Raw genomic sequence first — 72,089 nt, 5'->3', positions numbered from 1 at the left:
TTTATTTATAACAGGATTATTCACTGCAGTATACTTTCTGTTCTGTAGCTGGAGTATTATAACAATGTTCTATTTTCTAGCCACTGATAATTAGTTGTTTAGTTTGTTTTGCTGACCTAGTATTAAGCTAGATAGCCAGAGAGTTCGTGTACTGACTCTGTTGCCAGTCCCCATCAGAGTTTGTTTCAGCTGCAAAGACACTTAGCTGATTTGTTCTTTATTCAAAAAAATGGTCATGGAAACAATTTGCTACATCACCAAAATAAATAAATCATTTTAATAATTGGAGGATAAGAAGCTCTTGAAAGCCACAAATTTGCTTGCACTAATGGTTGTCTCCTTGTTAATAATGCTTTGCATATGTAACCAGATCTACAGAGTCCTGATCATTGCAAAGGTCAGTATGTCAACAGTGTCATCGTTTGGGACTTGGCCTGCTGTGAAGGATCAACCATCCTGACTCAGTCTCCTGGGTTCCATTTTTAACAGAAAAAGGGGAAAAAAAGGTCATCTGCAACATCTATAATTTAAATGATGTAATATACGTACAAAGATTATAAGGAAAATCTTCATTTTCTCTTTTTGGGATGCATTTATATTAGGGACCAATTTCATAGAAACCATACCTTCTGTGAAAGAAGAGAAGCTAACATAAATTTTAATTTTGAAGTGTTACATTTCTGGGAGAGCTTTATTTTCTTTATATTTCTGAAAAAAATGCACTAGACTCCTCTATATGTCCACACTTCAGAAAGAATTGGAGGAAGATATTATTGATACAGCTGGAAGTCTCCATATAAAGTAAGAGACAAGTTTCAAAAGCAGAAGCTCTGCAAACTTTCTTTTGGGAAAATTTACCTACCTACTAGCACTGCCAAGTTCAGAATGTACTTTCACATCTATAGCATGGTTTTAACCATGCAGCTGCACACCATTCTCCCCTATTCTGCAGCCTGGTCAGGATGGCACCCACCTGACTTTATGAATGATTAGTATCTCACATGGAAAAACATAGTCCGTTTTTTATGCATTTAAGCATAGCATTTCATTCCTGTATAAAAAAGAATAATGAATTCTGAAACTCATGAAGAAAATCCTACTATTTTCTCTGAAAGGAAAATATCATGCTATAGCACCTGTGTGCATAATAATCTTGTTACCTCATCAAACCAGAGCTGATAGCAGGCTTTTTCGACCAGATTTCTCAGTACCAGAAAGGATAGGTGAGTTTTGGCAGAAGTTGCTGTAGTAGTTTAAGGCATGACAATGCCTACCTATATAATCTATTCTCTTCTCTTAAAGCCATCTCTTTCTTCCCTCCCACCCTTCAACAAAGATGGCATGAAGATGGTCATTATCCATATTCTTCCAGTCATTCAGTTCAGCCCCAGCACTGAGGGTGAATTTGTACTGTACCACCAGACTGCAATTGAAAGTGGCTGGACATGAGGACACAAGTCTGGTATGATCTTACTAGATAAGATTGCTTTGGTGTTATGATTTAAAGTTTTATCCAGTAAATATATGAAAATATGTATGCACTAAAGATTTTGATTATGAGCCTAAAATATAATCTTCTGGAGAAAGAGACATATATATTTTTAAAAGAATCAGAGGCATGGAGTTCCTAGCCTGAAAAGTTCTGCCGCTAGGTGTAGATTAGAAAAATTCAGGAAGGAGTGGTTCTTTGGTGACTTTTAACACAGTATATTGGATGCAAACTTTAAATCTAGAAAGTGGTTAGAAGCTGACAGAGGGAGAATCATCATTTTGCTCCTGCCATGTTTCTTGCACTCTTTCCCAAAGCATCAAATAATGGCTACTATCAGGAAGTAAATACTGAGCTCCATGGACACTGATATTAAGCAACTTGACAGCACTGAGACTGCATTCTTTTGTTCTCCTTATAATGAATGCACTGGCATCATTAAGCAAATATGAATATGCACAAAATAAGAATATCTGTGTTGCTGTTTTTTCCTGCTGAAATGTTTGCAGCGTTTTGAAGCAGTATAAGCATGCAAAATGTTACAGCATAATGAAATATAACTAATGAATATGAAATATTACAAGTGCCTAAAATTTTCTCTGGAGGTGTAAAAATTAGCTCAAGCTCATTCTCTCTTCTCCAGAGCCTGGAGAAATATAAATCATTCTAGAACCAATGTCATTTTAACCTGTTCTAGAAACCAGGAGACAGAACAACTAGTTTCCCAGGTAACTGTCAGGAAGAATTGAGACTAAAAGTATTTCTTGGGATATATCTGATTTGAAATCTAATGTTTATGACCTGTGGAAATGTCCAAGAAATCTTTCTTCCAGAAAACATTATTTCAAGGCAAGAGCTAACTAGAATTATAAAGAACAAGATTAAAAAAAAAAAAAAAAAAAAAAAAAAAAAAAAAAAAAAAGCATAGGAGTAATGGACACATTCACTCGTTACCCAAGAATTTAAGGCATGTATTTTCTTTACATGCATGTCAGCAAAAAGTTGGTGTTACAAAAATTCTGTCTGAACCCTGGAAAATAAAAGGTGCCAAACTTAACATGACTGATTTGATATAGCCTGGTTATTGTTTTTCTTTATGCTTACCATTGATAAACCAAGCCATTCAATCTCTAAATCTCTTGAATAAGGATTGGGTTAAAAGATCACTTTTTTAAAAAAGCTGTGCAAAGACCACAGTTATGCAAACAACTTGTGTGCTTGTGTGCTACTGTCCATACACAAAACCTGGGAAACTAAGCATCATGTAGAAAATTTTGCAGGACAAAGTTTTCTTTCTTTTGCCAATACACTTTGTTTCAGAATCAAGATTAAACTAGAATTTATCCATATAATGAGTGTTTGCAATTTCTATCATTCCTTTTGTGACCTAAAAACCTGAGGCTTTTGTGGCATCCATCAAAGCTTGTGCACTTCTGGAAGCTTTACAAGGGAGCAGGCAATTACAGATTCTTCTGCACTCCCACTTCTATTTATTTATCTAAGCAGGTATGGTATCAATAGAAAAAACTATGTAAGAGTTTACACCTGTGTCTGGGTGAAGGCATTGACATATAAAGTCAAACAGGAGAAGGCATTTTGGGAAACAGTATTTTCAACAACGTAAAAAGTATTATGTTAGGAAAAAAATAGATAAAATTTGTATTTTTTGTTCTTTTATTGTCAGGCTACAGCTCATGCCATTATGCAAAAGGACAATGATTCCTCCAGCCATCATTAACTTTTTATTTTTCAAGTGAAAATAATCACCTTTCCTGTGGTTATTAATATTTTAACATCATAAATGTTTATTAAAGCAGTCAAAACCTATGTTTTCTGTTGCTGAAAAAAGCATGCAGACCAAATTAGTCCTGAGCAAAGACTGTGAAACCATTTCTAAGAAGATTAATTTGCTCTCACAGTGCTTATAGTCATGAACCTTTTTGTGTTTGACTATTACAGCAAACTTGCTTTTTGGCAGAAATATATAAAACAATGAACTTTAAGTGACCACTGGAGAATATCTGTGGAAAACAAACTGTGAATTTATAAACATAAATATTCCTTTCCCATCCTCAATTAATCAGGATATGGCACTTAGGCTCTGATCTGAATACACATTTTAAATCAGCCAACACAGCACAAATTTCAGCTTTCAAAGGCTTCTGATAAACTGCCTCTTCATAGTTTATGAACCAAGAAATGCTAGTGAGAATTTTTAAGATGTCTGAAGTACATATATTTTGAGTTGTTTTGGCACTGCCTGTATTAGCAAATAGTAGAGCACACCAGGAGAGACCCACAGGATTAAACCATTGATGCTGAAAGCCTAATACCCACATCCCATTCTTCAGCAGGTTTAAGCTGCCCCCCTAATGAATGAATGACTAATGAGTAGTCATTAGTAGCTGGAGTGTAATGAACACATTCCTAGATCTCTTCTTCCAGGTTTGTTTCTTTGGAAAGGAAGCCAATTCACAGCTCTGAGACCACCCCAAGATGTGGGGCAAAGCACAAAGGGAACAACTGGAATTTCACTCCTGATTTGGACAAAAACAGGACTCTAGGTGCATGTTATGTGGGCATTGCTTGTTGTCAGAATATATAGTGTAAGGTATTTCTGTGCAAAAGAGAACCACAAATACTCAGTTTTTTCTATTTCATATGTAAATTTCTGAAGCACTTTTAAGTATCTTTGTGGGTGACTAAAATAATAGCATGTGCACATAAAATACTATATACATTTACATACTTCAAAAAGCATAACCATGTTTACGTATTTATTTTCAGGTCGCATTCTCCTTCATACATGACATGTTCATTTATAAAACACATTTAAATGACTTTGTGATAAATACATTTTTCCCCAAATAAACGTAGATCACAGACTAGCCTCTTTTTCTGAGAAATGGTGTTCTACTTTAATTTCACAGTCTGTACTCATCTGACACGGAGGAGAGATAATATAATAAACTTTTTTCTAAGAAAATCTTTAAAATCAATATCTAAATCACCGGGCGTATATATTTCAAAAAATAAAAGCCTTGAATTATGTCACACAGTGATACAGCACTGGCCAAACCTTTAGAGTTAGCAATATGGTAGATAAGCTTTTTAGCTTTTCACCTCTACAGAAGCAGCTTCAGAGTCTGGTGCCAGTTTAGCTCAGAAATAAAATGCGTTTGCAGTTTTCCTGCTAATACCTATTGGCTAGTCTCAAAGAACTGGTGCCTGGTTCTGGATGATTACCAATGCTAGTTTAACTGAAACTTATCGCTAGCATAGCAGGAGGAGTGGCAGTATTATTGATGTGCATTAAATAGCAAAATAAATTCTGAGCATCTATAGCTAAGGTCCTTACTGCTAGTTTCCGAATCTTGAAAATAGTGTGCTAAAGATTCTCCTTAGCATGGTCACTTTTCAAGAAGTCATGCCCAGTAAACAGTTAGTATGTGGATGGAATTTCCTTCACCTCCAGCAGACCAAATTTGAATCATGTTTTGGGAAAAGTATAAGAAAATTTACTATCTTGGTTTATCTCTTCTGGAATTAAACAGAAGCAGTTTTAACATTCCACAAGGATAGAAAATGTATGAAAAGGTATAAAATCATCATTTGAAGAAATAATTATAAATCTGTGAGTGAAGTTTCTCTCTATGTTGATACAGACAGACACACACCCCCTGTTTTCTAGATTTACTTCAGACATGATGGATCACAGACGTTAATCTCTATGCAAGCATGGAAGCCCTTCCTGAACAAAAACTAACTCAACCATATGTTCATGGAACATTTTTGTGTGGGGGAAGGCTGTGGGCTCAGGTCAGTAAATAGTAATTCACAAAACAGTCTTTTTACCAAATAATGAAACATATTCTAAGTTCAGACATGAAAAAAAACAAAAAAAACCAAAAAAAACAACCAACCAACCAAACAAAAAAAACCCACAACTTTTCTATTTACAGAACAAAATGGAGCTCTTATATAACAACTGTATGAAAAGCATCAGAAGTTTTCATTCCTTGAATTTGTTACATTTCATATTGCCTTGGAAATGTCTTCTAGGTGACAAAGGTTGATTGTCTTCTTGAATGTTATTTAAAATATTAGCATTTTTATAAAAGCTCATTTGAATCTGCAGTATTTCTTTACGAAATGTAATATAATCAAATTCCTTATCCAGCTCCACACTACATTGCTCTTTTTCTAATGGTGTGATAGCTGTATTCATTACAGTTATAAAAGCTAGAAGAAAACAGTGAAGAATCAGAATCTTCATCTTTTTATTAATAGATCACTTTTTGCTGGAAACAAAGCCCAAATGTTTTCTACTTTTCATAGTTTAAATTATCTATACCAAAAAAGGGAATAATGTCTATTGTCAAGACCTATACACACTATTCATTATGTCTAGAAACAGAGGACGGGCTTAGTTCATTAAAAAGTTGTTAAATTTTTTATTAGACCCTGGCTAGTTAATCCATAAAAATGAGCGGTTTGCTTTTTTTCAAAGTTTAATAGCTTGCTTACATCATGCTGTGAAATATGTAAGAACGCACACAACAGGCAGCTCAAATTTTGAAAATTTTATCTTTACATACAGTTGCTTATCATATGAAACAGAGGCAAAGATATAGCAGTCTTGTTTAAGACAGGGAAGTGTTTTTAATTAATATCTTGCAATATGTCTAGTGTCGATTATATATTATTTTGATCTATGATTTGTTCTGAGTGCCCTCTACTGAAAAGGAAAGTGAAGTGATTAATTATTTAGTACCCAAAGATATAATGCCTAAAAATCACATTACACAGTTCCACATTATTAAAAGATACATGTATTGATATATGAGAGGCCTTGGAGCAAATCTAGTATTTCAAACATAAGTGCATTATGTATATGTGTCTATTATATATTAAAAAATTGTGGGTTTGTTCCTTCTGCTTCTGCTTTTCTGAAAACACATTTTTAAATTACCTAGGATTATGTAATAGCAGAAATTGAGTGTATTTGTTGAGTAATGGACACCTCCTGAGAGCTTGCTCCAATACCCCTCAAGAAGAGGAAGTCAATAAGAATATTTTTGTTAGTTCAAGTGGCTTTGGATTGATCCTCAGTAGGTGTTGCATCATACTAATCAGTTACACAGGCAACTTCAGGACTGTTCTGCTACTATAGGACAACAGTAAACTAAAGAATGCAACAGCAGGATGTGGCTGAAATTTGGACACTGAGAAATCAGTTGCAGATGCATATATGTATGTTATGTGTGTGTGTGTATATATAAACATGAATATATCTCTCTTTACAATATTAAAATGAGATGTCCAGTTTTGAATGCTAATTGAATTCTTATTGTTCAACAAGCTTCCCATGAACCATGCTGGTTCTACTCCATTGAGATTAAATAAAACTCATACTTGAGTGCTGTATTCTTGTTTTTTAAAGTGTTGAATCCATCATGAAGGATAGTATTTTAGTCAGTATTTTTTTTAAAACTCAAAAAATGTATACAGATATACACGCTGCTTTATTGGGGTAGGATAGACGTATATTTCAAACGGTGTGTCTCAAAGGAACAAGGTCATCTCTGATAGGGTCTAACATTGCTCCCAGCCAAAGGACACAAAGATCTTTCAGTTGAGATAGTTGATAATAACAGCAAATTACAATGCTTCCTCAGCATACTATTTGCCTAACAGTGGGTAAGAGTGAAAACTTGGTACTGCCAACCTTGCCAGTAGAATGTAACCCCAAACTTTCTCCATCGTGCTGTAATAAATATGATGTATCACCTCTCTTAAATCAAAACTAAGTGCCTCTGAACTTTATCAGCCAACTTCACCAGTTCTCTCTCTACTCAACACACTGTTCACTAATATATTGGTGTTAATCTCAGCCTCCTGTTCTAGCCTGCCTTTCTGCTTTATCTCCTGTCTTATAACTAATTTTTCAGCAATGTTTTCTGATAGTTTTGATGTTATGGTTTTTTTACCAGTCAGAGCAGGCATAACTTTATACATTCATTTATCTTTTATTTCCCCAGTTTACCTAGCTTTTCTTTGATTCTACATTTTCAAATGTTTCTCCTTAGTTGCCTTGAAAAACCTCTTCTGACTGGTAACTTCTTACATTAGGTCACTCAAGCCAATTAAAAAGGAGAGTGTCTGTTTCCTGGTGAGGATGAACATGAGGATGCAAATATCAGATCAGCACTTAATAATCTAGTTGCTATAACTATCTTATGATCTCCCAATGGAGCCTCTGCATATTATTTTGAGTCCCAGCCATACCCTCCAGAACTGTGGCATGACTGCTCCAGAGGAAGTGAAGTTAGGCAGAGAAAACATAAATTTCTTTAGTATTCCCTCCCAAATAATTCTGATTCTCATTCTATTACCAGCCCTACCACTAAGCAGCTATTATTCTGCCTTTCTATGGCAGTCTGCCAAAGCAGACACTGTGCAGGAGGCTCTGGCTTTCCAGAAGATGTGTTGCTGAAGGAGGAGGTTGTGCAAGGGTATGTCAGGACTGTCTTGGACTGTCACTTTCATCATGGATGATGTTCATCAGGGAACTAATCCAAACACACCCTGTGTGAGGAACTGGGAGGCTTTCCTCAGATCCTCTTGTTTCTATCGTTTCGTGGTATACTGCAACATCTTGATGCTTTCTAAGGGTGCCATTATCTTAGAAGACTGAAATTCTAAATCACAGAATTGGACTTACTGACCTGTACTGGGATTCATGTGCCTGTCTGAGCTGGTCGTCCCTTCACAGTCAATGGAGAAGAATAGGTATGCTAAGGGACAAATTTATCTCATCTAATGGTAAATAAGAAAGAGGGCTCAGATAAATCACCATACAGTACTCACGTCTGGCCATAAACTAAAAACAGTTGACAGTTGAGATACGTGCATCTACACTGTAGATATCTAAGTCTAGGTAAGATTACCTATAAATGTTTCCATTTTCTTTCATGGGCTTACATTTATAGCACTCATGAGCTGTGATTTCTGGCTGATCTTGAGCTCATGGACAGGCAAAATGGTGTTACAATCTGATAATGTATTTGAAAAAAGTTCTTAGCCTAATAAATAAATAAGCAAAACCTCATCAAAATCTACAGTAGATCAGACTTACAAGTGGATTCTTTGTGGACTTCTTTCTATTAAATCAAATGATGACTAGAAATGGAGATGAATTTGGCCATATTTTTTATCTTTACCGAGAGTAGAAATCAGTATCTACAATACTAGACACAGAATTTATACCTGCATTTTTAAAGTTCATCTTCTCAGAGATTTCTCACTAAGAGTATCATTTTTAAGAAAGGAAAACTAAACACCCAATGTTCACACTTATTTTGCAGTGATTTTACCCTAAAATTGTGACTTGATTTCTGAATTTTAGTGAATGGGAGGATGCTGTAATTAGAGTACTCCAGAGGTTTTTTCTCAGTTATATGAATGTTTCAAATACTTATACTGTTTTATCATTGTATTTATCTCCTTTGAATGTGTGCATTGTAAACCATTTTGAAAAAGCTCATATTTTTAAGAGAAAAAGAATTTCGGGCAACTAATTAAAAAAAAAATAAAGTAGCAGTGCAGGTATAAATTTTGCAGGTATAAATTTTCTTAAAGGACTTTGAAAAGCTACAACTCTGCCATTTTCCTTCTGCAATATGTATTCTGTGAACGAAATCTTTCACATTTATGACATCTTTCTGTAAGGACACTGAGATCAGATATAAAGACAAGCTGCCTGTGAAAGCTAGTGAACCACATATTTTAGAGGCTCAGGTTTACTAGCAAGACTCTGCTCACACTCCTTTAACTTTGTGTCTCATTAGAATTAATTTATTTAAATATTGTTCATATATCTATACACAATGATTGAATAACAAGTTAGAAATCCTGATACAAAATCTTGATAAGAAAATTAATTATTCAGCCACATTTGAAACGTGGGTTAACGTGCTTGAGTTTTTACTATGGGTATACCGTCTTATATCCTGATCCATTCCTACCTTTGTGCATACACCACAGGACTTCTGTTGGTGTGGTGGGCCAATGCACAACAAATTAAAACAAGCTGAAAAAGTAACATTTTTCCATAAACATAATAAAAAAAAATAAATATAGTGCACTTAAAATAGCCCCAGTGTAAACTTCATAGTTATTAATAGTTGTAACCTTCAAACAGGTTCTGCTGCTGTCAGTTTGCTCAATATTCACAGACTAGATCAAGAAATTTGTAAATATTGTACTTTGTGATATGATAATTAAGATGGGTAAACAGAGTTTGGGGTGGGGTGGAGGGAATCAGCATTCTTGGCTTTTATTCATGTCATTTGCAAAACCACAACTACTGTATAATGAGGAGTCCACCAGGAAATCTGACTTCCCTCAGGTCAGGTGAAAGGGAAAAGACAACAACACTTCAGAGAGGAGCAGCACACTTCATCCAGTGCATCAGACTTGTCAATTTTATCAGTCAGTCCTGGAAGAAAAACTGATACCATGACCCTATGTGCTCCCTTCCCATCCCTTTTGGAAAGCTATGCACACTGCTAGCTCCCATCTCTAGCAAATTCTTCAGCCAGTAGTAGCTGCTCTCTACTTGCCATTGAAAGACTCCACAAACAGGTCTCTGCATGGTGCTAACATTGAATATTGTTTCTGGCTCATCCCCCTGACTGTAAACTAAATGCAGACCAATGATTAAGGGACAGGAAGAAATCCCTGAAATGACTGATTACACAAAATTGAAGTTGTGTCAATTAGAATTACTAGAGGTTATTTTCTTTCTCTGACTAAATAAATAAATAAATATTACAAATTATTAGAAAAAAATGCTCCTAAGCCTAACAGAATTTATTTATCATGACCTAGCTGGGAAACAGGCTCTCAGAATCAGCACATAATATATCACTTTATGATTAGGCACATTACTATGGTCCCATGATTTAGCCAAAGTATTATGCAGCAGTTGTTAAAGTACGAAGACACAGCAGGGAGAATCTGACTAATTTTCAGTTACCTAAGGGGACTTCTTTGGTTGAGGATAGTCAAGGAGTACTGTGTTCCTGCTGCCACCAACAGACCTTCAAAGAATGTATCTCACTGTGCAAATAGCAAACCTGGCTTGTAGGACATGTCAGACACCTTGTTAGTTCAGCTGTCCCTTTTCCCCAGCAGAATAAGGGCAGGTGGCAATGAAAGGAAAAAGATAGCAGAGTGAGACTGATACACAGATAATCATTGAATGGCATCTTCTCATTGTTAGAATTAGTTTTCTCTGTTAATTTTCCAACATCTGCTGTGAACAAGGAAAGTGAATCATAAGCCACTGGTTAAGAGCTGAGAATTAAGTAAACTCAGTCCTGACACAAATGGACGTAATTTCTGTTGCGAGTAAATGGCATTGTACCCACTTAAGTCGAAGCTAAATTTGGCCAGTAACATATACCAAGCTCCAAACTAGTGATAACAGAGATTATTAAGAAATAATGACAGTGGAATAGAACAACAAAAGTCCCCTGCCACTCAACAAATGCTGAAATGAGGCTCATTTATCATGAATGAATGTCGAGGCAGAGCTGGTGTCTTTTAAAAGCATGAAGCTTTACTCTTTTGACAATACTAAGTAGTAATTATTTGTTTCTATTATGTGGAACTAAATGATTGATAGAGATGTAATAATTCATATAGATGTAATGTTCAGTGGCTATTGGTAGTGTAGGCGAACAGGTGTTCATAAATAGTTGACCTATTTTATTCTAATTAGCTCAGACAGGAGATGTCTTAATGTATCAGAGCAAAAGAGTAAAGTTCTTCAAAACAAATGTTCTTGCTGTATTGACACTACCACAAATTATTTCAGTGAGTTTTGCACTGCTCCATTAGGACCTACTCATTTACCAAATAGTGTTGCCATGAGAGGGGGATACAACACAGTGGGCCACAAAGTCCTTAAGTTCTTAGGGTTTTTAATGAAATATTTTGGAACCAAAATTTGGAGCTGTTATAGGAGGTGATCTACCGTGAAATGATCAAGTCCAGAGGAATAAAACCAGAACAAAAGTATAATCCCCTAACAAGCAGTTTGTGGCTGGAATCAGGTTGATAATAGCTTTTGGAAATCAACAAGGAGCATGCTCATAGCCATCTCACTAGAAGGCATGCAGAGACATAAATTCATGAGATGCAGATAAGTAGCCCAAATTCATCAGTAAAATCAGGCTGCATTCCACTATTCTAGTAGCAAAACATACCTTATTTCACCAAGACTTACGGTTAGCAGAGACAAGAGTATTTTGAGGAAGCTGACTTTGAGGAAAATTACTAAAAAGTCTTCTGAGAAAGAAAAAAAAATATTATTCTATTATTCTGAATTCTTCAAACCCACTCGCTTCCCAAATTACATGCTTATTTCTGCATGACTACTTACTCACAGCTGAAAAAACCTCTCTGGTGCCAGTCAGAACCTCAATAAATGAAACTAAGAGAAAGAAGGGAAGGTAATGGCAAGAAAAAAGGCAACAGAGATTAACATGCTACTATTCAATAGGAATCTGTCCTTTTAAGGCATCGTGTCACACACACAGGTTCAAACATGTCACTTCTTTGTGACCTTGCCTTTTTCTGTTTCAAAAATCAGATGAAAAATTATAAAAAATGCTATGTGATGCAGGTAATACAGCCAGCTGTCACCAAGTGAAGACCAGGAAGCCCTTCAACCAAGAAATGACAGATAAAAAAGGCTTATTAGCCTCAAAAACACTTTATCTGGTGAAAAAATGCTGTCAGAGGAGGACAGTGTCTCCAGATCACTCGTCACCTCTTTCAACATGTAATTAGCCATCACACACCAGGAGTCACTGCTGCCTTACTCCACTGTCACCAGCCCAGAGCAACCTCCTCACAGAGCATGACATCTTCAACCAGTGCCTCACCCCATTTAGGATTTAGGATTAGACAGATGAGGTTTTTCCAAGCACCCTTTACTTCCATCTAATAATAATTATGACCTTTTACATATCAATTGCCAGGTCAGACCATACCTGCCCACTCCCTGAAGCTCCCTTGATCCTGCCCAAAGCCCAGGTCCCCACTGCAGCCCCGAGGCCATCAGCCCTTGTCCCAGCAACACTTGCAACAGGGCCAGTCTCCGGCCTTCCACAGCCCTGACCGGTGGGGCCAAGGGCCCCATCAAGCCAGGAAAACATCCTTGCCCAGCTTCAGCCCATTCCCATCCCCAGGGAGGTGCCAGATGTATGAGGCTAGAGCTGACCCCAGTGCCCTGCTCCTGGTTGGGGGCTGAGACAGACCCTGGCTGCTGGGCCCTACCCTGCTGCCCCCTCAGAGGGAGCTTCCATCGCTCCTGGCTCAACAGCTCTCCCCGCCAGCCCTTCCTGCATCCTGGCAGCAACATACTTGTCCATTTTCTGGTCATTAATCAATGAGCATTCACAGCTCCTTTGCACATAACTGGGGAGGTAGATCTTAAAATCTTTATAATAGGGGCAAATGGTGAGTCAGGCCACAGAGCCGCTCCCCCAGCCAGGCAGGATGAGCTCTGGGGCACTGCTGGCTGCCTGATCCATTGCTTCACTATTCTTTCTGCTCAAATAGCCACAGAAAAGACCACACCACACTCTTACGACTTTGCAGTGGAAAAAAAAAAACAACAAACAAAAAACAACAAAACAAAACCCAAACCACAAAAAAGAGTATTTTATTTAATTACCAGCTAGAATCAGATAGTATCTAAAAAGCAAACAGTTCACAGTGGATAAAAACTCTGATAAAACAAAAACTTTCCCCTCCTATGTATCACTTACAAAGCACGATTTGAAAGGAAATAAAATAGTAATCACTTTTCCCTCTATCCCTAACCAATTATTCTTGACGAATTACAACATCTTATAAATTATTCCATGCTATGCGTCTTTTAAAAAAAACATTTCCACAAAACTGCAAATATTATTTGCTGCTGACTCTCTGAAGTTGCTTCATCTGTCTGTGCAGGCCCTGTAAGAATCAAGACAGTCCTGTTTGCTCAGATTTGTCGTCTTGGGTATCAGCTGCACCAAATTAAGTGGGGGGAAAAAAAAAAAATAATGGTTGCTTAACATCTCTGAAAATCAAGGAAGCACCTGTCTGGACCAAATGTGGGGGATTCTTTATAATTATATTTTTTTATTCATAGTGAATTAGAAGTTGGAAAAAGCAACCCAGCTGAGGGCTTCATTGTATTAGGTATTATGAAATTGTGGAATCAAGAAGAGCAAATTGAGAAGAACGGTAGGGAAAAGAAAAAGGAAATTGAAACTTTGAAACTTTTTTGTGTTACTTCTAAAACCAAGGTAGGGTTCCTGTTCATAAGTGCTCAAACCTTAGGTAGGCAAGAAAAATAAAGGATACCAGAAAGAGTTAGTATCTTCATGGTATAGTTTGTAACTTGGAGAATTAAGGGTGTCTCTAAAAGTCACAGTCATATGCACCGTGGCCCTTCACTGCTGTAGCCATAAGGCTTCAGTCCTTTTCCAAGGACGCAGTGCTGAATATTCAAAAAGCTGGAAGCTTTTTGGAATATTTTTTTGGAAGCTCCCAACCTATTTAGGATTTGCTCTGATGACAAAATCATGCCAAGCAGTTACTTTTTTGTGTCACTAGAAGGGCAGGTGTCATTTCATGTGTTGGATTCCTGTGCTCGCTTTTCACCTCATAAGCAGAGGCCCAGTTCTGACCAAAATTATCTCATCTTCATTCAATTAGGATGCAAAGAACACGAACACTCCCACATCCAGGTGACACAATGTTTCAGTCTATTATTATAGGTACCTTTACATAGCTCATGGCAACCTTCCTCTCTAATTTGCAGGTTTGGAATGTTCCGCTTTGACTGTCTCCTGGATCTCTCTATAACCGTAATAATGCCTGTCAGACAACTTTTTTTTATTTCTTTTTTTTTTTTTCCCATTAGTAATGAAAGGCACTTCTTAATCAAAGTTAGAGGGTTAAAATATAAAGTTAGATTCTTTCACATTTCAGTGTTTCTTTTGCTGTTTAAAAGGGATGGAAAAATTAAGGAAATACTATTAAGAAAAAAAATGTACCTTTTTTGCAAATAAAAACTGTATTTGTAGGCTGTGTTTTGGCTTTCTTCTTCTACTGGTAGCTTCTTACCAGTTGAATGATGATATTTTTCTTTTCCCTCAACTATGTTGCTTTTTCAGTACCATGATTTCATTCCAAATCAAGAAACCAACAACAAACCCTCAGCTGAGTTAGAAAAATAGAGAACTACTTGACAGTTCCAGCTAAGGACAGGATGCCACTTTTTTAAACAAACAGAATGAGTTCTTATGTAGAGAAGTAAACAGGCATGATGTATCAGAAGCAAAGGAGGGAACTGTTGAAGACTGCACAAGTCAAGAGTAAATTAGGGCTCTCACTGGGTCTATCTACAAAGCCACTGTTTGGCCATGTCCAGCAGTACCCTTGGGGCTGGCCTCTGCTTGCAAGCACAGCTACAAATGTAGTCAGAACCTAATTTCTGTTGCAGACAACTTTGGCAATGTACACTTCCAATTTAGCTGAATTTCAGACAAGTGGTGACAAGATATTAAGTGAAGAATATACCATTCCTATGGCTATTCTTACACCTGTTATCATCATCACCTGTAGCACAGAATCACAGAATTGTTGGAAAAGACCTCTAAGATCACCACATCCAACCATCAAACATGTTGGTACCTGTTTACATACTCCAGTTGATGTTGAGACACCTCAGAGTCTCCCTGGTTCCTTTTTGCTGCAGCAAGGCAGGAAACCCTCCTCCTGGTAACCGAGTTCCAGCCAAGGACCGTACTCTAAGACCCTTTTTAATCTTTCTTTTTTACTGCAATCCTCACAATCAGCCTACCCCAGTTTAGTCTGCATATGTCCATTACTACTTAATTCCAACTACAGCTGTCCACAGGTCGGCCAAACCTCCCACCTGGCTACCAAGGAGCAGTGTAAATTCAACAGAGAGTACGTTTGACTTGATATTCATCAGACCAGCTCCTTTGCAAATTACAGGTAAGTTGTGGTCTTACACTCAGTAGGGCAGTTTAATTCTGCAAGACATCTGAGCCATACCTGTCTTTAGGCTATTCATATTGACTAAACTTGAAAAATCCTAACACAATGTTTTTTGAAGGATACATCTTATAAAACTGGGTATTTTCCAGTCCAAAGCATAGTACCCTAACAACTGGTTAGGTATATTGCATAGACAATATAGGCATGTGAATACATATAATTAAAAGGGGAAAAAGGAACAGCAATTACCACCAAGCAGCCAAGCCATTGTGAACCTGGTAATGACCAGCAGTCAGTATGGCAAGAGTGTGTAAGATCTGGTGTGATCCCAGCAGCAGGAAACTGTGAGACATCAGTCCACTGTGTTCTAACAAATCACAAGTGGTGAAACTGCCTAAGAGCACTCCCAAAGGGAAAATGGTCTTTGTGGATACAAGGGCACACAATGCACCTGCATATTCATTTTAAAACTGCCAGGCTATTGAAAATCCAACCAGTGGGAGCTGAATTTAGAAAACAAGCTTTTATATCCTTTCATATGCAGAAAAAAAGTAACTTTCCACTGAAAGAACACATTGAATAAAAATGTCATGATTCCTAATCTGAATTCACATTTCTGACTAAACTTCTCAATGCAAAAGCGACAAATTTCCTTCATAAATAACATGTACCCCCCCAAAAAAGTTCTGTTTGGATCTGGTTTAGGACAAGATAGTCAATATATCTCACCAGGGGAATCATTTATTTCCTAGTGAAACTCATCTCATAGTAATTAAGCTGAGCAAAACTATTCTGTTGATGAATTAAAGTTTATACCCATGATACATAATAAAGAACAGGATTTAGAATGGTGGTGCAGTTTATATAAGATGCAATGATACTACTGACTGTGGCTGATATTTTCTATATACCTAAAAGCATTTTAAAAGTACTCAGGACAGCTGAAAGAAGTAGCAGTCCCCAGACATCTATCAGAAAATTTCAGTCTTCTTAATAACTTACGTAGAATATACCTGTTTGTGTTTTTCTGTATCAAGGTATTTATCAATAATATCAAAGGTAAGAGTAGTCAGATGGCATGACCTTCACAGAAATGAAGTTCTTGTGTGAAAAGGCAAATGATATAACAATGTACCGAAGTGTCACTACAAAAGTAAACAAGCAGGGTGGTAAACTGATTGACATCTGAAATGTTGACTCCATTATGTTCAGTGGCAAAACTGCCAGTAATTTAGAGGCAAAACAAAAACTACCCATGGAGTGTGTGATATATATCTCTGGTCACAAAGACTGTCTGTAGAAAGGTTAGAAAAAGAGGACCATAGGTCTCAGCCTTTAAATGTAGTCCTTCTCTTTAAAACCAATTCCTGTTTACAACCCTTCCTTCACCCCTCTGCATATGTCTCCTTTTAGCTTCTGCTAGAGCTCTGAATATGTCTCAAAGATAAACAGACTGCTTAATTATTAGTTGGTGGTGCATGACAGAACTTTGGGAACAGAACAGAACTGTCACATGAACAGAAAATATGTTCATATTTTGAAGTTTGGAGGTAGGCATCCATTGCCTTCACTGAAGTATCTACCTACTTTTTTATTGCAAGCCTATTTTCATGAGATAATTCGACAGATTAAGGTCCCTATGAGGGTTAAATGAGTCTTCAACAAGTACTACACAGGTCTGTGCCCTGACTAGCTATAGTCTAAACATTGTAGGATTTTTCAGAACATTTTTGATAAAGTTTTGACAAGGCTAGTGTCAGGAAATGCATTGAGTAAGGAATTATTTCTTTAGCAGCATTTGATATTTATTAAATACTTGGCATATCTGTGTTAAGGCTTTATGGAACAGAATTTCTGTTGATGTTACAATTTATATACAACAGATTCTATTACTTTCCTATGATTTTGAAAACTACATGTGTATGAATGCATATGCATAACTGTATGAGCCTTCAAAATGCCAAGTGGCTGACTTTTAGAAGAATCATCTCGAGTTTTTTTACAAGTACCTATACGACACAAAGTATGAAATTTCATAATTAAAACTGGGAGAAACATTTCTGCATTATTTCATAATTTAAAGTTCCTGGTTGATGTTACAAAGTTTACAAATGTTAAACTTTCTATTTTGCTGGAGAGAGTCACTAATTTTCAGGCAACAGATAATAAAATCGGAATCTGGAGGGGAAAAAAAAAAAAGCACAGCGTATGCAAGTTCACTTCTCATGCTTATGAAACGAAGACATCCTAGCAGCAGCCTACAGGCAGTGCTGTTAAGCGAACTGCTAGCAGACTTCCTTTCAACTATGTCTAATTAGAATTAAGTCTTGAAAGACTACATATGCCTTCGAGGTAGAAGCATTTGTCTTCACAAATATGAAAATGGACCAGAATTTCAGTCAGAACATGAACACATTAACAGCTGAAGTCTTGTTCGGCTTGCAGCAAATACCTGAAATCACCACTAGCAGCATATGCTGTGAGCATTTTTAGAAGTATGCTCGAGCACACGCAGCACCTGGAACGTTTTTATGAATTAAAAAAAACCCCGAACTTTACAGAACTTGTTGAGGAAATAGACCAGACAATCCTAAGGTTACTCTAACTCCTTTACAAGTTAAAGAAACAGCCGAAGTCAGCTAATTCAGCTGTTGAAAAGTGTGGTTGTAATGGTGATTTGGTGAGTTATTTGACGTTGCCCCGTGAAGCGAATTGAAGGTTAACTGCCCAGGTCACCTACGAAATAACGTTCCAGGAAGAAAAGCGGCCTGAGCGGTGTTGAATAATCCCTGATTCACCCCGCAGTCGCCATGAACGACCGAGAGGCTCCGCGCCGCTGCCGTCGGGGCTCGGTGGTCCTGCCGTGGGGAAAGGGCACGACTGCACCCGCCGGCACCAGCGCATCTCCCGCTCCGCTCCGCACCGCTCCGCTCGTCCCCGCGCACCCTCTGTCCGAGGCAACCTCCCGCCCGCCCGCCGCGATCCCGCAGGGCTGATCACCCGGGGAGCCCTCCCGGGCGCCGCGGCCCCTCAGCGGCCAGCGGGGAGAGGAGTGGAAAAGTTTCCCCGGGGGCCGCTCGGAGCCCCCCCCGCCAGCTGCGCCCCCCGCGCTGGGTTGCCATTGGCCGAGCCGCCTACCGAAGCCCGCTAGGCACAAACGGCGTTGCTAAGTGCATGCTTTCTCCCCCCACCCCCACCCCCCCCTTTTTTTTTTTTTTCCCCTACCTCCCCTATTATTTTTTTTGTCTCTCCCTCCCCCCCCCCCCCCCCCCTCCCCTTCACTACTTCTTCGGATGAGAGCGCGGGTTCACTCGCGCCGCGCCCGCCGCTCCGCCGCCACCGCTCCGCCCCGCTCCGCCGCTGCCCGCGGGAGGCTGCGCGGGTTGGGCGCGGAGCCGTCCCGCGCCTGCCATGGCCTAAGGGGCGGCCGGGGCAGAAGATGAGTTTCTCCGCGGAGGACGGCGTGGGCAGCCTCTGCCACAAGGCGCTGCAGATCATCTCGGAGCTGTGTCTGGGCGGGCAAGTGGAGCGGGAGAAGTGTGCGGGCATCTTCCCCCCGGACACCGCCCGTCAGGGCATCGGCGGCACAGGTACCAGTACCGGCCCCGCAGCCGCTGGGCTTGTCCTGCCGCTGCCGCGGGGCGGGCAGCGCCGGCGTGGGCGGCCGGGGAGCGCAACTTTTTCTTTTGCCTTCCCTGCGTGCGGAGGGGGCGGAGGGGGGGGGGCAGTCACACAACCCGCTTTAAAATCGTCTCACTGGCAGCCCGCGGAGGCTCCAGCTCCCGGGAGGCAGCGAGGGAATCGTCGGGACCGCCGAGCCACCGCCGCCGCGGGGTCATCCCCGTGCCTGGGGTAGGGGCCACCGGCCCGGGGGCAACGGGGGAAACCTGGGGCCGCCGACGGGGGTGCAGGCGTGGGGACAAGGAGAGAGGAGAAGGCGCCGAGCAGGGACAGAAATTGCCGCCGACGTACGAGCCCCGCTGTCGGCTGGAGCCCCGCCGCCGGAGACAGCCCCTTTCCCTCGCAGCTCCCTCTTTTGCCCCCCGCAGCTCCGCTCGGCAAGGTTTTCCCCGTGGTGAGAGATTCTCTTAGCGCATAGCTCGGCCCGGGATGCTTGTGGGGCCGTGCGTGCGGGGAGCGGAGCTGAGCGCTGTGTCACGGGTGGGCAGCATTTCCGTGGGACGGGCGCACCAGGCGCGGTTTGTGCCCGGTCGCCCTCTCTCTTCTTCCGTGGCCGTGCCTCGGTGTCCTGCGTGTCGCGGTGGCGGCCCCGAGCACACAGCGGGGGCGGGAGGGGCGAGGCGGCCGGGCGGCTCCGCGGGCGGTTGCGGGACCGGCAGAGGGGAATGCGGGCAGATGCACCAGCTCGGGCTGGGGGTACACCTCACCAAGCCGGGGATCAGGGCATCCGTGCGATTTGACTGGGCCCCCGGCGCTTTCTGAGCGGGGTTTGACATAATTTACCGCCCCTCCGTTAATCTATGAGGACGGCGGGAGAGGTGTCTTGGCAGCCAGTGGGGAACCTGTAGAGTTAGGGCAGTCCTCTGTCCCGGACCGGCCCAGGAGCTTTTGGAGAGAAGGGGCTAGGGGGGAGCATTCGGGTTAATTTAAATATGCCGAAGCCAGAAGAACTGCCGGGGTCGAAACCAGAATTTTGACTCCTAACGGTGGCATCTTTGCTCACTGTTTTCTGGTTGTCAGCACCTTTGGGATCGGCTCCCCGCGGTTGCGCGGTTATGTGCAAATACTCTTTGGACCCTTGCGTTCCATGGGGCTTATTTTTAGGACGGGACTTGAAAATTACTCCAAGTTCTGTACTTAATTTCAGCCAGAAGAGATGGGTAACCTATTCTGCCTGCCCCTAGGTGCAAATAGCTTGCATTATGTCCAACACATAACAAGCGTACAGTGCAAATCAAATACGTTAACACCGATTCATGAAAAGCAGCAGGTCCTCAGCATGTGCCCCAGCTCTTCCTCTTTTTCTTTCTTTTTTTTTCTTCTGTTGCCCACAGATTTTACTGCAAATTCCGGGGTTATTTGTAGTATCTCAGAACTAGGAACTGTTGTCTGAAAGAGATTCTGCTTTCAGACTCCGGTACTTGGCACGATTCTCCTAGGCTTTTGTGCTAGAGGCAGGAGAGGACATTCCAGTCCCCGCCGCTGCAGCGCGGGAGGGGGGGCAGTCATGCCCGTCCCGACCCGACCCGACTCGTCCCATCCCATCCCGGCGGGGCTGGTTCTGCCCCTGCCGGAGCGGCAGGTGCGGGGTGGCGAGGGTCAGAGCGCGCTTTCGCCGGCACGGAGCGTGGCTTTGTTCTGCTTTGCGATGCCAGCTGCCGAATTTATTCCGATCGCGCACTGCATAAGTTGTCTTGGACCAAAGGTTGTATGAAAATAAAATTGCCCTGCAGAGCCCGGAAGCCTGAGCTCCGAAAAGATGAGTGTCTCTGTATGCTTTTTAGAGGGTACAGCCCAGGGGTCAGTGTTGTGTGTCGAATAGAAATGAAGTTGATGTATAAATAGGTGGGGTGTGAAGGATACAATAATGTCCCAGGAGGTAAGCATATGATGTTGCATTTTGAACAGTAAGAGGATCTTTTCAGATGTTTCTTCAAAGTCCATGATCTTCCTGATATTTTGTTTGGTTTGTTGGGCTTTTTTCATATACAACGCCTGACTAACTTGCAGTTGCTGGGTTAGAAAAAAACCTGATAATTAACAGACCAGGGGTGCCAACCACTGGGTCCCACGTCTCAGATGAGTTCCTAGACCTCACTTTTTCCTGCTTAAAAGGAAACCATTATTGGATAATGGGTGTCAACTTCATTGGCACACATACTAAATTAAACATTAATAGTATTGCTAGTGAGTGTCCATTCATACTTTCTGGCTCCAGAAGAGGAACAGGCACACTGTCATTGTTGGTAATTGACAATATTTGTATATCTGAACATTTGGATAGACAACATAAATAGCACTCACATGGATTTTATTAACTGAAAGATTGTAAATACAATGTCTAGACTGAGAGAAATGTGGTCATGAAAAGGTGGATCATACCATCTCTTCTGCTCTTCAAGTACACAGAGTTCCTTATCATCTCTCTGGATAAAGTTAATGTTGTCCACAGTGTTGAACATGCATAATTCCTGTTCATGAAAGTTAGAAGCATTGTGTTCTCTACCATCATTCTGAAAATGAAGCCATAAATGTTTGTGTTTTCCTGAAATATCTGTGTCTCATGCATAAGGTGGTAGCATTTGGTGTCAGAGTCCATATCCTTCAATGACTGAGTAAATTCTGCACTGTTCTGGTGTCATGAGGCTGTAGCTGTGTGGTAGAGAGCAGAAATGGCTAATTTAGTCTTACCAGTTTTGCTCCATGCTGGGTGACATGCATCATGGAACCAGATCAGCTATTTGCTCTCTGGGGCTCCAGCTATAGCAGTGCGTTGGGGATTAGCTCCTGCAACAAGCACTGGAGTGTGTGGAGAAGAAAATACTGTAGTAAGAGTAAGAAGATACCTACTTTGTGAAGATATCTCCAAGTAGTGGAGAAGGTATAGGACTGAGAGAAGTTTATTACAGAGGAATGATTTATTATTATATGTAGTTAAGTTATAGAGTAATATATGAACTTTAAATGAAAATCCAAAAAGCAGATAGTCCAGGAGACAGTATGAAGAGGAGGGAACAGAAGATAATAGCTTGCTGTATAAATACAGTGTGTTCTCTCTTTAAATAGTAGCTTTATTCAATTTTCCTCATGTTAAAAGAAGATACCTACAAGAGTCACAAAGGTAGCATAAGTGAAAAACACTACTGAGATTTCATTGGAGGAAAGAAGTCTAAAAGATGGGGAAACTCATTTAGAAAAGAAAGAATAATGCAAGACCCATTTCAAAAAGTAGGAGAGTAGATGGTGAAAAGGAAAGCAGACCATCTTTGTTTAATACAAGAATAAAAACATGCTGTGTAAGTTGAAAATGTTAAAAAGGCAACTAGAGCTGCTGTATTATGGTTGGTTATGTTGGTGGGTGTGACAATTGCTTTCTGTTCAGCTAGATTGTTAAAAGCAGCCAAGCTTCTCACAGGTTCTCATAGGAATGAGTAACTTGAGATAAAAGATGTGCCACCCAGTCAGAGGCTCAGAGCAAAATATGAGACAATATTAACCTTGTCACCCACTGACAGGCAGAGAGGCTGGATACTGACCTTTTTGATAGTTTATGTGTCTAGGTATGAGAAAGAAGCATAACAAGCATAGCAAAATCAGGGAAGAGTGAACCAGAGACACAAAGAGAACAAAAAATGGCAAGTAGGGTTTTGGGAAGGCAGAGTACAACAAAATGGAACAAAAAGTAGAAAGGAGACTATTTTAGGTTTTCCACTAACCAGAAAAATAACCTCCATATGTTTGATTCCTCATATTCTCAGATACATCAGATTTTGGACATTCTTTGTTGACAAACAGGGTTTAATCAAAGAAATGTCTGATTCTTCAATAGTTTTTTCTTCTCAGTGACAACACCATAATCTTAGGACCCTCAATTACTGCTCACTGCTTGGGTCAAGAAGGGGTAATCTTATTGAGTGTAATGGATAATTAATCTATGGAACTAATAGCAAAGAATTTTAGTGAGATAAATAATTCTTGTAAATGTCTAAGAGCTTTAGACAATTAGTGAAGATAGGACATCTGCTGTTGTATTTTCTGTCCTGGTAATTACAAGGGCTATTAATTCTCCGAACTTAGGGGAGAGCTCAAGAGAAAAAATTAGGAAGCTGTTTACATTTATAGTACCTTTATATAGTTAGATTACTGTGTGAGCTTTCTTCTGAAAGGGTAGAGCATTTTTGGCAAAATGCTGAAATATATATGCAACAGTTTGGTTTTGTTGGGATTTTTTTTACACTGCCCTTCAGTAGATTTAGGTGAAATTATTAAGATGTTCATCAAGTAAGAAGAGTTGAGGTGGAAAATAAGTGTTAGCTGGATGTGTAGGATTGCATCTAACAAAGTTTATCTTTAAGTGTCCAAAGGTCATATATACACCTGTATTTTTACTCAAGTTACCTGATTATGAAAGGACTCTAATTAATTTTTGCCAGTTAAGCATCCCTTCTCCTTTTTAAAGGAGCTAAGCACATCAAAGTCCCAGTTGGGAGCATTTCTGAAGGTTAAGCCATTAAGCCAATTGCATCGAGTTTAATGAAAGTAGCTTCGACATCTTGCTCTGGGGACATGTTTAAAATTCATTGCCTGTCTTCTGCAAATGGTGGGCACTTTCTGCTGTTTTGGTTTTGGTTTTGGTTTTTTTTCTAGGCCTGCTGGTCCTGCAGAACTTCACTATCTCATTATTGTTTCTCTTGGGGAACCAATGTTTATAACAGTGCTGGGAACCCAGTTGCTACCCTGCAGCTGGAATATTTTAGCCATCTTGAGTGTCTAGAGAGTTCTAGAGTGTTTGCTCTTGCTCTTTTGCTCATAAGACAATTCATATTTTACATTGACCATACAAAGAGCATCAGCTTCTACAGGATCATTTTAAATTCATCTAAATACTCTACTCGCAGTTATTTTATTACCCTAAACATTTAACCTACCAAGTTTGCACCCTACCCCTGATTGACAGTTCACTATAGAAGTATAGAGGGAGTAAGAAAACACTGGAGCATCTTGCGCATGGCCATTCTGTAAAAAAATCTCACTCTTCCTGAAGAGCAAGGTTGTGTGCCAAAGTCAGCATGAAGAGGACCAGGAAAGGTTTGAATGAGTGTGAAGACTACTGTCATCAGTGTAGGACTGTCATACAGGAAAGGAGCAGTTTTCTTCTTGAGAAAGTAACTGTTGTGTGAAATAATTGAGCATTCTGTTACAGAGAAATGTGATTAAATTAAGTAATAAACATTTGAACAGTTAACAGACCAATCAAATTATTTGTGATACAGCTCATCACCTGGTCAGAATAAAGTTATTCTCAGAGGGAAATAGGGATTGGGGGGAAAATGCAGTGTTACTGAATAATATGCTTTCCAAAGGCAGTGTTAACAAGCTGTGAAAACCAGCAATGCATCTTAATTCAGTAGCATAAAGGTAGAACATACCCCAGATACCAGGTTTCTTTACAGTAAATGTGAAGGCAGTCACAACAATGCAGAAGAGCTCCACATGTAGCCAGCAGTGATACCCAGTAAAAGCAAGAGTTTTATGAAATTATCTTCCTCCATACACATTTTGCAAAGAAATACAAATGAAAAATACAAAAATGGTTGTAACAACTGGAGGACAAATCTGTAATGATGATAAAGAGACGCAGTGTTTTGCTGGGTCTCATCATATATATGAGGTGTTTGCTGCATAATGCTGAGTAAGAATAAACAAAACCATGACAAGTAAAAAATTACACTTGAACTGTGTGAACCTTGTTACAGCTGTGGAATGCTTATGATTAATGGCAGTCCAGTGGGCTTATTATGGGTTTTCAGTTAATTTCTGTGTCTGAAAGAGAATAATGAGGTCTTCTTGCAGATGCTTACAGAGATATCCTTGCAAGTGTGAAGACAGAATGGGACCAAGACAAAAGCTGGTTTGTTGTTTAATGGAAAGCAAGGGGGATTTGAGCAAGGATGTGAGTTACCTTCTGTTGAGATTAACTGAGAATTAATAGGTAGGAAAGTAGGTAGGCCAGAAACAACATTGGAAGTGGAGACAAATAACGTACATTTGGTGTGTTACAGAGGAGAGTTCAATGTTCACTGCAACATCTTTTGCTTCCTACCCTGCAGGCCAAGCACAACAACCCAGTCAGACAAAAGTGAGAGCCATCTCTCCTAGTTAGATACAGCACACAAGTCCTGTACTGAGGCTTATGAATACCCAGCTGTTGTGGCAAATTCCTTCTGATTTCTGGAAAACAGAAGGTAACATGTGCTAGGGTAAGGCTAACAAGCTTTTGGGAAACACCCTGTGCCTGCTTTACATCACATCATCTAAAGTCCTGTATATGGAGTTTGAAATTAAAAAAAGGGATATTCCATTTGTGGTTGGACAGAGAGTATCAGATGCATTAATAAATGATATAACCTAGATAAAATTATTTTGACAAGAGAGTAATGATTTTCTGTGCTGTAATCACGTAGTAAACCACAGTAATACCTGACTTCATTTGATTCCCTTACTGCCAAGAAACATGCTGCCATAGAGCTCTGTTAGTATTAAGAAGCAATATATCAGCCAGTAGATGGTGATGATGGCTGTTGTAAAGAAATTCAGATACCAGGCTGAATTAACAGCATAGGAAGGAACACATTCACAATAAGCCTAGAGTCAAAAGATTTGTATAAGATCTTCAAAGTACGTTCTCCAGGAGAACAGGAGACAAGATGACATGTAGACTTCTAAATGGAAGGCTGGTTTTGCCATTTGAAAGTTAAGTAGGATTTTTTGACAGAGAGAAAATACAAGACTCTCCACCTGCCTCTTTCTGAGGCATGCTAAAGCATTGTATCTCCATCTGCAGGGATTTGGGTGAAACAAAGGTAATTGTGGAAGATCTGCTAATGCCAAATGAAAATGAACACCAGCAACTTTTTATGTTGTTCATATTTCCCGAAGGAAAGCTCAACAGCAGAAATGATGGGTTGGACCAACTGTTTCATATGCATGGGAATAAGGGAGATTTACTGGACATAGACCTTTTATAATTGATGAAGATACTGCTTGCCTCCAAATCCTGGAAAACCAGATACCTTAATTTCTATGACTGAGCTGAGTCCTTATGTTCCAGACACAGGAGTGCCCTTTAGAATGAAAGGGTGAAGTACCTTTTGGCTGATGATCCAGAGAACAAATTAAAAGTTAAAGAAAAATATGTTTGGTCAGATATAGACCAAGGAGTGGGTTAAAAAAGAATATAACCCCCTTTTTTTCCAGGCACTTATTTCCCCATTTTCCTTTGCTGGCAAGAGTACCTTCTCTTCAGCATGTTTCACATCATGTATGTGCCAGCCCATTATACACATCGGTGACTGTGTCACAACACTGTCTGGTCTCATTCTTTCTCCATTCAAGGCTATGGGTTTCACGGAGTATGTTTTTCCAAGGTTAAGCATCAAGGGGCATATTCTCTCAGGGCATTAACTAAAATATAAATGAACTCAATTTGGTTTGGAGATGGAAGTCTGCCAATTTGCTTGTTTGCGAATGGATTCATGGGCAGAACTTTTCTGAGGCAAGTTTCAAACAATGAAGTGTTGGAAACTGTAGTACAGAAACTATTGTTCAATACATTCCCTAGTGACCAGAAAAAAAGATGAGGATGTTTCTGAAGTACTTGCCTAATATCAAAGACTGGCTATCAAGGAGTCTCTTCTGGCAGAATTGTTTCTGAGGGCATTCATAAAAAATGAAGAGAGATTTTGAGGTAAATAGAATTCACTCACTTCCCAAATAAACATACCTTTCTCAAAAAGGAAATATAAAATTGTCCAAAATTTCATTTCTTGAGAGAGCAGTTTTAAATAGAAAACAATGAGGAAATACTTACTTTCAGTTATCAAATGTTATCAAGACAATGAAGATGACGTTAAGGACCAAAGATCAGTAAAGGAAGATCACCAGGATTGAAATGGTAACTCCGTTGAAGTCTCTGGAAGATTTTCCACTGGTTAGAAGGGGGCGTGTGAGAAAGAGGGTTTTCTTCACATTCCTGAGCTCACCCAGCATGAGAACAAGAATGGTAAAAGCAGAAACTTGCATGTCCAGATGAATACTTGAGAAGATGTCCTGTTCTGTGAAAATGTGTAGCATTGAAGACAAGCTGAAATTGCCAGTACAGGAAAAGAATTGTCAAACAACTGCTTGTAATTCAAGATTATTTTTCTTTTCCTTTGTATAAGAGATCAGTAAGAACATTATTTACAAGGCTGGCAATTAACATTGTCCCAGCAGAATGAGTATTCTCCTTCTGCCTCTAAAAACTTAGGCATCTTTGAATTTGTCACCAGTTTTACTTCTTTAAATAATACTTACATGTGTGAAGTTCAACTCTCGTCTGGTGACACATCCATCCTCTAGTGTACCTGTTTTCATTCCCAGCCAGGTTTCCTTTGCAGGGATGTGAAGAAACACTGCAGACCTGTCTCTGAATGTTATGTATTAAACCAAGCTCCCTGTAAAAAGGTGATATAAGAGACATGTACCATCTAACAGGGAAAGGGTCTGGGAAGCTCCATTTGACAGTTTTTCTACAGATTATTTCAGTGTTCACGTAACAGGAAATCTCTTGTAGTTGCTCGATTGAGTGACTGCCAGACATGAAGAAGCAGTATGCTTTTTATATCAATTTTATCATGGCATGCTGATTGCTTTTTAGCAATTATGGCAGTGAATGCAATTAAATACTTTTTAAAATAATGAGCTACTTTTTGGTTAAATTCCTGTCAATGAAATTATTCCATGTTTGTCTTCAAATAGTCGTAGTACAATGGTAGTAGTTGAAGTACAATATGTTAGGTTGTTTATTTTATTAGTAAAATAGCAAAAATTGAGACTATAATTTGTACAACTCTTTGTTGAATTAGCTCCTTTTCTCTGCTCTTGACACTTCGGATGTTTTGTGAGATTATTTTAGGGCCATAAACCATAAATTTTCTGTAAAGATTTTGGGGTTGACTTAGAATTTGAAAGAGTTTAATGGAAATACAGAAAAAAGTCTTAGGGAATGATGAAGTATGGGAGTAAGTGTTGAAAGGAGATACCAGTTTCTTTGAAGGCTTGAAAAATGTCTTGCAGAGAGAAACTTAAAATAGAGTTGTCTAGAAATGCTTTGATGGAATGGTTTTCAGCTGATAGTATCTATTCATCAAATTGAAACTCTGCTGAAAGGGATCAAATTTCATAATTCTGGTTTTTAAACATTTCCAGCATTTTCAAAGTTGTTAAAACATCCTGTTGAAACATTTTCTAAATTATAAAAAAACCCACAGTTTTCCGTTCTAAAAGCCTTCCTCTCAAAATGTAGCCTAATTATGCCAACCATCTCTAAACTGAGCTGGAAATACTGCAAATGACCCAAAATGGAATCACTTTTTGTTTATTTTATTTTTATTTCTGATAGATTATCAACATTTTCAAGAGTTCTACATTTGTCAGGCTTAGAGAATGAAAAAATATTTTGCCCAGCTTGATTGAAAATTCAGCTGGCTCAGTTTATCAATGAAGTTCTTTCAGTATTCTCCTCCTGTATTAATGTATTAAAGTCACTTATGACCACTCTCTGGCACTGAGGCCAGCTCATGTGTAAAATTATTTCTCTGTGTTATCAAAAGCTGTCATCTACTGAAACAGAAGGGTGACATCCAAACCACCAATTAAGAATGATCATCAGCCTACTCTGATACCTGCTCCATGCCAAGGGATTGGCTGGGAGAGTATGAACTGGCCCAGTTTAAGACCATTCCAGGAACTGGTATAGGCAGTTGAGTTTCAAGTCCTGGGTTTGTTTCCTGGCACAGTTTATTTTATTTGGTTTTTTTGTATAGGCATGTCTCATGAAGCACATAATATCTTTTACTCTCTCATACAGAAACATACAAGAAGCAATGACTGTAAATTAGAACTACAAAAATATAAGTAAAAAATACAAGTCTGCAGCAAAGTGATTGACCATTTAAACAAGGTGTAAACTCAGCATCTCTTGATGTCTTCTCTTGTTGTCAAGATAGGACAGTCTGCTGCAGAACATGCACAAGCCAAGTAAAAATTACTGGGCTCAGAAAGGATATTGGGGTAAACAGTAGATTAAACCAGATAGCCTAACAATCCCTACTAGGGGATAAATTCTCTAGAAAAATCAATTGCAAAAGTATTGTTTGCTTCTTGTGTACATTATCATTACAATTATGCATCCATTCATTTTATGGAAACAAATCAGAATTTTCCATTTGAATTTCCATGTGAGTTTCCCATTAAACTGACATGCATATTCCAAGAGCTATGTTTTGAGCTTTAATTATAGGTAGACAAGGAAAGGACACCTTTCCCAGGGCTGGCAGGAAATGTTCAAAGAGCCATACTTCTGTTCAAGGCAGGGCAGCAGTTTGTGCAAAACTTTAAATCAAGAAGCACATCCTCCACCAATTCCCTCATGACACCAGCTGATGTGTATGAAGTAAGGTTGAGCAAAACTATCTTTAAAATCTCCAAGCTAGAAACCTTTTCTAGTTGCTTTTGCCTAATTCTCATGCATTTTCATGTTGAATTTGCCTTAGACTTGGTATTTGTTACTGAAAGATCAATCTCAATACTATATATTAACAAGGAAAACATTTCTAAGTTTTCTACTGGAATCTTCATCTCTCAAAGGGACCTGTGAGCTACATACTGTTTCATGGAGCTAATACATAGCTAGAGGACTATTTTTCTTCCTGTGATCCTCTGGAAAAAATATGCTCAATTTTTTGTTATGCTTTTCCATTGGTTTAGTTTAGTACCCTGGAGCCTGGAGCTACGGATACAAAATATTAGCTGTAAAACTGTCAAAACTTGTTTTAACAAGCAGCAGCAGCCATTGCTTGAGGAGCATTTAAGCTGGGTTTATTAAATATTTTTAAAGTATGCAAAAGACTCTTTCCAAAAGGAAAAGGATTTTTTTAGTTGTATTTTATAGCATGACATGATACTGGAAAAATCAAACTGAAACATGTCATATCGAATAATATTCCTGATTAGGGCTCAACTGACATTTCTCGTGATCCACCATGTCCTGAAATAAAAGTCTGTTCAAAGAATTTGGGTGGTATGAAATCTGTTCTCCTATCTTTGGCTGTGCTATTGGATATGCTAACTGATTGTGGCAAAAGAAGGCAAATACAGGGCAGCAGAGGTAACTGTTTAGTATGATCTTGGTACAATTCTGAGCATTGTGTAGTGTACACTGAAGCCAGCTGCATTTTCAGAGCAGAGTTTTAGATACTGATGTTTATGTGCTGCCTTGGTCAAAGACAGAGTTGGTCCAGAACTTAAGATTTATCCCAAGGAATTTCTTATTTCTGACAAACTATATCCTGTCCCTAATTTAAGCCACTAAAATGTTAGGTTTGAACATGTTTCTGAAACAGGACACAGAATCAAAAGTTTGCCAAGTCCTGAAGAAGTATGTGTATCAGCCTGGCAGTTTAGAACTGGTCTGTCTTCATGTACACTTACGAAAAGTGTTGACTGTGCTTTAATTTTTTCAGCAAGATGTGCTCCTGAGCAGACACCCCTGGACAACAATAGCTAGGTGCATTTGGGACCATTTGGATAGTCCTTTACTCCCACAGAAGTCTGACTGAATGCATAGCTAGTGGGATATGTACTGGCCCCTGGCCTGAACAACAATTAATGGAGCATTTGTGGAATAGATATTAGAGAGTAAGAACATTTTAAAGGTGCAGGCTTTGATATCAAAAAAAGAAAAAAAGAACATTAAATAGGACTTTAAAGCTCTATGCAAGCTCATGCTAAAAATGCTTCTATCTCCTTACCGGTATAAATTTAATTATTTTTTTTCTCTCTTTGTTTGTCTGTCATGATGATCTTTGCTTCTAATTCCTTGCAGACATCTCAGTCAGTCTGTTAGCAGTAGTCGTCAGCTTCTGTGGGCTTGCCTTGCTGGTGGTCTCGCTTTTTGTCTTTTGGAAGTTGTGTTGGCCCTGCTGGAGGAGCAAACCTCTCACCTCCAATGCCAGTAATGTTCCCCAGAGCAACTCCAGTGCTCCTACAGAGGTTTTTGAGAGCAGTGAGAAAAAGGAAGTCAAAGAAAATGGGAAACCTACAACAAAGGTACTTGAAGCTGCTTTGAAAATTAGCCACACTTCACCTGATATACCAGCGGAGGTCCAGAACGCGCTGAAGGAGCATCTGATCCGACATGCACGCATGCAGAGGCAGATCACTGAGCCCACGTCATCATCAAGGTAAGTCAGGGGCACTTGTGTTTGTGGCACAATTCCTGGAAACATATAGAGCCAGAACACTCTGCTGAAAATTTCCAGGTTCCTTGGTTATTCTCTAACTTCTTAGCAGTTATGGGTCAAACAGCAGCGAGATGAAGGCAAAGCCGCAGTGTCCTTTGAACTGAATATTCTGAAACACGTGGTATGCCTTCCATTACATCATTGTTTTAACATAGGAAGATCAAATCTATGTCATCTACTACTTTATAAATACATAAATTACTACTTTAGGCATTTCCATTTTAGGTTTTCTGTATAGAAAGATCTATTTCAGTGTTATTTTTTAAAGTATTGCAAAGCTTTTCAAAGAGATGTTTTTATAGATACAGCAGTTGCTTTAGCAGATTAAAGTTTCTCTCTCCACTAAATAAATGACAGATTTGTTGTTGATGGCACATTTCTTTAAGACATGCGTTGCTCTATAAAGGAATTAAAAACCTACTCTAAGAATGTTGATCCTTATGTACTGATCTTCAAGCAGGACAGGTTTATACAGATGCTTAAATAAATTACAGGCATGTAGTATTGCTGAAGTGATTTCTCTTGTATTAAAATGGAGGACACAAACTTTTATTTTGTCTCAGATACTGCTTTATATTGAAAAGCAGTGAGGATGTGTGTAGTGACCTATAGATTCAAACGGCATTTTTTTCAAATACTGTCAGCAGATTTAATGAATGGAAAACAAACAGTGAACTACAAAGGTCACTTTCTGTGTCAGAAAAAAAAGAAGAAAAAAAAAAGGAGGTGGCATATTTTAGAAACAAGGAATGGGAAATGAAAGCTAAAAGGGGCACCTGATTGTTTGCATAATGCCACAAGTAAGAATACAAATCCTGTGTAGGGAGTAGCTTTCCCTCAATAGAACGTTTGCTAAATGGACACATGCTACCAAAGGAAAAAAAAAAAAGCTCACATTCACAATAATCATCAGAGACACAAGATTGGAGAGGACACATGCGTTACATTTAGTGGACACCTACTTTGCTGGCCTTATGTGAGTCCCTAAGAGAGCATTTTGGCAGCTCACTGTACTGATCACAATTGTGTGTGCTTAAGTGCTTTTCCCCATCTATTCCGATAGCATGAAACAGCCAACAGGCAACCACAAGAGGCTTCCAAAAATGAGAGCATTCCAGCCAGGGGAGGTCTTACTGGCTTTAGCAGCTGAACCATCTCCTGATTTATGAGACTGTACAGCTGGCTTTAAGCCACATTGCCCGGGCTATGCCTGACTTCAGCTACTGTATCCATTTGCTAAGAGAGAGAACACAGTATCCAAGCCACTCTGAGGAACATTTCCAAAATACTGGGAAGACAACTTTGAAATTGTAGCTGTTGTACTAAGCACAGAGGAACCAAAATTGATACAGCTTAGCATGACAAGGATGTTACACAACTTGCAATTACAAAATAGGATATTAATTGGAAGAGTTTTATTCATCGTTTACCAACAAGTAAATCTGTATGTAATCAGACTGTCTGATTTCCTGAACAGACAGAAGAAAAAGCTGCCTGGCAAATGGACTTGAATAGTCTCTGTGGTACTAAAGGGAGAGAAAGGAGTTCCAGGGACGTGATCCAGAGGTACTTCAGGCTGTGAAAGTATTCCCACAGATCTCTAGAGTGACTTGGATTGGGATCTAAATGCACATAAAATATCTGTGAAGACAAGGAGAGTTTTACAAAATTAAAGCTTGCCATCCATCCTACTCTTTCTACACATCTGGTAACTTTGTAAGGGAGCTTTTTCTTTTTATTATTCTAGATTATCAGGGTTAAATCTCTTCTGAGATGGACAGTTCCTTTGCTTTGAGTAACCTGGGATGTCCCACCTTAGCCAGTTAATACCAGGGTGTTTGAAGGCATCACTTTAATTTACATTTTACTGGAAAACTACAGCCTCACTACAAAACATGTTTCAAATGAGATGCATCTTAAAAATTACCCAGAAGTGGTCCTTTCTGTGTTTGTAAATGATTTTTTTTTTTCTGTACCCCTGCCTGCCTTAAGTGAGTCTTAACTTTCTGACTGCCCATATTAATTATTGCTGCCAAGGACATGGTGTATGAGATGAAGATAAGGCATTTAGACCAGCTTTCTGGATTGTTCCTCCATTGTATTGCAGAATATTGGATCATAAAGAGACTAAAATCTGTGGTGCCCTTGATTGGGGACCTCTAAATAGAGAGGAACCATTAGCAGACACAGAGGTAACATAACTCTCTCTTGCACCACCTTCAGTACAGAAATGCTTTATTTACACAGGAGTCCTGAGTGATCCGAATGTACCATCTCTTAATTGTATTCCATTGACAAAGGATGTACAAGAAATGTTTGCTGTCTGGGTAGTCTACTCTACAGTAATCTCACCTGAGCTGGGGCAAAGGAAAGGGTTTTAACCAGTTCTGTGATAGGTTCTTGCAGCATTCATCTCTTAATAAAAGAGATAACAAAAAAAGGCAAATATCAAAAAAGAGATATCTTATTAAGTTATCATAATTGATTCAGCAAGGATTTCAATAAGCCATCCAGAGCAGTAATAAAATCACTATGACATTTGGCTGATCACTTTTATAGACTGTACATGTAAAATGAAGATGTTATGTAGGGGAAATGATGAATCTCTGCTTAATCAGAACTATATCATTTTCATACTTCCCGATAATATGAAAAGACCTGCTGGTTTTTTTTAAACCTTCTTTAGTCTTTGATCCCAGTTAACCAGTAAACTACAACAGAAGTCCTGCATGAGTGTTGTTCATTTACAAACATTTTTTTCTCTGTGTTATTGAGAACCACTCTTCCCAGTACTTTGTGAAAGTATTCTGTAGTATAGTTTACTTCTATGATACTGCTTCCTTCAAATGTTCATCTGTATTTTCAAAGGACATACTTTTTGCTCTTCAGCATTACGTGAGCCAGGAGCTTGTCACTCAGCTCTGCAAACAGTAAATCAGTTCACAAGAGGCACAAATGCAAAAGCGAGGTGCTCAGGAATGTTAAGCTTATAGAAAAACAAGCAGACTTGTTGACTTTAGTGATCACAAGGAGAAGACAGCAGCCTCTGTTCTGTCTAAATACTGCAAGTGCTGGTGTCTGTTCGCAGATTTGGTCCAAAAGATTGGTCTAAAGTCATCTAGGGAAGCTACTCCAGAGCCACCACTCATAAATACCAACTCATACCATAAATCAGCAGTGACCTTCTCTTTTGTCTTGTATATGGCAATCTTACTTCATACTGTCATTATTCCTGTGCAAGCACAATTATATACTACAGATTTACATACAGATTTACTGTCACTCCAAATGTATTTGTTCCATGTTATAAAAGTCATGTCTATTATAGGAGTAGTACATAAGATCCAGAGGGAGTTGAAATACCTGGATTTGCACAGATTAGTAGCTTCACAGCATTTTTACAACCTGGTTGCCTGACATGATTGCACTTCAATTATCACAGTCATTAGTTCCTTTGTTACTCCAGAACAAAGGAAGATAAATATGTTGCCATGACAACAGTGAAGCATCTTAATAATTAACAGACCAATTAGCTGTCTTGGTGAAATGCTCTGACTCAGATTCTAGGCACTATGTAATTAGGACTTTGGATTACTAGAGCAAAAGTGCTGCTGGTTCCCGTGGGGAACAGCCACACAGCTACACAGTTTTAGTCAGTGGCATCTCGCAACAATGACAATGCTCACGAGAGAGAAATAATACATTTGGGGTTTTGTATGTTAATTTCACAAGTATTAACTCAGATCTTCAGGAACACAAGAGAAGGTTGAGGAAAACAGGATTTGTGGTCTGTTTTCACTCAAACTGGAAACTCCATACGGTTGGCTTCACTGTTTCCCCTGCACAGGCAGTTCTCTCTACTGCTTGTCTGTGGCAAGGTTTGAACATGATTATCTGGGCATCTCATACGACAGGTGCAGGTGCAAGGAGCACTCAGGAAGGCCTGCCTGTAAAGATTCCATTAGCACAGGTAGAAACAGCAGTAGCAAAGGTCTTACTGGACTAAATTATGAGAAAAAAAGATACTTGAAAGCTAATGCCTAAATTGTTGTGTGCCCAAACTTTTATTGCCACTACATTTTAGTTGGAGTTCAGTTCCTTCCCTGTGTTTAGCACACCTATGAGGCCGGACTTGCCAGAGATCAAAGGCACAAGGACAGCCGTGAAACTCCCTGAGGACAATACTGTACTTTTCTAACTAGTTAGGACATTTCCACTCCTCTGTCCTTTCCAGTGTGGCTATTGTACACAATGAATTTGAGGAGTTTTAACGTTTTAGAGAAAAATATCTTTTAACTTGTCTGTCTGTAAAAATAAAAAAAAAGGTAGAATGTGTTATGAGAGGGGTGTATTCATCTAAATTTGAGATCAAAACACCTGGATTTTTTGGAGCTGCTTCAAACTTAGGCTGTCTCCCTCCCCTATTCCTGTATGATTATAGTACTGCTCACTGCACCCACCAATACTGAAGAGCCAAAAGGGGAAACGTTCTTGTTTATTATTTAATGGCTGCAGATTACCCTCTTGTATCTCTGCTCGACTGAACTGCTGTAGTTTTGTACTTCATGCCTTCTGCAACCACTTCACTTACAGCAAAAATACAAATAATATCTATGATATGAGTCCTGGGTGCCTTCAAATGGACAATTTGCATTTCTGATTTAAAGGAAGAAATACACAGCTGTGACACCTCTTGTTTTCAGAACACAACACCACAGGGAAAGCAAGCAATAAGGCAAAGTTGCATTTGGCCTTAATAAGCAATTGATTGCAAAAACCAGAGGAAATTCTGACAATTAAATTGTTTTTTAATGGCAACTAAGCATGCTCACAGGAGGAGATAGTGAGCTTTGCCAGTACAGATTGTTGGCATAGTGAAGAACCAAGGAAATGTGAAAATGTCCGAAAAAATAAACTGGACAGTGTGGCCATAACAGCTTTTTCTGATGATTAATTCTATTAAGCTTTTTTTCCTCATGCTTTTATACTCCTGTAAGGCTGTATGGCATACCAGGTGTTAGATTTCACTCTTTGTAGGAAAGGACAAATTTTGACTGATGTTCATGAGTCAAGATAAGTCCATAAATACATATGAAACACTGTATTCAGAATTACAAGGATTTAAACACGTTGTTTCTTCATAGAAATATAGGAGTCAGCTTTCTAATACACTATACAGTAGAGTGTGAGAACAGAAGGAAAAAAACCTATAATCAAAAATTGTTGACCAAAATTTTGAAATGCATTGCAGCCAGAACAAAATGTTCCCAGTGTGACTAGACAAGGCAGCCTGTACCTCAGTGTAGCAAATACTAAACAGATATATATAAAATGTTGTAGGATGGCAGAGCACTATGCTGAAAACTTCCAGGAATAGATCTGAATCGCCTTTTCAGGCCTTGCACAGTGATCAGTGGTAGATATTTAACTGGAAAATGACCAAAGAATGCCTCCAAAAACCAGTATTGATGACAATTCTGCAAGGGGTTCTTTTTTTTCTGCCTGACTATGCTTTACTCAGGCCCTAGCACAGTGGGATCAAGCAACGTTCTGTCAGCTTGTTCAGTGAAAGAACCTGAATTTAGTTTTGGTTGCCTAGCCTAAAAACAAATTTATAAATATTTATATTGCCAGGATACTGGGTGTCTCTCAGGCCAAGATGTTAATTCTGAAAGATTGTTTTCTCTCAAGGATGTTTTAACACTTGGAAAATATTGGGGGGAATGGGATAAAAGAGAGGAACCCTTTTTTATTTGGTCTTGTATTTTCTACATGGTAATACTAAGGTCTTTTCCCAGAAATAACCATGACTCATTTTGTATGTGTGTATGTGTGCAGGCACAATTCTTTCAGGAGGCACTTGCCAAGGCAGATGCAAGTGTCCAGTGTTGATTTTAACATGGGGACAGATCCGATTTTGCAAAGGGGAGAAACGACAACCAGCATTGGGAGAATAAAACCAGAACTCTACAAGCAGAAGTCTGTGGATTCAGATGGGCAAAAAGAAGATGTGAAAACATGCGGAAAACTTAACTTCACTCTCCGGTATGATTATGAGAATGAACTTCTGGCTGTCACAATTGTCAAAGCCTTAGATCTGCCTGCTAAAGACTTCACAGGAACATCTGACCCCTACGTTAAAATCTATCTGCTTCCAGATAGGAAAAAGAAGTTTCAGACACGAGTTCACAGAAAGACATTAAATCCTGTCTTTGATGAAACTTTTCAGTTTCCCGTAGCCTATGATCAACTCAGCAACAGGAAATTGCATTTCAGTGTTTATGATTTTGACAGATTTTCTAGGCATGACATGATTGGGGAAGTTATTCTTGATAACCTTTTTGAAGTCTCAGATCTCTCCAGGGAAGCCAATGTATGGAAAGACATCCACTGTGCCACCACAGTAAGTAATGTGTTCCAAAAGCATTAATGTTATATTTTCATTTCTCTTCTGTAGTTTGTGGCAGAGCATCCTGTTTATCAGTAGAGTCTGGAAGAAAAAAAAAAAAAAATTGTCAATATTTCAATATTTTCCTTTGAGCACTGAGAATAAGATGCCTAGGAAACTACAAAAATATTCTGGGGACACACTATCTCCCTTATGGCTCACTGTGCAAACATAAATTAGATTTATAAATTAAATAGTTCATCACAAAAATCACTGCCAACAAGAGCAATTAATATTTTCCTGTTAGCAAAATACCCGGTCCTTCAAAGTTACCATCTATTAAGGAACAGGGCCCATTCTCCCCTTGTTAGCAGATTTTTGTAGGTTGGAAATCTTGTGAAGGAAGAGAGAGAGACTAAAAATACTTGAAGTCTCAAATGTTCTTTGCTGGCTGCCCTGTGCTTAGGGTCCCCAGTAGATGAGCTTGTGTTGCTGCTGGTTGCTGGCAAAATTCAAGAAGTACAAGCAAGTGGAGTTAGGAAATAGAAATAATTTGTTTATAGTTGCAAGCAAGAAAAGGAAGCCTGTGCATGGATGATGGGATACATGACTGGCTACCAGCAGGAAAACCACGAGTCTCTAAATATTTTCTTTATTAACCTTGAACTCCAAACTCATCTTTCCTGTTTGGAATTTGAGGGAGTGTTGGGTTTTTGTTTGGTTGGTTGTTTCATTTGTTTTTTTAACAACTGTGCTATTTATATAGAATTTTCCCCATTCCTTGCTCTGGAGATCTCCAGAGCAGTCTTTGTCATCCCTCGATTTGAGTTTGGGCTGGACTTCCACAACAGGGATGAATAGAGGCTAGAGCAGTACTAGACACTGTTTCAGTGACAGAAGCTTCATACCATCCCTTCAGTCAAACCAGAGACTTACCATGCCTCTTTTACCAAATGTTTTCATGCTGTTCAGACCTGCAAGACAAGGGTAAATCTATGTCCACATGACTAGGAGAACAAAGAGGACTGGTATTTCCTCACCAGTTTAAGCATAAGCAATATCTCCTTCCCAAGGAAAGAGAAATATTAGAGAGCGGAGCATAGCAGAGACAGTTTTTCAGTGTAAATTAACCAAAAAAAAGTGCTATTTATTTTAACTGCTAAATTGGTCTGAACAGCCTTTGACACACCTCCAGAAAAGCACGTCTGCATATGCTTCGTTTGATCCAGCTAGGATTTCAGGTAAATTTAAGAACTGTGTTCTCAAATTTAAAATTGAATCTCTGTTTAAGTCTTGGAATAATAGTCCAGTAACAATTTTTAAAATTTATTCTAGCTTTGATATCATCTTTAATAATTATTTAAATGCTCACTAGTCCTTTGCACCAGTTATATGTGTAAGAATTTTAGAATCCCTGGACTGTTCATCATGGGTTTTAAGGAGACTGAAATGCCTACCAAATTATGCAGTTGGGAGAGATACTAACATATATCTGGATGAAAATAGTTGCTAATCTTGGCACTGCATTCTGGTTCAAGTTTCATCCTCACTGTGGGTTAGTACATGCAGTTACAGTGCTTCATTCACTCTTCTGGTGTTTTCTGATGTATCAGGGTTAAGACAAAGCATGAAGTTTTTCGATTTCAGCCTTTCAGTCATAGCTCACAGTTTTCCATGTCTGTGAATAAGTTATCTCCACTTAAACTATTAACAATAAACACATAAAATGGATGTGTCTGCTAGTATTGGGTGACCTCCTCAGCTTTCACAAACCTTTACACTACTCTCAGAAAATTATGTAAGAAACTACTTGAATTGATTTTTCCTGGCAAAATGAAACCCTCCTATAAGATGTCCTGTCTCTATATGTGCAATGTATTGCCTCGTGTTTTACTTCAGCTGTTTCATGTAGACTAAACTTGATTAGTAATAAAGGTCTCTAGTTCTGCCATTTCAGAAACTGTAAGATGAAGGAGCCAATCCTGCACAGGACTGAACAGTGCATTAGATGTTAATCAATGGGGAATTATAGTCTTAAACACCAGATTTAAAGTTTACCAAAGTCAAAAACTAGCAGTTAAATAGCTAGCTAATGCTTGCAAGAGTCAATTGGACTTGGATTAAGCTTTGAAAAGAAAGATCCAGCTGTTTCTACAACTACTGAAAAGTAATTGTGCTCTAGGCAAGCATGCCTTGGTGTTCATAAAGAATCTTTAAAAAAGGAACTGGCTGTCTCAGTGGGAAGATCTTTCTGTACACAGTATAGTACAGGAAGCAAGATGTCATTCTGCAAAACTATTTCCCTCCTGCCTTTTCCTTCTTCACCTCTGCTTCATTTTGTTTTATGTTCTGTGAAGTTTTTGGCCTTTTGTTCAGACTTGCTTCCTACACCCAGTGGTTTGCTCATCCTGTTGCTGAATAATAAATGGTAGAGAAGGGTAGAAGTGACAGATGAAAACATTGGTCCACAACTTATAAAACACAGCAGAAGTAGCCTCCCATCAGCTTTGGGTCTTTTACATCTCTTCCATAGTAAAGAATTTACTATTCAGAAGGTAGAGTGAAGGTAAAAATAATTCTTATTGCCTGCTTGGAAGGAACTTTGATGACACAAGACTCTGCAGTCTCAGGGTTGAACATGTGCAATTCAAGATTCACCAAGGAAATTAACTGTAACATTTTAGCAGTGAAGGAATTTACCACAAGAGATCTGGACATTCTCTGTGGTGCAAAGACTCTCAGTAAGTAACAATTTTTAAAAATATTTGATTGCACATCCATAAAGAGTTTTTGTTTGGTACAGGAAGGACAGAGTCTAGGCAAAATCAGACTGGATGATTGCACTGAGTCCTTTGTAAAACAAATGACTGTTTGGGAATCCACCATTTTAATTTTTTTTTATTATTTTTTTTCCCCTCATAATAGTAATTTGAAACTTATTTTAAACAAATGCAGGATTGGCCTTCCCACTTGCCCATTTGTATTCTTATAATTTTCAACTGTTGGCGTTTATTCATCTTTTGTAGTTTGCATTTTGTTTCCTTAATTTTTCATTCATATCATTGTTTCTATGTTTTATGTTACATTGAAAACCTGCAGCTATTGTATAATATGTAGTATGTACCTGTTGTAAGGGCTAAAGCATCTTCATTTCTTAATGTTAAATTATCAAGGTAAATTTGGTGTAAAATTGGTTGTGGAAAAGCAGTGTCCTAGATATCTGGTGGTATCAATATCCCCAAAATTCAATAAATAATCAGTCATTTACTTCTGTTTGTTCGATTAATTAACAAATGAAAAACTCAAGAAGTAGCTTTGGACTACCCGTGAAGGTTGTTCAGTATATTGGAAGACTGCAATCTTTAATATACTTTAGGAAATTGATTCTTAGCATCAGAGGCAAGTAAATACTATCAAATAGACTGACAACATATCTAGCTTTTGTTCTTGCAAAGTGCTCGTGAGTTCTACATACATTTCTGAGGTTTTGTTACTATCAAAATATACCCCATACTTAAAAAAAAGTAATTTATTGGAATCGCTAACAAGCACGTAAGTGCAAATACTTAGTGCTGTAAAATTGTTTAGGCAAAAAAACAATCTCTTGTTAGCTAACACTTTCTGGATGTAAAAATGTATTAAATTCCTATTATACTTTTAAAAAATATTGATTGCTTTGGAAATCTGTGCCTCTAACCTCATTGCCTAAAAAAAATTGGCAACTGACTGTCAGAAACATTTTCTTTCCAAAGGTATTCTGTGAACTCTGTTAGTGTGACCAATTATAGGAAGCTGTGCAATTGGAACAAAATAATAAATAGGGCTCAGAATTGAGATGAAAACCGTTTCCAACACAGTAGTAGTCTTCTGGGGATGTTAGTCATGGAGCTGTCATATATTTGCAACTTCTTGCATTATCTCATGTAGACAGATGGAACTTTATTTTTTTGTTTTCTAATACCAGGCATTTCAGTGCTGCAGTTTTCTCATTTCTGAAATGGGACATAAAATAAGATCTTTTAAGGACACAGACTTCATGTGATGCACATGATGTGAGATTGCTGTTTCTAAAGCACATGGAATATAAGTGAATAGCATTGCTGGGAAAGACAGAAGTGCTTTGATACCTGTTTTTTATAATCAGGACAGTAGCACTTGTCTCAGTAGATCCATCTCAAAACACTTGCCTGAGTAGGATGTCACACAGGTAATCCTGATAGCTGTTGGCCTCCGTTAGGAAAAGATCTTCTGACTTCCTGATCAAACAAGAATGAACCCACCTCTGCAGTTCCTCCAGAGCAATCACAGACATTGTCTCTGCTTAGTTTTCTCCATATTTCACTATTTTGGAAGTGGACAAAAAATGGCACATTAGACTTTACTCTGAGTAGGATGATAGTGGTATAGAGCTATCAGAGATTTGTCTTAGGGTAGTCCAACTTCCAGGTCACATTGTAAGGATTGTCTTCTTTAGTTTTTAAAGAGTAGCAGTATCAGAAAATGTTTTATCACCACCAGTGTAGAGGACTGTGCTCTACAGTTAGCCATCCTCATCAGAATCAGCTTAAATAAACTATTGCTGTTTCTGGAAAAAGTTTTGACATAATGCTAGCACATGTGAAAAGAATAAAGGCTTGTCAGCACAGAAGCATTTACCACCTGTATAATGGGAACAGCCCCTTTAAAGCCAAGAATAGCTGACACTTGTCATTTCTAATCAGGGCAGGTGATATAAAGGATTCACGTGATCACCTGCTGCTGAATAGATGAGACAATGCTCTGAGTCAGTCTTCTCAGGAAACATGTTGAGGTTTTTCACTTAGGTTTGAGACTGCTTTAGGTCAGGGTGATAACTAGAAAAGATGTTTGAGAAAGGATGAGTTTTCTGTCCAGTTACTCAAAGATTTCTATGGTTATTTAATGTTTTCATTTGAAATGACACGTTTGAATATTCTGCTTTGCTAGAGGCAAAATGCTACTTTTCAGTCTGCCTTAAAAGTAAGAAATACTAGATGAATGAAGAATATTATTTTCTCAAGGGAATTAATATTTGTGTCCAGTCAGGACTGTGGTAGCCATGCTAAGGTACATGGCTTGACTGAACTGATGTGCCCAAAGTGCTCTCTCAGTTCCTCAGTGCAAATAGTTTCTTTGCAGTAAATGCATTGCTGCTTTAGAAGAGCATCTATATATGGGAAACCACACCCTTTTTGGTTCTTTCATGTACCAGTAGATGCCATAATTAGTTCACAGAAGTACCTCTGTTCTCAGCTGTTCTGAAGCAGGAATGGGCTTCCTTGCTGCCTGGCAAGATGGAACTACCTCTCTGGTGCCCAAGACACATGGTTTTGTATAGAGGGAGTGAGCACCCATAAGTCTTCCCAGGGCAGTGCTGAGAACATTTGACCTGCTGGACCCAGTGTGCTGTCTCAGGAAGTCTTTTCTATGCAATCAGGACTGCAATAAGCAGCTCTGCTTACCCTGGGCAATCAGGAGGTCAGGCAAGAGCAAGTGTTAGGCCTCCACAAGCAGAAGACACAGTCATTATAAAGCAACAGGTCCCACTGCTTCCTTACTGTCTTCCACAGAAGCAAGAGCAAACACGAACCTCATTGATTCATTTCCCAGGACAACAGCTCAATCGATAAGTGGAGCTGGGAGGAAGGAAAAGAGCTGAATTTGATATGCAAAGAATAACAGGAGAGGAAAATAAATATTAGCTGTGGGGAAAAGGTTTCCAAAGTAAAATTGCCTTGAGAGGTGGTAGAATTAACTCTCCAGTTTGAGATGTGTGTAACTTTTGGTAATTTCTCTGATAGCATAAATACCATCAACTTCTGAATGAGTACATGAAAAAAACAGACAAACGGGTTCTGTACTGCTCTTTCATATTATTGTTTTTACTCTTGATTTATACCTCAAAACCAGAAATACCTTGATACGTTTTTAGCTAACCATCCAAAGGCTCAGGTTTCCCTCTTCTTTCCATCCATCCCACAACATTTATCATTACACTTTGTTTTATACCTGATTCTGGAAGCTTGAGTTCAGTTGTTTGTATTGGAAAACAGGAATGTATATAAAATATTTCTAAATGGAACAAGAAAAAGAGAAATCTGTCCTTTGGGAGAATCATCTTCCTGCAGTATTCAAGTAAACCAAAAGTCTAACTCTATTAATGCATTTATTTTATTTTATTTTAATTTGTATAATATACAGAAAAGTAATTTTCAGTGTGACTAAAAGAAGCTGCTAAAGATCTAGGAATGTAAATGCCTGAATAACTTATCTAATACCTAGAAAATTCTTGCTAGTTAGTACAGCTGCTTATTCTAAATACAACATGAAAAGGAAGAGAAAAAAATTTGCAAACCATTAGTTTGGGAATCAAGTAGAAAATAAATTCATGCCACCCTTAGTATTTTTGCTGTTCTACTCTTGCATGCAATTTTAAAAACATACTTTAAATAACAATTAATAGGAAAGTACTTCTGGATATTAAAATTGATATTAAGATGTTTATTTACTGTGCTTTCTGATAATCTGAATGGTAATGAAAATAACAACAAGGAAGTTTTTGAGGGAATTTCATTTCTAATACAGTATTAATTATGCAAAATCTTATTTAACCATGGAAATTAATGAAACACTAGTAACAATAGAAGCATATATGTATTTTTAATTCCAGTAAAATTATGTACCTCATTTTAAGAATACATAGCAAGTTACTCTTTAAACTTTGACCTGCAAAACTTGAAAAACTAGGGCCAAAGAAGAAGAAACAAACATCATTAAAAAGTAGACTAGAGTTCATTTGTGATTAAAAAATGATGAAAAATTGCACCTTATTTCACATATCTGGTCCCTATAATCTTTGCATTCCTCCTGGCATAGGAAACTGGTTAAGATCTTGGAGGACAGGAGGAAGACTCCTATGAAAGTTCTGACACTGTCAGTATTGTCAGTAAATAAATTTGTATCTTCAGTTCAGGACTATGGGTGTTGATACGTGGGACAAAATCACCCTGAACTTGGAAGCATCTCTGTCTAACTTCCTCACTGAATTTGTGGAGGTTCCTAGCTAAAAGTTGTCTCTTCTTTTGAATGTAATGGAAACAACTAGAAAAATGGAGTAAGAAACAGCAAAGCTTTCTTCAGTAACAACGATTCTAAGAACTTTATTGGGCTAAACTTCTCACATTCCTCCCCTATTAATAAATATTGCAGTGTCTGGAGAAATGCTGCTATTTCTATAAAAGTAGGCTTGAAAATAAGAGTACTGGTATCCATTCAGTCTGATAACAAAAAATAATAGAAGACTTTTTTTCACCTGACTTTGCCAACCCCTGAACTGATTTCCCAAGAGCCCATAAAGCAGTGAATGCAGACAGAACCTTAGTAAACTAATGGAAAAAATTATTAGCACATCCATTCTGGTGTGACTGCTTGCATGGGATGAGAGTTGAGCTATCTGAAGAATCTATATTATGTAGCTAAAAAACCCCAAGTTCATCTGAATAGCTGACATATGCATTTGAGGTCAGTGTTGTTTTATTTTTTGTTTTGTTCTGCATCAGTGTACTAGAAAATGGCTTGGATAGTGAGATAAAATGGGAGCCAAAAAAATAACTGAAGCTGGTATAGGGCTTACCACCATTCCAGTTTCTTAGTTCTGTATGATGGCTTGTGTATATAAAAGGGAAATAAATGAAGAAGAGATATACAGTACCAAAAAAATGCTTCCTTTTATATTAGTGCAGCTGTTCTCAATGCTGTTTTTTTCTGTACCCATTACTGGAAAGTCCATTGGGGGGAATCATTACAAGCATCTCTAAAGCTAGCTCTTAATTGAAATCTGAGTTTAATTTAAGAAGAAACACTCAAAATAGGAAAGAGATAAAATTTCAGGGGAGTTGCCTAATTAATGTGCAATTCTAGGGGAATATATGATATGTGTAAGACAATCTGAAGCATAGTTAAAATTTTGCATGAACAGCAACCACTGTGTTCTGCTTGAGGTGGACTGTAATGCAGGTGTGGTTGGTGAGTGCAGTCTGTGCCTTGGCTTCCTCAGATTTGCTTGTTCTGAATGGCTCCTGTCTGATGACTTGTGTGAACTTAATTATCTAGTCTATTATTAAGCAAGAAAAATAATAATTTTCGAGAGCACTGGGATTCTGAAGTAATTTAAATCCTATTTTAAAATCTCAATTAAAATCAATAATATTTAAGGATCCAGGGAATTTTAAAATATTACTCATTATAATCAATGTGGTAGACATGAGAAGTGAACCTCTGTTTTCATCTCCAAATTCATGAACTTACAGGCCTCAAGTTTACAAAAAAAAGTGTGTGTGAGGGGGTCAATGGTGATGTTATGGACATTTTTCTCAATATCCATCAATATCTGATTCTCTCATGTATATGTGTGTGCGTATATATATATATATATATATATATATATATATGCATAGTTTTAATCCTTCAAAAGAACATGTAACAGTTTATAAATCTTGGGCTTCACCCAGTGTGACTGAGTTCCAAAGAATATTTATTTTAATTATGTGGTTTAATATCTTAATCACCAGTTGCCCTATGACTTACAGAGCTCCAAACAAAATGTACTTAGTTCACCCAAGTGTGAAGAGTGATCACCAGTCTCAGCAGGTACTCAGAGTATAAACTGAGTAAAAGTACTAGAACTTTATATTCCTTACTAACCAAAAAGCCACTATCTTCCAAGCATCAGATGTCACAACTAGTACCAAATTAAATTAAAAAGGTAAAATCATGAAAGTTGTTTCAAAGGATTCTGAAAGGACTTGCATTTGAATGTGATCCAAGGATCACAGGAATTCCTAGTCGGTGGTGACAACCCATGACAGCCAGTTCTCTCCATCAGCAGGACAGTTAAATAACGTCTACGGACTAGTAGTACAGATTAACTACTAATTATATTTCAAGCCCTTTGATCTAACATTGCATGACTCATAAATGTCTGATATAGACTGGAACATTTATTTGAAATAGTATCTATTCTAGTCTACTGCAGAATGTATTGAAATTGTGCATAAAGCAACATTAGTGTTGTTGCACAAAATGTAAGTCACACGTTTCAAGCCACATTTTTTCCAGCTGTAGGTCATAAGTGTCAGAAAATATGTACATGAACAGTGGAGTGGTAGACAGCTTTTTCCCAAGCCTAAAACCATCCCTTACCACTTCAAACTGAGTAGTCACTTCACAGGTTACAGAGCTCTGGTAGCTTCAGTACATTGGCCCTTTGGACTGTCTGCTGTGCAGAGAGAAAAGATTCCCCTCATTTGCTTTTCAAGCATTTCTTTTTGCACTATGGCATCTTGCTTATTCCTTGCATGGTCAAATACTCCATTTGATTGCAGGGGATTTTCCAAGCTCTTTTTAAATATAACTTCAGTTTATGACATTCAGATAGGAAGGAAAATGGACTGAGCACAAGCCTCAAACCGTTGCCATTTTATTAAGCACTGATGCTTTTCTCTGCTCTCCAGATAAGTAGGGTGGAGTAGCCACCATATGGAGTTTTGCAAGTATTTTCAGCAATATCTCTTTTAAAGTGTTTAAGTAATGGTAAATAGTTCTGTCTGTTTTCTTGTGAATCATTTGAGCTCACCCAAACCTCTGAGTGTCTATACAATTTCTCTTGAAAAAGAAGTAGTAGAATACTCAAGTCTGTACTCCCATCTTGCAAACATTATTTTTTCTCTATTCACCTGCACAAGTCAACTATATGAAGAAGGAAGAATCAGTCCCTTCTGTGAGCTGCCCATTGATCTTTTGATCTAACTCATCTTCATTGTGTCCCTCAACACTGACCTTAGCTTTGAAGCACTGAATGTGAGGCAACTATATTTCCTTTTTGAAAAAAAGAGTGAGATCTCTCACATATTTATATATAACAGAAACCACTTGCCACTTTAACAAACAAGTTAAAAGAATTACACTTAATTTGTTCAAGTTTTATTTACATTTTCTGAAATAAAAAAGAGAGTTTGTTAATGTACTCTGTGGCACAAAATTCTGTGCTCCGTGTGGCAAAGCAAGGGGTTGAGCTAAGGAGAAGTCAAATAACTGTATTCATCCTATATGGACTGAATGAACTAAATAATTTTGAAATCCTGAGAAATTTGAAATCCTGAAATCATGACAAACATGAAATTTGCCCACAGTGAATGTAACATGCTCATCAATCTGTTAATTCTGAGAACAGAATCCCAGCAAAATCACTGAACATGCGAATTAACGAACCTACACAAAAGTCAATATTTTATTAACAGTGCAACTGAGATTTTAAAGCTATTCTAAAACTGCAGTCTTCAATATAGAGCCCTGCAATACAGAAAAACACAAAACCCATAAAGCATGTGAATAAGTCCATCTTTTCTTAAGAAAGATCTGAAGTACCTATTTCAATTTAGACAGAGCATTAACCCAAAGGAAGTCAATAAAGCTGTTCATATAAGCAGCTGAAAAATGTAAACAAGAAGCTCCAGTCTCTCTCATAACTATAAGCGATGTATTTATCCTCTACACAGTAATCATTATTTTTTAATGTATTATTTAAAAATATATCATGCTTGCCTTCTGATGCTAGAACAACTGTACCATAAATCCAGCAGTTCTCAAACAAATTTATGCTGTTGGGGTAGCTGGAGGTTTGACAGATAAAACATTAAACCTGAGATATTAGAAATAACCTTTTTAGTAGTAGTCAAAGAAAGTCCTTTGAGATCACGTGAACATGCTTGACGATAGCTGCCTTACAGAAGTGACTCCTTACAAGCACATATTTAAAAACCCAGAATTGTTTTTAATGTGCAATTTTCTTTGGAGCTTTTGAAGGGCATTTTTTAAATCTTAGAAGCACAGGAATAAGGACTTTGGAATATAACTAACATCTCAACAACTAAAGTTTTGTGCTGTTAGGATACTTACATAACTGTGAGGAAAGATGGAACCTCTCTTCCTTTGATTACGTTTCTCAAGTGCTGTAGCATCTGAACTACCTAGCGACTTCACACTGCACAAATTCACAGTATATTGTGTCAACAAAGAAACTATCTCTGTGAGGATTATCAAGATAAGGTCCATTATCTATCTTTCTGACTATATTTTCTTCCAAAAAGTTGCCCTTGAGCCAGGAAGTACTAAGTGCTACTCCTTTGCTTTTCTCTAGAGGAGAGCAGCCCCTCAAAGAACAGTAAGCAATAAAGCTAGCAACTTGTACAAGCACATTCATCTTTTCAAATCACTTAGTATAAACTTTTCTTGCAAGTACATGTGTGCAGAAATAAATCTCCTACATAAATTCTATTGGCTAAAAGGCATGTAAATGTATGTGATCTAAATATTCCCCCGTATTTACTTCTATTGAGGAGGATGGGTTCTGAGTCTTTTCAACATCTGAACATGACATTCTACATTCAGCACTTTGTTGTTTGTGTGAAAGCAACAAAAACATATCAGTAGTCTAGAAAGGTTTGGCTCTGCTTGTGTTTTAATTTCTCAGTATAGTAATTCTAGATTCTGTCACTTTTATAGAAGTAATTTCTGAAAATTGTTTATGAGCTCTTCAAAAGCAGCTGAGGCTGCAAAATAAGTCTATTCATATTAAAAAAAAAAAATCTATATTTTTGCATGATCTGAACTGAATTGTTTGCAATATGGTCAGGTTTCTAATAATTGCTTTTCTTTTCCAGGAAAGCATAGATTTGGGTGAGATCATGTTTTCCCTCTGTTATTTGCCTACCGCTGGGAGAATGACGTTAACAGTCATCAAATGTAGGAATCTCAAAGCAATGGATATAACTGGTGCATCAGGTGAACTTACTTTCTTTTTTTCTTTTTTTTTTTTTTTAATAACAAGGCAGAATCTATTCAGGAAGGGGACAACTACAGACTCTGTGTTTTTTGTGTGCTTAGCATGATTGTGAAATTGAAGTAGCAGGAGACTGGGTATGGAGCCTGCTCAGATCTACTGGCTGTCATTGGTGTGGGAGTCAGTATGTCTGTTCAGAATGCCTATACCTTACCTTTGTATTGACAGCATGTTGAAAGCAGCATTTGCCAGAGTCACTAAAATCTTTGGCATTTTTTGTCTTACCGATATGACATTCCTGAAAAAAATAAAAATAAATTAAAAAATACTGCTCCTACACTACATATTTGAATGGGTCCATATGCCCACAATTGGTCATTTGTTACCCAGATCCGTATGTCAAAGTGTCACTGATGTGTGAGGGTCGAAGACTGAAAAAGCGGAAAACAACCACGAAGAAGAACACGCTCAATCCCATTTATAACGAGGCCATCATCTTTGATATCCCTCCAGAGAATGTGGACCAGGTCAGCCTTTCCATTGCAGTGATGGATTATGACCGGTAAGCTTAGTTTGCTTTCTGAACATTAATTTTCAGTGAGAGGTTACCTGATCATTTCAAGCAACTGCTATCTACCTACCTCCCTGCACTTTCAAGTTGGTTCAGTGTCACAAAAATAAGATAAGACCTTTGGGTCTTTTCCTGAAGAGGTTTAAGGTTTCCATGCTTTTTAGAACTCATGCCATTTTATCTACTTCATAAATAACTATGATGAAGAAGAAACTTGGGTTAATATTCATTCATATGAGCCACTAGCATTGGCATACATTTCTGTCCCCATCTGGTGGCTAGACTATGTCAAAGCTTTATAAATCAAGTATGTCTCAGTTTAAAAAAGGCCCTCAGACCTCTAATTTCTATTTAAATCCCAGGTATTTGAAATCAAGGAAAATTTGGATGACTGAAAAAGAATTTTATTCTAATGACCTCATTGAATTAAGCCAGAATTAATCCTTCAGTTTACTCAATAAAGAAGCTTTGTAACCTTAGGGTTCAGCACTCACTGATAACACATCTGAGCCTCAGTTACCTATGTCATCACCAACAACTGGCAGGAAGAGACTGGTGCTTAGAGTAGTTCAAGGTCTGCAGGTTAAATGACTGACAGAATCATGCCAGAGCCAAGTCTGCCTCATTCAAGTGCTATTAGTAATGAGCTCTTGAGACTACAGGGCAAATAGTGCAAGTCCAGTTTAGTAACGCAAAAATTCAGATTCTTTTTCCTTTCCATCATGTTTCTGGTTCTCCTCCAACTGCTGTCAGGATGACTTTTTCAGTCAGACGTGAAAGGATGACTGTGGTGCCATTACAGGAGAAGATCACAGCTGCTTGTACATTTTCAGTCCTTTTCAGCTCGTCCTTTCAAAGTGTTTGCTAACAAGATGTTAGGAAATATTATTATAAGGTACCTATAGGCAACATACAGAAACTTTCTGGAGTCTCTCAAACACTCTGTGGCACTGCCAGAAGTATGAAGTATTAAGCTATAGCCTATTATTGCTATGCCTCTCTTGGCTGAAGTTCCAATGACCACAAGATTAAGAGCTGGGAAATACAGTGTGAAATGATAGCTGATCAATTTGCAGCAGGAAATGTTATCCCCACCATCTTCCTTCACCTTCCTCTCCCACAAAATCTAAGCAGATTTTCTTTCTGTATCATTTGGTATATTACAATTTTTTGTCCTTGTGCTGTTTGGGTTGTAACCTGTTAATGGCAGGGGTTATGTCTTTATTGCTATTTTTATAGTTGCTAGAAGCACTATGGTAGTGGCTGGAGGTGTTTGATGCAACTGTTACAGAACTCAATATCACTATAATACCGCTAAAACTAATATATGTAATAAATAATGTGAAAAGTTTGGGCATGTATTCTATGCTGCACTAAGCCAATAAACTGAATTATATGTTGGATGTTATTAAAACTATTTTTATTAAAAAAGAATTCTGCATCTCTGCCATTCTCAGAGTAGGGCACAATGAAGTCATTGGGGTGTGCCGTACAGGAATTGATGCTGAGGGGCTTGGAAGAGATCATTGGAATGAAATGCTGGCTTACCCACGTAAACCAATAACTCACTGGCATCCACTAGTAGAGGTAAGAAGTTGCATAATTCTCTTTTTCTCATTCTTTTGAATGTTTTTGTCTCTCTCATACGTATGTGCTTCTGAGAATCATGAAAATCAGTGCAGCAGATATGGATATGGAGCAGCTATAAGAGCCTTAGCACAGTCTAAATCTAGTTGCATGAGTTTATTGATTACTTAGAAAGTTTCCATGATGGGCTGACAGCATTGTGCCATTAAACAATTAAGACATTTGAAATTTCTAAAGATTATGGTAAGGAGCTTACATCCACTTAGAAAAGATGATTTGCAAGTAATTCAAAAGCAGTCATTTCCTATTAAAAAATCTTTAGCACGAACAATTAAATCACGAATACATGAATCCGAAACTGGCTTGCTAATTAGGCTAAGTTGAGGCATCATACCAGCAGCTGCCTCCAGAGTTACGCAGACACTTATTACAAGCTTATTAAAATGCACGGGTGATTATATCTACAAGTCTTGGACTCCCTCTTCAACCTGCTGTGGCCACGTTACTCGTTTTCTGTATACAAAATGCTTAAATCAGGTAATGTTTAAAGCCTCAGGAAGCAGCAGGCTCTGCTTTGGGACACAAAGGTCACACTGTTTAGCCTTCCCCACACCCAATCTCTGTACAAAAATGAATTGCTGTCTGAGGCAGGGGGCCATTTGTTTTCCCTGCTGTGTAGCACATGGCTGCACAGCATCTGAAGTGACAGGTAGAAAAAGCCCAAAAGCAAGGTGTCAGGAAAACACCTCAAGTGTGAGAGTAGTGAAACTGAGTCCCTCTTCTCAGAGTTTCATGGCTTTCTCTGGTTTGTGTAGCATCCCTGACTGGTGAAATAAACCCACTCTTGTGGAACGTATCAAGAGGCATTTTTAGGAGCTCACCTTAGGAATTTTCTTCCCGTTACTAGTTCTGCCAGAGACTTGATCCAGAAAAGGTCTAGATGTGATTTGGGTTCTTTGAGGGAGTGTGTCAGCCTGTGAAATGAGTGTGATATAGTGACACTTGTAAAATTAACTCTTTTCTTGCAGTTACCTGGCCGAGCAACCAGTTTTGATAGCCAGGGATCTTGTTCATCACCAAAACCACCTCTTACACCCTAGGGAACAAGAATGGATTCATCGTGTTCAGTGTCTGAAGCTCCCTTGTAGCTCACATCTACATAAACAGAGGTTTGGATTCTGCAGATGAACTGTATCCATATTTTTTTATTAAAATACATTTTTCCTATTCTAAGTCTTATATTAAAGTTTACAATAATTTCTTAATATATGAATGAAGTTGACTTGAGCCAAATATATCCCTTCCTCACACAAATTTATTCACCTTTTTTCTCACTGGCGTATATGCCGTGTCATATCCAAGCAGTGTTTTGATATGACCTATATTTTTGCATAGGCAAAGAAATCGAAAAAAAACCAAAACAATAATCCCTTACATAATTCAAATCAGCTGCAGCTTGGAAGGCCTAATTCTTTTGAGGGAGAGCAAATAGTCATATATAGCTCTTGTAATATATTTCTTCAAAATTGCACTAAATCTTGTATCACTTTTCAAGACAACACTTCAAACTGAATTTTGCATGGAAGAACAACTCTTGTCATGTTTTGAATGTCTGGAGAGTCAGTTCATTCCTTGAGTAGGGAGGAAGTGCTGATCAAAAGCCCATTGAAGCCAATGAGAAGGACCTTACTGGCTTCACTGGGTTTTACTTCAGCCTTTCTGGAACAGGATTCACGACTGGATCTATGCAGTTATAATCTTCCAGCAATCCAGAGGTCTGCTGCACCAACAGGAACTTGTTAGCCTGTCCAGGCCAATGAGCAGCCAGACCTGTGTGCCCAGGCAGGTGTCTGTACTCAGCGATACTTCAACTTCAGCTGCCCACCAGCTGATGAAGAGCTGGCATGGATGTCTCTGCATGTCACTGGAACAGCACGTGTACGGGCATTGCTGTGGAAAGCAAGTATGTCTACAGTGAGTTGTGTGGAAATTGATGTAGCTCCAAACAGACATAGGTGTCTCCTGATGAGGTGCATCCAACCCATTTGCTGCTGGCATCATGCAGCCATTTTTCGGTCTTTATGCAGGTCAAACAGCAGGCAAAAGAGTTTATTTAATGTATTTTGGCAGTTCAAAAAATGGATGAAAAACTGCAGGACGCGGACCATTTTCTGATTCTTGATTTAGTGTGACAGTATTAGATTTTTTTGAAGTTATTTTGACGGAGTGAATAGCTCACTTGGAGTACTTTCTGGTCCCTGGCTGGAAGTCTCTAGAATTATATGTCAAATATGAATTCCCAATATATTTTGTGTCAATGTATGGAGGGAGAAATTGAAATGTAATGATTTTACAAGCTAGTAAACTCTACACAGTGACTAGCAAATGCAAAAAAGAATTGGCTGAAGTGAGCTGTTTTAAAAACTGGAGGAGAACTACAGATTATTTTGTGGATTTAGCTCTTCTTAGCACTGCAATTTACGTCAATCAGACAATCTTTTCCTTTTCTTTTCTTTTCATTTCTTTTCATTTTTCTTTTCTTTTCTTTTCTTTTCTTTTCTTTTCTTTTCTCTTCTCTTCTCTTCTCTTCTCTTCTCTTCTCTTCTCTTCTCTTCTCTTCTCTTCTCTTCTCTTCTCTTCTCTTCTCTTCTCTTCTCTTTTTTTTCTGCAAAGAGCATGGCAAAGACTGAATGATTTGGCCTGAGATTTTGAGAGCTGAACTGCAACTAGAAAAAAGTTGGGCTGGTGCCTCTTTTTATGTCTTTGTAACGTGTAAAGAAAACTGAGAAGGAAGATATTTTCCAAAGCAGCATTCTTAGAGAAGAAAAGTGTCATACATGAGAAAAATGCCAATGGAAGACTGTTGTACAATAATGGAAAAATCTTGGAGAATTAATCTAGTTGTCCCTAGTTATGAAGGGAAAAGGCAGTTTAGGCAGACTTCTGATGAATCCTTTTGGCTTGGTTGGTTTGACACAGAATATGGTTGACAGAGAATATGTTTATGAAGATCCATTCCCTCCATTCCTCTAACTAATCTCTAAGACTGTCAAATGTGCTCTGAAGTGTCTTAACTGCTCCAGGAAAGTTAGGAAGTCTGATCTTAACATTACAGGTGTTTCTAAAGCAAAAATGGAGGCAACTATTTATACCTTACCTTTTTTTGCCTGAAAGCACAGCAAGCAAACAAAGGAACAAAGAAATAAAGCTTTCAGACATTATTTACAAAATAAAAAAAAAAAATAAAAAAAGACCCCAGCCCAAGTTTTTTAATGTCTGTTCCAGGTTGCTGTTCGTGGCCTCTAGACAGAAATAGTTTTTCCCAGAGAGGATTGGTAATGCTGAGCACTGATCCTCCCTGCTCAAGATTGTATTTTCATCACCATAAATACAGAGCAGCCTTGCAGAATTTTGTTCCTCTATTTGCTCTGGCTGAGTAATTTTTTAAATGGGAGAACAAGCTCTCCTCTGTGGGGTATTTTTCTTTCCATCATTGTTATCATAATGAGATTTTGTGGTAATTTTCATCATGATTTTGCAAGGTTGATATAGAAACAGATATATATATATGTGGAGATTGAAAGATTATTTTGTGTATACATTTATCTTAATATAAATTATATCAGCAGTGGCCTTTGTGGCCTAGAAAGTACTTTTTGTAATGTGGTACTGTAACGGTTAACTAAATATTCTTTGCACTTTTTTGCACCTAATATCCAAAAAGCTAACAATTTCACGATCAAATGTAGCATAAGTGTTCAACAATGAGCAACATCTTTTTAAGTATTTAGTTGTTTTCTATGAGTATTTTCTATGTTTTATCATAAGTAGTAAGGTATTTTAGTATTCATTTTCTTAAATTTTATTTGTCGTCAAACACCAAAGGAATAATAGCTCCATTTGTGCCCTCTTGTGTTATTTTTGATACTGTTAATAGTAATAGTGAATGACTTCTGTGTCTAAACTTGATTTATGGGTGCTCTGCATTTAGGAAAAATCAGGCTGCAAAATTATGAGGAGATCTCACTTAAGAATTGATCCCCTAATTAGTTACTTTTAGTCCCTTATCAATTATGAATAGAATTAATGCAAAATATATATTTTTACCCACTGTTTTCCTAGCTATCTCACGAGACAGGGTATATATTTAGTGTAATCAACCCGTTGCCTTTGCAGCCTGGTTCACAACTCCCTGAGTGTACTCACAGAAGCCCCGAGTAAAAACTCAGCACAGTTTTAGTCAAGGAATGTTGCTTTATGTGTCTCTTTATCAAGAAATTGAAAATATTTTGATTTGAAGATGCTATAAACTCCCTACTCCCATCCAAAATGTTTTTTTTTTTCATTGCTTATCCACACTTCTGCCATATCACAAACATTAGCCTGATTGGAACAAAAGCAAATCTGGCAAATGGTTGGTGTAAAATATATTGGAGTAATTTTACAACAGTGTGAAAAAATCACATTCCTAAAAGCCTGAGGTATTTTTTTTCTTGAAATGATTTACTGGAAACAGTAACAGTACTTAACAGGAATAGCATTTTGCACTGCAGAGCTTTTTTATACTTTCACAACAGTAAACCACAGAACTGTACAGAGAAAGTACATGATGGATTAAGTGGTTCCAGGGGAGCTGTTAAATTTTTATATTTATTTTCAATAATGCACTGTAAAGTCAAAAAGCCCACATAGAAATGTATCTAATGAGCCGTTCTAGTCTCTTGGATAAATATTATTTTCAAGCAATTGTTTCCCTTCCCCACATTAAATATTTTTTCAGGGACCATTAGATTTGCTCTAAGCAACCATAAAATTCTTGTTAGGTCTATGCAAAATATTAAGCAGGACCCTAAACCACAGGTAGATTTAGGACTCTCGTGGCACTGCAGACAGTAGCATAGGTGAGCAGGTGCTCAATAAGATATGTCACGTATTGCTCTCCATCATCTCAACTTGCTATCACCATATTGCACACTTCTGCCAATATGGCCCTTCCCCTCTGTCTCCCAGCAAGTAACAATCTCTTTCCCCACCTTCTTTTGTCTCTACTGGGCTTCTGTTCAAGCAGAAGAGGCTCGACCCTTACTTTTGTCTGCACTGCTGGAAGATCACTCCTGGCCTTATAAAGTAGTAATAGGAAACCTGTGTGGTCTTACCCAAAAGGTGGAGAAGAGCTACACCTCATTTTCATTCTAGGAAGAGCTATCAAGGAAGTAACTTCACTGCAGTTCCTTATGATCATCAGAGGTTAAGAAATCAGTAATGCTGTCTAGTTTTTTGCTTCTAGCAAGCACTAAGAGAGCAATATACATGTCTCAAGGATATGTATATTGGCCAGGGACAGAGAAAGTGGCCAGAACCACTAAGATAGCTTATCAGGACACAAGTTCCTCTGCAAAATTGCTCCTTCCACTATATGGAATTATTATGATTTCTTTGTTTAAATTAAGATTCTTAAATAATCACAACCATATTCAATATTTTTTTATAAACTTTTGAGTAAATATAAAATGTTTTTACTACATTGATTTTTTGCAAGGGAAAAAGCAATTACTTCCTAATTTCTTTATCTGGATGCATTTTAAAGCAATATTAGGGAAAACTTAAGGGTTTTTTTTTAAAAAGACCCATTGATCCATCCATTTCTTTGAATTCTCAGTTTTTTTAATTTCCTTCCATGTAGTCCTTGTAAAATTTTTAACATGATGATGCACAACAAATTTGACTGTCTAATTCCAAGATTGTTTTGCTACATATTTTTAATCAATTAACTGCTTATATCTTAGAAACTTTTATATTACTAACTTTTTATTGCACTCAATTAATTTAACAAGCTTTATACATCTGAAATAATTAGACTATATTTTTGAAGGGTATAAACATTTAAAAGAATGGTAACTGTTTTAGAGCTCAGTAATAGAGGTCTTCTCTTGCTGAAAATGTCAGATTTTTCAGAGATCCATAATTGTGCCTGCAAAATTTGAAAACCACCTTATTACAGAATGCAAAAACCTAGATTTGCACATAAAAGTATTCGCACGTGCAAAATGTATAATCATTATTGTCTGGCACTTCTGTTACAACAGAACACCTACACCTAATCAGAAATATGTTTCAGTTCATGGTAAGTATTGAACAAATCTGTACTAAGTTTCAGCTGGTGGACCTGAAATGTTCATATGACTTTATTTCTACAAAAGAATATGCTTGGAAATTCTGGAGGTGTTAAATATTACCTATATATTAATTAGAGAGTGAGGGAACTTTTGGACAAAGCTCATATAGTATCTATCAGACATCTGACAGTATTTATGACAGTATATATGACAGGAATATTAATGCATGTTTTGATGGAAAATTTTTTCTGTTGTTCATACCACAGCTGAGATTCAGTTTAACCTTTTGCTCAAGATTCAAGACTTTCACTTGGCTTCTGAGGCTTGTTTAAACCGAGCTCTCAGGTGTCAGAAAATAACTAAATCATGCCACAGAGCAGACTGCAGAACTGAGAAAGACACAGGAAAATGTGGCAGGGGATGCTCAGCTATTCAATGCAACTGCAAGCACTGAAATGAAAACCCTCCTTTCAAAACTCATAATTGTCACAATTCCTATCACTTGTCCTTTCTTTCTTTACTGTAAAGCAGGGAGAAAGAGGGGTGTTCCTGAAGAAGTGGCAGCCTTAGGTGTAGGAGTTAATTGGGGGGCTGTTTACAGCCATTTGTCATTTTGAAGGCAAATAATACCTTAACTTCAAAAATGGCTTTTGTTTACTCATCCAAGTGAATAAGTGTCTCGTACACAATTCCCTTTTCCTTAGCCCTGGCTGGTTTTTAACAGCACACAGGAAACCTGGACATGGAGAAGCTGTAGGTGGGATTTAAATATCACAGGGGAATGGAACTAACACCTTCAATCTTGTGCTGAGTGCTAGGGGATGCTTGATGATAGCAAGTGCTCAGGGCTGTGATTTTATATTTTATCTGATGGTACCTCTATGATGTTGCTGTTGCTGGGAAACCTCTTTGCTGACTCGGAGAGGAGAATGCCACTGGTATTGCTGCACAAAATTTTTCCTCAGAGGTATGTGCTGTGACTCTTATGTTACATGGGACTCGGTTCTCTGGAAGGGCACAAAGCATGTTAAATTTACAGAACAGGAAAAGGTGAACAAGTTTTGCACTTTATTGGATACTTTGTTGATACTATGCACTAGTGTCTTACTGGTCCCAGGGAGAGCATTTCCCAGAGTTTCCTGGGAAGCCCATGTGTGTGAACCATGTTAGCCCTGTTGAAGATCCTCAATATCAACATTTTCAAAATATAACTAAGAAAGATAAGTACAGGTTATATACATTATCAGGGTACCAAATCTCTCTCCAGTGCAAAAGACATACCAACTCCCTTATATGTAATTCAGGACAGTGTGTTCTGAAAGTTGAATCTGCAAGAAGTCACATAGCTGCTCTGATGAAAGTGGAGCTTCTCTGTAATAATTTATGAATACAATATCTTAACTTGGTTGTTGGTCTCAAATTAGGTGAGTATGATAAGTAGGCTTTAGGGCAAAAAAACAAAACAACAACAGGTAGAAAATGTTTGACGAATGAGCGCCTCTTAGGAGAAAGTGAGATTTACAAAATGTTAATAATGTATATCCTGGTGAACTGGGAGATTCTTCTAATGCTACAACCAGTCTTAAAAATGCACCTCATCTAAAATGGGGAAAACCCAAAAAAACATGGGAAAGATCAAGAGATCTCTTTCAGAACAGACAAGATTTGTGTCTGAATAAGTTGGGATGTAAGCACTTCCTACAGTTTACAGAAAGATTAGGTTGGATTAATCTCCTATTAATGGATAGAAAAGCTTGAGGCAGGATTGATATGCATATAGGCTATTATTTTCAAATCCATTTATTTTAAATATTTCAGCTTGCATATTTATGCTAAAATATTTAAATAGCATTCTGGTTTTAATGAACTGGAGTGTTCACAGGCTTCCTGAAATAAAATTTGCAAATCCATTCAGACTGTCTGGGTTAGCACATTTACCACAGAAACAGTGTCCCAGGGTCCAGCATAATTTTAGAATTGTGAAATCCTGCCTCTCTGCTGGAGAGGTGAAGTCAGGAAACCTAACGTGAAAGGATAGCTGAAGACAGACCGAGGAAGGCATTAGGGTATAACTATTTCATGAGAACTTCAGAGCTCACAGATAGCTATGCCACTCCTTTATTATGCAGAGCAAAGCAAAAGAGTGCCAACAACATGTTTTCATGACAGTTTTACTCTCCCTCAAAATACAGACATGGAAATGTTTTGGAGAGATTTTTATAATAGTTTGAGATCTTTTAATACCTTTCAGACCTCATGAAGTAGAGCAAATCTATCTGTCCATGTACCCATGAGGAAAAAAAAAAAAAAAGAGGGAAGGCATTAAGATCTTCAGTAAAAATCAATAAAGCTCTAGAATGTATCTTAAGTGGCTTACCTGTATAGAGTAATGGTATAGATTTAAGACTCGATATTTTGAGAACTCTTAGAGTTAAAAAAAAAAAAGTGCTTCCTATTATCAAACAGTATTTTTCTACGGGTACAGAATTCCTACTGGCCTATTCCCTATGCGTTTCCTAATATCAGAGATGTTCTAACATCTGTTATGCTCTTCAACATAACAGACAGGCATTTTAAGCACTGAAGATGAACATAATCAGAAACAAACCTGGGGTTTTGGATGGTTTGTGTCTTAATTCCAGGGTTGGTTGAAGGCTGATAGCTGTTTTTGTGAAGCAGATATATTTCTATAAACACAGTCTCCAAGAGGAGAGAGATAAAGGATGGAGTTGTGTTTTTTCAATATACTATGAGTTGAGGCTGATCATTGCATCAGAAGTTAAAAGGACGGAACAAAAAGGTGTTTTAAATCTTTTGTGTCATCTGAATTATGGACATGAGAAAGGAAGAGGAAAGCCTATTGAGCACGTAAAGAACTCTCTAGGAAAAACAAAACAAAACAAACCCCCCCCCCAAAAAAAAAAACACAACACCAAAAAAACCCCAACCTGTTAAAAATAAAAGTGGAAAGTATACAAAGGGGGTGAATTGAGAGTGCTTTCAATAGTAAAAAATGAATGTGTAGCAAACACTTCCAAAATAAAGAGACTTCTGATGCAATTCCCCTACCTCATAGCATGTGCAGCCATTTGCAAGCTTGCAAGAGTAGTGGGAGCCATGTCACAGAACTTGAGTTTGTTCTTAAAATAAAACCAGCCCTCCACCTCACAGATCCTGATTCCAGGGGATTCACAGTGCAAAGAACACTGGTAGTTGCTTATGGCACCCCCTCTCCCTCCAGTCTTACTCTTGCAGCGTAACTGAGGCAAAAAAGGTGCATTGCCAGTGTGTGCTCAGACATATTCTTCTCTAGATGCTGTAAGGGCCTCCTGTTTATTTTTACACCTGGCATGTTGTGGGAAGTCTCCAATAGGTGGAAATTTTTTTTATAATGTCACCTCTTCACATTTTCAAAGCTTCTGACAATCAGTACTTGAATTACCAATAGGAAACACCTCTGAAAACACTTCTGTGATACACAACAGACTGGTTTTGTTTTCAAGTCAAACCTAAACTAATGTCACATAATGGTGGAAAAGTCATCGGGCTGTTGCAGGTGCCAGTTCTCTGATGACTTACAAAACTGAAATCCTAATTATGGTGTATTTCTCACTTAATATCCCACAGGTCTTTTTGTGAGTCCGGGCAAATCCCATATCCTCCCATTCTTTCTGTTCCTACAGGTTCAGCTGAATAGTGAATTTTTACTCCTTTGCCCTAAATTGTCACAGAGTACTGGGTGTACTGTGACTGTTTCACCCTGGGAGTGGCTGCCTCTTACTTTACAGAGTGATCGACAGTGGACCATTATTTCCCTCAGCACAGTTTTCTGAGGCTTAATTGCATAATGATAGTTATGAGGGAAAGGACTGCATAGCTGAACAAGATGGAATTACCAGTTGTAATTATTTTGGGCAAATGGGTATGTGTGGATGGGTGTGTCTTACTTTGTTATGTAAATGGCGATTTGGCTACTGCAGTAAATGAGAAAGAAGATTTTTATAGACTCTCCAAAGAGCACTGCACACTCTTACATTTGTTCCCTTCAAGCTTTATGTAGTATAAGTGTTTAATGATCTTAATTATCCTTATAGCACAAGAACTTGACTCATTTATTTAAACATACAACCTTTTCAGTTCTTAGCTCTCCAAGGTAACCTTGGGCTAGAGAATCAAAATCACTAACAGAAGAGTATAGCTTTATCTTAGCCAGCAACTAAATCTGCACAGCTAGACCTTTTCTGTATTATGCTGAAAGGGAGCCTGGCACTACTGCACTCTAACTACTTGCCAGTAGCAGACAAACAATGGCATGTCATAGCCAGGTTTCAGAGAACCTCTGAGGATTAACCTCCAAAATCTTGGGTCTAATTCTGCATGCCCTCCAGAAGCAGGGCAGCCTACGAAGTCAAAGAGGAATCCTACCAAAAGAGGGCTTGATAACAAGCAGTCCATGCTGAGAAAAGAGATTTCATTCAAACTATTCCAAGGCATTTTTAAGATTTTGTTGCCTTGCTTTCTATACTGTGGTTAAAAATGATGTTGTTTCTTAAGACAAAACTATAATTTAATCTCTAGCAGGGCAAAAAGTGGTACTAAGGTACTGATCCACTCATGCACTGAAAATAATATTGATGCAAAAAAAATGGCAGAGCCTTTTAGCAAAAACGTGTGGCATCAAAAAGTAAAGATGCTTATGAAAATATATTTTGCTTTTTTCTTTTTTTTTAATAGAGTTTTAATTCTTCACTCCCTTTTTTGAGCTATCTCAAGAAAAACAGAATGGTAAATGTATTTACTATAGCTTTAATATTTATTGAAATAATACAGTACAAAATTAAATTCAACCTTTAAGGTTTACTTTTAACAATATACATTTATATATTTTGCTATACTACAAAAGCTTACTGAAATCTATTCATTTCCTTATTTCCAAAATACTGGAGTTATAAAATGCTTTCAAAAGAAGCTGCTTTTAGGTCTATCAGTTGCTACTTTATATGGCAATTGTTCTTGTGTTAATTAATTTTTTATATATAAATATATATCATGGCAGTAGATCATGAAATATATCTAGCAACATTTTTAATATGGCATTTCATTTCAAAACACAGCATTATGAACTGAAATTGAGTGTAAACACTGCTTTTGGTTTCAGCTGGCTTTACATCAGGTTGCATGTGATGATGAATTGTAGCATCTTATGTAATTAACCCAGCTCAGAGTCTCAAGGGAAGCAGAATGAATTCTCTTAGATCCACCATGGATGTTTGTGGCTTGCTAATATTTTGGACTATTTTTAAAGTCTTCAGTGCATCTCTAGGGTATGAAGTATTATTGCAAATACTGATTTTACTAATACTGGTAAGAAATATGAGCTCGGCTGCCTAATTTCATAAATACAAATGCCTGGTCTCTGTAGCCAGGCATAGAGGTCAAATGTATTTTGCCTGGATTTTTCCTTTTTCATAGTGGCCTACACATTTCCACATGATGCCATCTTGCTACTAAAGCTCAGAGAGTATCCAAATAGACTAAATCTTTAATATGTAACATTTAGACAGTCCTGTTGCACATCGGATATAAAGAAATTCTTTTCACTCTATATTTCTATGGAAAAATATTGAATAAAATTTAATTTTGTTAAATAGAGAACTATTTCTTGAGCAAAGGAAAAAGTATAGATATATATTTAATATTGCTTCTTGTTTCTTTTTCTTCCAAGTGTGAGTCTACATTCTTTCTATTCTTCTCTATTTATGTGAGTAGTCTCAGTGGAATACCCTGGACTTATAATGCCTAAGGACAGGATATTGCTAGTTCTGTACCCTACAAGTAAGCACTGTTGGCTTCCTGATTTGAAGATGCATTTCTGACTTGTGCTTTCTCCCCTTTCTGGTGGAGATCACAAGGGCTTTCGTTCAGTAAACCATATGAAATATTTTTTAAATATGATTTACTAATCAAGTTCTGCTGAAGTCACGGCGGCTCGGGCAGAGCAGCCGCTCAGGTGCTTTGCTGGCCAGTAATGGAGTGACATGGGAAGTCTCACAGCTAGTTTGTGCTAAAAGCACATCTCAGCACCCTCCGTGCCAGCGTAGCCGTACTAGTTGGGATGAGAGTGGGAAAAGCTAAATTACATTTCTTCATTGTCCTGCTCTGCCCAGTCCTCACCACCTTAGACAGCAGGACTGCAGTGCTGGCTCCTCTACATGTCAGCCAGATGCTACTCTGGCCACTGCAAGGGGAGTCCCAGAAAAGCTTCTCTTTCTCTTCTCATGAGTGTGTAGTCTGCACTGCTTTCAAGCTGACTGGCTTCAGTGCACTCCTCTCAAGAACTGGAGCAGGGGGAGTAGATTACAAAAATTAGCCACGTCTTTTCTTCAGCACAGAACATTACTTTTTTCTAGTATATGCTTGTTTGATGGAAATACATTCTCCAGCGCGTGTGCTTCAAAAGGTAGAAAGTTAAACTGGAGTTCCTGGCCATGGGAAACACGGACAGATAAAAAAAGAAAAAAACACTCAATTTTTAAACATTTAGTATTTTGAAATATTAAAAAAAAAAAAGTACCCAATACGGTGCCTGTCAGAATAAATATCTTGGCCGTGACAACATGGGGTTCTGGATTAGGCCCTAACTGGCCCAAGCTCTAATGGAACTCCCTACCTTTAAAATAACCTTTATAATTAGATCAGAAATGTTGCCAAGTCTATGTAGCTTACAAGGAACTGCAGAGTTCTTCTAAGATTTTGTCTATTCTTGCTATGTGGTGTTGGCTTACCAAGATCTAATATTAAAGACCTGACTGTTTTAGTACCCTTTATTCAGTGTTCATGATGTGACTTTTGAAAAGAAATCTGTGATTTGATACCTAGCCATTGTCAATATCCTTGGCTTCTGCATTATAGAGACAAGAAAACAAAACTTTTTGAACTTGTGTTACTGGCTTTTTGTATGCGCTAAATGACCATTTGTGAAACTTGACAGCATAAAATTGTACTACTAATAGTAAATGGATTTTTTTGCACTAGCCTTTGAGAGCTGTAACACATTTCAGTATTTTTACAATGTATTCTCTAGAAAGTGTGAATCTATTTGTCAGTTCTGAAAAAAATATGTAACAATGAAACCTCAGATGTTATGAAGTGTACAGTTTGTGATAATTTTATATTAAAAAGACAAGAAAAAGAAAATAACACATTTTAAATAATTTTATTCTAATTGTTTCATATGTATTTTGAACAAGAAATAAAGTGATTAAAATTACTCTTTTTTTTGTCTTTCTTACAAAAACAAACTGTTCAAATAGAGATCAGTGGGTTATAATTTCTTTTTCATTCAGTTTTACTAGAAAACAATACTGGACAATACTGGGGAAGAATGCTATTGATCAACTCTGCATTCAGAACTATAACTAAGTAGATGTAGAGACCATCCGTCCCCATTTATTCTCTCTCTTTTCCATGCCAGAGTTCCTTGTGCACCTACCGCAATTCCCTTTTACTTAATGCCTTAAGATCAACTCTAAAATGGAAAAGTCAGATCCCTTTCTTTTCCATGGGTTGGAAGAGTGGCATTCTTAAAATTTTGGCCTTAGGCTGAGCACCTCTGCCTGTATCCAAGTAGCATACAAAATATTTTCTTCTCACTTTTTTTCTTTTTTTTAAATTTCCTTAAAATTCTATACCATGAAGGGTCGTAGGCCTTTTTTTTGCCACTGGCTTTGCAGGGCATCTTGCAATGAAAACAATTACATCATGCAACTTCATTATTAACTAGTACTTTTTGCATCATGCTTTTCACATTATCTTCCATTTCCTGCTATGATATAGTTTACTGTCATCTTCAAAAGTCACTAGACCATATTTTAAAGTAATGGTTTAATTATTCAATATAAGATTATTTAAGTATTTAAGATTATTGAAGTATTTCACTTAAGAGACATAAGCCTAATCTTGAACTTCCTTCTGCCTACTTGCCTAATCTTTTAGATCAAACCGGCAAGAACTTTACCACCATGCAGAGGAGAAAAACCAAAACAACAGTTTTGGAAAGAGCTTAATTTGTGTTTTAGTTGAATTGATGCTAATGACAATGCATTATGAAGCAATGATGATCCACTGTAGAAAGGCTCGAGCACGTCAGATATTTTGTTGACACTTAGCAGGACAGTACTGTTTAAATAGGAAACCTAATCTGCAAATGTTCAGTTTCAGCTGGATGTGATCTCTTTGCATTCCACCAGCTGCCTAATTCCATCTGATAAAAACTGGCAAAAAACACCACTGTAGAATAGCTGCAGCACTGAAGAATATTGTCTGGAGAAAAATAGTATCCAAGTTAAGCATACAAGCAATTTCCCCTTGGCAGGCTTGTCTCATTCTCCTGAAGTGAAATTAGATATATAGTCTTGAGGTTCCAATCCTGTTTCTGATCTCTGCCAGCTGAACATTAATCTATCCTAAGTCAAATTTCTGCTTCAATTCAGGGTCTTGGTTTACATCTGTGATTGAAAGATAGTTTCCTGTGAAAAACTGCTTGTCTTTATCTAGCAAGGGTAATGTCATTACAGTTTACAATTGCCTTTAATATTAGTTTTTCCTCTTTAATATATAAAATACCCATTTTCATTACAGGGATGGGCTCTGATGGTTATGAGAAGTATAGTTTATTTGGAAAATTAGCTGACATTCACATAGAAGCAATACCACCTTCTTTAAGATTTCATTGCAGTCTTTCCTCTTTGCTTTCCTAATTTCCTCTTAAAGTCCTAATTCTTCTACTTCAGTCATTCCTGAATGTTTCTGCATTCTTTACAATAATCAAAGTCACTAGCCCACAGGGGAGCTGGAGAATGTGCAGCTTAAAATGGTGCAAGAACCAGAAGGGAAACCAAGAGCAGATTTATCAGGAAAAGTGGAGAAGAAAGGAAGACAAAAAAGACCTCGGAGATATTTAGCCTACTAGTTCTGCTTTAATTGAGAGGGAAGGAATAGGCTTTCCCCCACGTCAGTGTGGTGGCTTCTGATCTCCTGATACAGGCTACATGGGGAGAGGTGTTGGGCTGGGGATACAGATTATCTCCCCATCTGCAGTGCCAGAGCCTGGCCCCAGAGCACAGTTCAGGTCACGCTGCTAGAGGGGAGGCTTTGCCTCTCCCCCTCTCCTGCACCTTCTTCTGCAAGTGAAAGGGCTCATAATGCACCATGATATGTTGTTTCCAGATTTCCTTGTGTTTTCAGACAATCTTATGGTTTGGGGAAGCTTTTGTTGGCTGTTGTCTCCCTCTTCAACTTGCCTCAGAAATGCACTAAAACAGTTACTTCTAATGACTTCAGAAAAGGAGAAAGACTCCCTGTCTATATTTAGGCAGTTGTTCTACCACCCAATGATCCCTCCCCACTTGAGAAGGGGAATGGGGTAAAGAACAAAGGAGACATTTAACAAAACAATAATAAATAACTGATGTTAATCCCAATACTTATATGGAATACAGTTATACTCAGCCCTTAGAGTGGTCACGAGCTGTGCACTCCCAGCACTGAATGCCAGATGTCAAGCACTGGGAGCACCACAGCTCCAGTGAGAGCATGACAGTCACAGCAACAAGAAGAGCAGGCCTTCAGGAGCAGAACAAGAGATGAGATCTTTCAGGGACAGTGATCATTGAGGAAGAGCCCCTTCCCAAGCAAATTTCCCAATTTATAGTGAGAGTAACAATCATGGCACGGAATGCTTCTGTTGGCATCTTGGGTCAGCTGCTTCCTCCTAGCCCTAGCATCTGGTTAGCTCAAAACTGCTAAAGGCATGATCATTATGGAAACCCACACACCAGGGCTGGCCACAAACTAAAACAAAGTGTCTTAGCAACTTTTCTCACAGAACAGGGTGCTGCAGCCTACTCAAAAACTGCAACTTCCCAGAACAGAGAATGTATTCGATAATACTATCCCAGTGAAACTAGGACACTCATGCAAAAAGCCACACTGTTCTAGCCTTTTAGCCCAGTGAAAAGTAAACATGATATGATTTCACAAATTGCTAAATATTCTTACACACAGAGAAGACCTCTCTGTGTCTGCCAGTGCCCACTCTTAGTGCAACATTGAAAGTGACACAAAGGAAACCAGGAATTAGAACTGAATCCAGATCTCCTGTATTCTAGGCCACAAAAAAACCAACAAACATTGCTCTACACGAATTTGTACTTTGTGTGGTGTATGTGTCAGTCGCCCAGAGAAAAAGCTGTTATGCATATGCAGAAAATTAATTGATATAGATACAGATAGAGCCCTCTTATCCTGCTAAATCACATTGGTTCACGTAAAGGAACAGAAATATTATTTTCTCACAATATTGCCTACTATGTCACTCTGAATGTTGAATAAATGCCCTCCTACTGTTACTGTTTTGGTAACAGTCTGTTGTTTAACTCAAATGACAGACACATGCATTTTTAGAACAAAGGTCCTGCGTGAACTCCATTCTCTGTGCTGCTTATATGCAGTTCAGTTGATCACAGTGCTAGTTAAAGTCATACAAAACAGATTATTTTAAAAGCTTTAAGCCTATAACAGTATAAAGAGAGACATTTTTATTGCTTGTCACGTTCTGAAGGTGGTATTTTGTGAGCAGTGCAGGTGTTCTGGTTTGCACATGCACTAATTTCACCTAACACACCCACCATACTTAAATGGCTCAATTACTCTTCCCTTTGGGATTTTCAAATGCAGCAATCACGGCCTTAGCTCTTCTACTGATCCAGTGAGCATACTCACACCCACTCAGGTGCTTTTTTGCCTTTTCCAGCATACATGTTGTATGTCCTCAGGCTTCACAATACAACTCTTCAAAAAACACCAGTTCTTTTTGTGTCACTGCCATACATCCCATGGAGAAGTCAATTTCCAGGTAAGATGACCATGATTTCCCATTTTAATTTCTTTAAGAGCTTTGCAAAATAATTTGTCTTTGTTCTAATGCTGCTTCTCGAGGAAAGTGGTAAATAAAATTGCATTGTTCCAGAGTGAGAGAGGTTGACAAGAGTTTGTTGCCTATCCCAACTCTAACATTGCAAACATAGAGCCTTTGAGGATCAAAATTTTCTTTGGAGTGACTGGAGAAGATTTTCTGTAAGGTTGACTGGTACAAAGCACTTACTGAGATTCAAGAATCAAATCAAGAACTGAGACTCTGCATATTAAATACCACATGTGATGTTATATAAAACCAAATTATTTGGAAAGTCTTTGCAGTAGTGGTTTTGGGTAGATATGTTTTATGCAAAGCTAACTGTGTTTTATTCATTAGATAATGAGTTGGTCAATAGTACCAAAAAAACCTTAACAATATCAAAGTATGGTAACAGTTTTGTACTTAAATATAGATGAAACTAGCCAAACAAGTATGACTAACGTATACATGGATTTTATTTAACTTAGAGCTTACATTTGGAGATTTTTGATGTTTGAACTCTTTGTTTCTGAGCTCTGGGTCCATTAAATCCACAAAACCCCCTGTCTAATAAGTTTCTGTGCCCTCTAGCCTGGTTCTTTAGCGTGTATTTGTTAAAGCCAGCTTGTTAAAACCAAGTGATAACTATCAGTTTCAGACATCCATGAATTAAAAATCTTTAAATAGCTTTTGTTATGGAAACATCATGCTAAAATCCCTCTGATAACAAGTCAGTCTTAAAAGTGCTAGCTAACCACCTTAGTCATCTATATCACTAAAAACTTACAGGCAAACAGAAAAGTACCTGTGCCCAGTTCCTTAAAGCCAGAGCCCTGACCAACACAGCAGCCAACCTCCTAAACCTGGAAGGTATCCAGAGAGACAGCATCAAACAATTTCTCCCTTGTTTTCTTCTGTGGATTGGACTTCTGACTTAAATGTACTGAGATTTGTGCAAATACTGTGAGACCTAACTGGTGAGGGGAGCACAGGAAACACCCAGCTGGAGAACATCACCTCCACTCAACAGCAGGTAATTTACAGCTTAAACAGTTTTTGCCCATGTGTACAATCAGAAAGGGTGTTAAATAGGAGGAAATTGTAGCAAAACTTGTGTTTGGAGTTGTGGCTGCTGGTTAAAAAGTAGATGTAAGTGTTCTAGGAAATATTTGTCTGTTCTTTAGTGCTAAAACTTTATTCCTAAACTGTTTGTCAGTTCATTATTCATAAAACCTGATAAAATAAATCCACTAAGGTTAAGGTTGGCAAGCGAACTTGTCACACAGGCATACAACAGTGGCAAGGATCAGAAAAAACAGTCCCTCTGCTTCTTCCCAAACTCCATGAAATTACTTATGTATTCAAAATGACACCCATAGGGGATCATTCTTTTTGTCTTGTCTCACAAACTTTTTCACTGGCAGCAGAAACTGGTTGACATGTTCTAGCTGTGGCTTTAATGAGATCAGCATAACCATAAATTCAACCACCATTCAGTATGTTTCAGAGAAATGGCCTTTGGGGTGAGGCAGAAGGAAGAAATTCAGGATAGATAAGAAAAAGAAAACAAAAGCTGTCAAACTACACAATATTTTGTTGCTCTCAGCTGACTTTCATTCCTTCTCTTGGCCTGATTTTAAAATCACTTCCCAGAAATAGCTCTAGCACCAAAACAAATGTCAGTCAGGCAGATAGAACTATTTGCCTGAATAGCAGTAGAGCCTGGTTTCTACTTCTTTCAGACATTACCCATCCATGGTGCCACACAGGGTCTTAGTTATTTCATTGTGATAACCTGCCTACAGTGTGGAAATACAAGCTAATTTTGGTATCCCTTTTATTGCATAAAGAGCTCAGAGGCTCATATAAACTCTGATTGTCTTCCAAGTACAGTGAATTATGTGTAATTTTGACTGACATTGGTTCCTGGTAATATTTATCTGTGTTTTTGCCTGCTAGTAATAATTTGATTTAAATATTTACATTGAGTTCTAATTGAATTTGGATATTGAATTTATATTATGCAGACAAATACAGGCTCTATACTCAAGGAAAATGATGCCAAGCATAGCTTTCACAAATCTAATTGAAAACTTGGAAGTAATATTTTAAAAGTGCATGGTGAATGAATGACTGTGTAAGCATATTATGAAATAAAATTTTTTTAAGTGTTTCTTTTTTGCTCCTTCCTCAGGAATAGTACATGTGGCTAGGAAGCTCACATCTAGCTTATTTCCTGTTTACCAATGAACATAAACTTCTATTTTGCTTCAGCTGACGACCCTACGAGAGTGAGCTGTGGGATCGTACTGAAAGGAACTGTTGTATATTTCCCTTTCAGGCATGTCACTTATTCATCCACCTCTTTGTTATTGTACAATAAGTTCCTTTTCTTCAGCCTTCATGGCTGATATTAAGGTGACTGGACTGAGCTTCACTTCTCTCCCCAGAGGCAGAACATACAAAATCCAGGATCACCCTGGAGAAGTGGGATCTGTGACATAAGGAAAGAAAGCACATATGAAGACTCTCTTCATAAAGAGCGATGCTGTCCTCACTCCAGGTAAATTTCATGTGATATGATACTTGGAAAAAAGCCAAGGCTTAGCTCTTTTCCCATTCTCTACTTCTTAACCTGCATGAAGAAGAATATGACAAGAAATTCCCACTTTCTTCCAAACAACTGCAGCCCTGATATACACAAGTTGTAGACAATAGTGTAGGATGCTGATCTATCTTGCTCCACAGTGTGTAAGCAAGACCAGGTCCTACACTCAAAACAACTGGCTACACTAAACTCCTCAATTCCACACGAAATAGAGTCTCACCAGCACAGCCTGGAAACATGTTGATTCCCACCAACATTATTTTCAGCTTTAAGGGTGACAATCTGCCTTGCCCATTGGTATCTGCAGATATTTCTAAATAAATGGTTTGTCCAAATAAGTTGAATTAAAATATCTGATTGTGCAAGGTGAGATGCTAAAGAGTAAGAATAGATTGTTTCA

General features: G+C 38.2%; 1 protein-coding gene across 1 annotated transcript; it reads left to right on the top strand.

Annotated features, from left to right (window-relative positions):
* Positions 1-19,019: 19,019 nt before the first annotated feature.
* SYT10 (synaptotagmin 10) lies at positions 19,020-53,108 on the top strand. Its single transcript, XM_051640703.1, has 7 exons — positions 19,020-19,170; positions 31,188-31,545; positions 37,444-38,008; positions 49,732-49,852; positions 50,241-50,412; positions 51,879-52,008; positions 53,037-53,108. Exons 1-7 carry the CDS (start codon positions 19,020-19,022, stop codon positions 53,106-53,108), a joined length of 1,569 nt encoding a protein of 522 aa, XP_051496663.1.
* Positions 53,109-72,089: the final 18,981 nt, after the last annotated feature.

The sequence above is a fragment of the Apus apus genome, chromosome 1 (assembly GCF_020740795.1).
Source record: "Apus apus isolate bApuApu2 chromosome 1, bApuApu2.pri.cur, whole genome shotgun sequence".
Taxonomy (NCBI): domain Eukaryota; kingdom Metazoa; phylum Chordata; class Aves; order Apodiformes; family Apodidae; genus Apus; species Apus apus.
Note: the sequence above shows the minus strand (reverse complement) of the source record. Positions and strands in the feature narration are given on the sequence as shown.

What these genes read in the sequence shown, in the direction of transcription:
- SYT10 (XM_051640703.1), top strand. Translation starts at nt 19,020, where the DNA reads ATGAGTTTCTCCGCGGAGGACGGCGTGGGCAGCCTCTGCCACAAGGCG. An exon ending in TCAGGGCATCGGCGGCACAG is followed by an intron (nt 19,171 to 31,187) that starts GTACCAGTACCG and finishes AATTCCTTGCAG; the next exon opens with ACATCTCAGTCAGTCTGTTA. An exon ending in GGATATAACTGGTGCATCAG is followed by an intron (nt 49,853 to 50,240) that starts GTGAACTTACTT and finishes TTTGTTACCCAG; the next exon opens with ATCCGTATGTCAAAGTGTCA.